Genomic DNA, 72,089 nt, shown 5'->3' with positions numbered 1-72,089 from the left:
TGGATAGGACTTTGTTAAAGGGTGCTAATTTGGAAAATGTGTATTAAAAAGAGGCAATACGTACTATTGTATATCTTCTTAATTTGGTGAAGATCAATGTAAATCATACTAAAACGCCTTATGAATTGTGGAATGGAAGACCGATTACTATGAAATACTTCAAAAATTTTGGAAGCAAATGTTATATTAGAAGAGCTGAGGATAATCTTGAGAAGTTTGACACTAGAGAATATGAAGGAATCTTTTTGGGATATGCTACAAATAGCAAGGCTTACTGGTGTTTCAACAAAATGCTAAACAAAATAGTAGAAAGTATGAATGTGAAAGTATGCAAAGAATGGAATAAGATTGAATCTAATATTGAAACTGAGGTGGAGATTCATTCCAACAATTACAAAGAATAAAAGTGATCTGGAAGAGAACAAGAAGAAGGAAACAAATGAAGAAGAAGAAAAGGAAGACACAACAAAAATTCTTGCTAAGTATGTCCAGAAGCATCACTAAAAAAATTAGACAATTGGAGATAAGGAAAAAGGTGTTTAGACAAGAAGGAAAATTGTATAACTAGAAGAAAAAGCCAACTACTATTTTCTATTAATTATTAAGCCGAATATTTATGAGGAAGAAAGTACAGATGAAAGCGGGGTAAAAGAAATGGAAGAAGAAATAAACTAGATACAAAAGAAAATTATTTGGGAGCTAGTACCCAGACAGTTGGATAAGAATGTGATAGGAACCAAATGGGTATTCAAGAAAAAACTGAATGAGCAAGGACAAATCACAAGAAATAAAGCAAAACTGGTATGTAAAGGTTATTCACAAGTGGAAGGCATATATTTTAAAGAAAATCGTGCTCTGGTAGCAAGGATGGAAGCTATATGTATGTTTCTTGCATTTTCTTCTTACAAGAACTTTAAAGTTTATCAGATGGATGTAAAGTCAACATTTTTGAATGGAGACCTAGAAGAAATATACATTGAGCAACTAGATGGGTTCAAATTGTCAGAAGATCTAAATATGGTGTGTAGACTGAAGAAAGCTTTGTATGGGTTCAAATAGGCACCTATGGCTTGATATGCAAGATTAGACAGATATTTGCTGCAACAAAATTTTAGGAAAGGTACGACATATAGAAATCTTTATTTCAAGATTGATGGAGATAAGTTACTGATTGTTATAGTTTATATTGATGACATTATATTCAAAGGAAATGAAAAATTATGTAAAGAATTTGCTAAAGAGATGTAGAAAGAGTTTGAAATGTCAATGATTGGTGAGTTACCTTTCTTTCTTGGATTACAAGTTATTCAATCTGAAAAATAAAATTTTTATCTCACAAAGCAAATATGTGAAAGAAATGTTGAAGAAATTTGAGTTGGATGGTTGTAAACCTGTTACAACTCTTTTGACTATCGGATGCAAGCTGAGCAATGATGATGAGTCTCTAGAGGTTGATCAGAAGAAGTATAGATTAATGGTTGGTGGGTTACTATATTTGACAACTTCTAGACCAGATATTATGTAGGCTGATTGTTTGGTGGCTAGATTTCAGGCTAATCCGAAAGTGATACATGAGCAGGTTGTGAATAATTTTTAGATATTTGAAAGAGGTTGTAGATTTTGGACTCTGGTACAAAAAGGGTGGAGATTTCACGTTGAAGGTTTATATTGATGCAAATTGGGTTGGAAGTGTTGATGATCGGAAGAGTACTAATGGTGGTGCTTTCTTTTTAGAAGACAAATTGGTCTCCTGGTTCAGTAAGAAACAAGATTCAGTTTCTCTACCTATTGCTAAAGCAGAATACATTGCAACAAAATCTTGTTGTACTCAGGTATTGTGGATGAGACAGACACTTAGAGAAATCAAGGGAACATATGATGAAGAAATTCTTATTATGTGTGACAATACAAGTGCAATAAGCATCTCAAAAAATCTAGTTATGCATTCAAGAACAAAACACATTTTAATTATATATCATTTCTTAATGGAGAAGGTTTTTGAGAAGGAATTTTGGTTGGAATATATTTCTACAAAAGAATAGGTTGTAGATATTTTCACTAAGGAATTGGCAAAGGATATATTTGAGTTTCTTCAGGAGAAGCTTGGGGCTATTGCACCTCCTTATAACTAGGTGCATTATGGAGGTGCATCTTTCCAAGGGGAGCCTTCATGACTATTTCTTTTCCTGGATTTATGTTGTGGCTGATCTCAGGGGGAGAAATGGAGCGTGTGATCGAACTATGGCTTTTGTCTTTAATGGAAAAGGGGGAGATAAATTGAAAGTTACTTTGAGGAAGAAGAGAAAGTTGTTCCTATTTTGAAATAGAGCAGTATGTTTTACAGATTGCTTGAGTGTTTAGACTATTCAAGTGTTTCCATCAATAACAACGGGGGTGACTATTGGAAGTATGTGTTGTTGGCATTCTACAATCTAATGAGAATATGGTTGATGCTATCATTGATGGTAACCAACCAGTATTGGGATTCTACATGCACTGGCATCCGAGACACGATCACTGGCAGACACTGACACCAACAGTCATATTCACCGACATCTAGATTACACCGGCAATGAAGTATACCGACACCTAGGCCGACATGTGACAAGTTTTGTTTATGCGAATTGTATTGTAAATATAATTATCTTTTGTAAAGCCGACTTGGTATATTGTAAAGCCTCGTATATGTATGAGATCTTATAGGTCAATTTGTATATGGTTGAATGTAATAGGAAATTATTGTATAAGGTGATATAGTGGACATCAAAGGTTTTGGTTATGGTATATGACTGAGCTTAAACCGGTACTAAACTAGGCATTAGAGATGTTATTTTGAGCAGTACATTGTATTGGATTTAATTATCCATATTGTAGTCAGTGAGACTCTTCATTGAGCAGTGCGTTGTAGGTTGTTGGCCTCCCTGCATGTCCAGGCCCCTATTGTAAGTAATATTTATTCAGATTGACCAATGAGTAAATATTGTGGGTCACAAATCCCATCAAGGTTTTTCCCACACCGGGTTTCCTCATTAAATATCTTGTGTTATGGTGTGCATTTATTTTGCCTCGGCTATTTCTGTTTACTGCATTATTTCTTGTTTATTGGTACATTGAATTGGGTTGCAAAGTTATAAATAAGTTTAAATATTCCATTAACCAATTAGACACTGATTCAGCCCCCCCTCTCAGTGTCTTTGGGACTATCATTGCATCTAACAATTGGTATCATAGCCTAGTCCTCTATTTGCAAAAGCCTAACAACTTGAGGAAGATTCTGAAACCGGTACAGATGGAAAATTTGAGAAAATAGTTGGAAGGAGCTCTTGAAGATTTTGATGTAGAAAAATTGAAGAATATCAAACTTGAAGATGATCTAAGAACTGCTAAGGAATTCATTAAAGGACTTTAGGAGAACCTGGTTATAGCACAAACCAAGAGGAAGGAACTTCGTGAAAAAATGCAGAATGATGATGATGAAAAAGAAACTCTTAGTGATATTGCAGACAAGTTGAGACAAGAGAATACTAACATGAGGAATGGAATGCAAGATATAACTATGAGGCTATGTAAGGATATTGAAGATAGGAAGAAGAATGAAGAAGACTTGACTAGGAGACTTAATGATGCAGGAAATGAAAATCAGAGACTTTGTCATGAGAATGATATGCTAAAGAATGATCTGATTCACATGCAACATGATAAAGATGAGCTTAGGAGACAAGTTGGCATTCTGGAAAATGAGTTGATCAGTGCAAATGAACATAAAAACAAATTCTAGAAAAGTTCAGAAAGACTTGATGACATGCTGAAAAGACAAAAACCCAATGGAGATACAATTGGACTTGGATTTGAAGTTGAAGAAAGTTTCGAGACTGCAAATAATCAAGATCACAGTAAATCGGTAAGACAACCTAATGCTTATAAATTTAATGGGAAATGTTTCAATTGCAACAAATATGGTCATAAAGCAAATCAATGTAGATTCAGAAATAATCAGAAAATTGCAGAATGAATGTGAAATGCTATGTTTGTGGTAGATTTGGACATTTATCTAATCAATGCAGAACACAAACCGGTCAAGGATATGGAAAAGCTATTCAGAGGAATAATGTAACTTGTTATGCATGTAACAAGATTGGGCATATCGCAAAATTTTGTAGAAACAAGACTTCATCGGCGAACAATAAAGGATCTAATGAAAAGGGAAAAGAAAAGGTAAATGAAATAAAGCAAGAATTTTCAAAACAATAGATTAAGAAGAGATATCAAAGATTTGATGAATCTATCTCTGCATCGGTAGAACAGAGTAACCCTCCACTGACAGGAGATTCTTCATCTAACTAAGGAATAATCCTTAGGGGGTATTGCAACAAGTTGAAAATCATGCATTCTACCCTTGGCTGATGGTAAGAAGATACATTTCTTCTTTACCGGCAGATGTGTTAAGTTTTCACTTAACTGACAAGCATTTAATACGGTTGTTGGAGAGATTTTTGGTTATAAAGAATCGGAAAACCCTCATTTCGACTCACAAAGCATTCAAACATTCAGAGAGTGCGAAATTGAGAAAGGGCATTCTAAGGTTAAGCAACAAAGTGATTTTTAGGCATTCAAATTTTGAGCAAGAGGTATTTATCTTTTGAAATGGCATCTTCATCTTCTGTTCCTGAGTTTATTTCGAACCCTACTGTGGTAGAGAACATCAAGCACCCTAGACCTATATTCAAGATTATCCCTGAAATTGCTAAACATGATGATTCTATTAGAGCTTTTTCAAAAATTCCGAAGGGTGTCGCTTTTGCTGAAGACCTGAGAATATATATCCACTGCAACATAGAAGACCTAGGGACTGAGGACTTGAAGAAAATGTTTAATGATGTTATTACTCATGAGAAAGGTCTAATTAAACCTGAACATAAGATTATTGAAGACTTAGGTTTTGTTGAAATTCTAAGCATTCCTGAATTTCCGAAGGAAGTAGTCCATCTTGTGTTGAGCAGAGTCCATGGAGAATTCATATGGTTAGAGTCAGTTTGCAAGATAACTAAGGAAGCAATTAAGGAAGTTACTGGTTTACCCTCAACCGGTAGTAGGCTTGACAAAACCGAGAAAATACCTAACAAAGGAGTTATGGAGTTAACCGGAGCAACATCCGACAACAAATCTCTTAGAGTCAATGACATTACTGATGCAAATGTTAGATATGTGAGTATGGTACTTGGCTGTAGAGAAACACATGCAAACATATTGAATTCGGTTTCTAGCCTTTGTATTCATAGTGCATATGAGATGGTAAAGAACAACACTAAAATTGATGTTTGTGAATGGCTTAAGGATGAATTGATTGATAACTTGAAGAAGATTAAAGGTGACAAGAAGGGGACTTTTCGCTTTGGAAACTTACTTGTCTGTCTAATGTTTTACTTCACCAAAGAGATACCTGGTATTGGTCATAAGGGTTTTGGATATGATATCCCGGTAGGAAAATGGATTATAGAAGCTTTCACCGGTATGGGCACTAACTGTGACAAGATCATAACAGATTACTTCAAAACATTTCAAACTAAAATGAAGGCAAGAGAGAGGTTACCACATAACATAATTAACAAGTATGACAAACAAATCTGCTTTGTAATCAAACGTGATGAGACATGGATGGAAACAGTTAGCTCTAGAACTATTTGGGTTATTGAAATAGGTTATGAAGTTAATCTAAACATTCTGGAAATATATGCTAAATCACTACTTGATGCACCTATGGAACCATCTGAGAAATTCTTTGGTAGTGCTGAAACCATTGAAAGTGTTGTCTCAATGCAAAAGAGGAGAAAAAGAAGAGAAAATTTTATTAGAGATGCATCCAAGATGGCAAGTGAAATCAAGGAAAATATAATGAATATGAGTGGTAAATCAGCCAGTGAACTTGAAGGACTGAAATCGAAACCACATGTTTCATCGGTTGTCACTTCTTCTGCTATCGACAGTGGAAAAGCAACGGAATTCAAGAGAGTAGAGAGGAGGAAGAGAAAACCCTCACCGATACCTTCTCCTTCTCCTAAGAAGGCAAGAACACTAAGGAAAAAGAAACATGCAGTTAGGGAACCTAAGAAGAAGCTTAAACCGAAAAATAAACAGACACTGGTTACCCCTACTCTGGAAGAAATATTGAATGAGATAACACAGGAAGGACATCTGTTGAATGTGAACAAATTAAATAATTCTTTTAAGGATTCTGACAGGGAAACAATAGAAGAGAGCATAATTTTACATCTAGACATCTATAAGAAAGTTTTGATTGAGGTTGTGGATATTCTACCTAATGATCTTTATCTGAGACTTGAGGCTAAACGACTATCAGTGATGGAACTTGATAAGAAGTTGAAAGTTGAAGCATTGTTGGCAGTACATCCTGTAAATTCAAAAGAGGAAATTGATGGATTAATCTTTGAAGCAAACCGGTTAGTATTTATCAATGGACATTGGCAAGTGAGCCTAATGGCTGGGAGAGTTAAGGACATTGCTGATGAGGCTGTAGATAAATGGGATATATTCTTTGTTGAAAAGGAAAAGCAAGAAGAAAGGAGCAGACTGAAAATGGACAAGACCTTTAAGGTATATCGAAAGGATAAGGGAAAAGGAAAAGTTGGTGGCGTTCCTTCAATGAAGATTACAGATTATCTTCCACCTCTAGCTCAGGACATCCCACCGGTACATTCAGTCAGTCCACTTGATACGAGAACTGAAAATGTCACTCTTGATAACACTAACCCGGATTTTGAGATTATTTTTTCTGTGAACATTGATAAACAAGATATTAACATTGTTGTAGACAAGGAAATTGCAGAGGTTAAGGCAAATGATGCTAAGATCAGTGAGATCTTTGAGTCATCGGCACAATCTATTGACTCTCAAAACACTGAGAAATCGAAACAAGCTAAGCAACCAAAGACTGGGATACCGACAGAAGATAAAGGAACTAATACTAAGAAACAATATGAGGCAGAGGTTCATGTTGAGTCTGAGAAACCGACAGTTGCAGAGGTGCTTAATCAAACTGAAAACCCAAAGGAAGCAGAGGAAATAACACAGACATAGAAACCGACAGACAATATGAATAAATAGTAAGCAATTGATGGAAAGGAGGAAATAGTAAAGGTAATCGAAGAAGAATCTGTTGAGAGGAAAATTATTTCTGAACCGAGCACATCCACAAGTCAATTTAGACCCACTAATGTAACAAAGGTTCTATTGGATTCTATTAAGAGGATAACAGATTGCAATGCCTTAGCATTTAAGGCTATTGATGACACATTACCTATCTTGAAGATGATTGCACCAACCTATAAGATAGAGCACATTAAGGATTCTCTAGGTAAATTGGACACATTGTCCAAATTTATTGCTGAAAATGTTCTAACTATAGATAAGGTGAATGAGGCTACTATTAAGGAGAGAGTTGATAAAGAGAAGGGTGAATTCTTTGTGAGCACTATTAAAAATTGTACAAACCACTTAGATTCACTGTTACCGACACTTAATTCTACAATTTTGGAGTATAAGAAGTTGTATAGAGAAGCCTGTAAACCTCATTGTTTGACAGAGGACATTGATGAGGAGATTAAAAAGACAGAAAAAGAGATTGATGATATAGTGGATAATATGATAGGTTCTTCGGGACTTATCTCAGTTTTTGAACAGGAAATGGCAGTTTTTGAAGAAAAGTTAGAGAAGCTTGAGAAAGAGAAGGCAAGAATAAGGTTAAAGGCCCGTGAACTGAAAATTAAACTTGGTCCAAGATTGGACAGTCTTATTACTTAGCGGGTTGAGCTATCAAAGGCATCAATTCAAGAAGAACGATCACCGGAGCAACAGATGCACTATCTAACCGACATGATCCAATAGACATAGACTATCCTTTCTGACAATAACAAATTCATGTAGAGCTTGAATTTACTTTTGGCTGACATTTTTCAACTTATAAGCAACTGGTTACAAGCTACGAGGTAGTATTTTTGTATTCTTCTCTTTTTTGACATCCTTTGCCATTGATGTCAAAGGGGGAGTAGTAGTATGGAGAAAAATAATTGCACAGAGGAGGTCACTTGCTCAGGGGGGGCACACATTTTTGGGATCAGATTTTGGACTTCACTTTTGGATAACAGTTTTTGGATTTTTCTCATGAGTGTTGCCATCAATGGCAAAGGGGGAGATTTTTGGCATTCTGCACTCTAATGAGAATATGGTTGATGTTGTCATTGATGGCAACCAATCGGTATCAGGATTCTACATGCACCGACATCGCAGACACAATCATAGGCAGGCACCAGCACCGACAGGCATAACATGTGACAAGTTTTGTTTATGCAAATTGTATTGTAAATATAATTATCTTTTGTAAAGCCGACTTGGTATATTGTAAAGACTCATATATGTATGAGATATTATAGGTCATTTTGTATATGGTTGAATGTAATAGGAAATTATTGTATAAGGTGATATAGTGGACAACAAAGGTTTTGGTTATGGTATATGGCTGAGCTTAAAATGGTAGTGAACCAGGCATTAGAGATTCTATTTTGAGCAGTACATTGTATTGGATTTAATTATCCATATTGTAGTCAGTGAGACTCTTCATTGAGCAGTGCGCTCTAGGCTGTTGGCCTCCCTGCATGTGCAGGCCCCTATTGTAAGTAATATTTATTCATATTGGCTAGTGAGTAAATATTGTGGGTCACAAATCCCACCAAGGTTTTTCCCACACCGGGTTTCCTCGTTAAATATCTTGTGTTATGGTGTGCATTTATGTTGTCTCTGCTATTTCTATTTACTACATTATTTCTTGTTTACCGGTACATTGATTTGGGTTGCAAAGTTATAAATAAGTTTAAATATTCCATTAGCTGGTTAGACACTGATTCGCCCCCCCTCTCAGTGTCTTTGGAACTGTCATTGCATCTAACATGTGTTGCTATGGTTGTCATTGATGTCAAACTTGTTGTTTCGGGTAGCTGTTGGTCCAAAAATTTTGTGGTGCATAGATATCTTATTGTATTGGTGTTGTAGTTGTTCAATTTATTGTTCTGTAAGTGTGCGGGTCCACAAATTGTTATTGATGTTGTTCTCTTCATTGGAAATGATTTGGTATTATGGATATGTGAGTTTTGTGGTCTAGAAATATCATTTTGTTCTCCGGATGTTGTAGTATGTTTCATTGTTGGATGTGATTTTTTTGTGTTAATCCTACATTTTGGTCTGGATATGATTTGGGGAGGTATTTTGATGTGTTATTGGTCTCACTGTAGCGTGTGGAGATCCGAATATGAGTAATTTGCATTGGAGAACATGTTTTGGCATGTTGATTGTCTATATGGACACGTTAAACTATGGGTAACCTTTCGGCTCTTGCTGAAGGATTGGACTTAGGAAGATGTGTTTTGGTCCCCTCTTTCTCTTGGAGTGGATTAGCTTGTGTGTTTTTTGGTCCAAAAGATTTTTCTTTTTTCTTTTAGCCAACTTGGTTCAATTTTTGATGATCTATCTTATATATAAAGAATGTATGTGATTGAATTGTGTGTAAGCATATGGCAAAGAGTGTGATGTGGAGATAGTCAACAAAATTCAGTGAAGAGCAAGTTATAGTTGAATGATATGCAAGTTGTTTGAGACTATAGCAAAAATTTTAGAGAGTGTGTTGACATATGAGGTCTGAGTTGTGTGTGTTGATGTTGGTCACTTGATGTAGAGTTCAAGGACAACTTCAGAATCAGGTGATCCTTCTTTTCAAATCAATTTGTTGTATCTTGCATTGTTGTAGTTAGCATCAGGTTTGCAAGTCATTTTTGTATCTTTCCCCAAGAGCAGTTAGCCTTGGTCAGCAAGTCCAAAGCAGTGAGCTCTTTCATTGTAATATGATATACATAGTGGATATATTTTGTGAGCTGGTCCTTACTGTGGGTTTTCCCTATTTTGGGTTTGCCACATACAAAATTTTGGTGTTGATGTGTTGATTATGTGTTATTTTTTAAGTGTTGTGAGTTATTGCATTAGTTTTGATTTAGAGAGATTCACCCCCACTCTTAGTTCTACCTTGGGTTCAATAATAGGATCTATGGTGTAGGAAGAAAATTTATTTAACAATGATAAGTGTCATAACCCTCTTGATAGGACTAGCTATTATTATTATTATTATTGTTATTACTTCTATTATCATTGTTATGATTAATCTTATGCGTAATGTTAGTTAGAGAGTGGATCAGGAACCAAATATTCCCGATGAGTCTAAAGTCTCTGGCCAGCGCATATCCTATTCTTATGAATAGATGCCTACCCCATTTGGGTAGATGCCTATCTTGAATTGGATAGATGAAATCTCTTGTCCTGTATGGACAGATGCCTAACCCGTATGATTAGATGCCTAACCCGCATGGTTAGATGCTTAGTCCCATATGGATATATGCCTAACCCGTATGGTTAAATGCCCATTCCGGTTGGATGGATGCCTATCTTGTTTGGATAGATGTACCTGAGTATGTGATTGAATCAAACACAATTAAGAATAAGTAAGAATAAGAAATTAATATTTTTATATCGAAAAAAAGAAAAAATCAATTGAAATTTTGGGTTAAGTGGAGTGGGTTATTACATGTGGTATCAGAGGAAAGGTTCAAGTCTAGGCCTTGAGCTCATTTCAATTTGTGCAATCTTGAAGATTATCTTGGAAGTATTTGGAGGTTTTAGAGGTGAATAACTATATCTTAAATCAATAATTGGATAATAAATTCGAAACTTGAAGAAGACCTAAATGGAAGGAAATGTGGAAGAAGAAAGCATAAGACCACTTCAAGGAGTCAAAGTGAAGCTACCACTGATGGAAATCAACAAGACCAAGGAAATAATGAAATAGAAGTCAAAACTATAATCAACATATTAACTAAGCAAAGGGATGAGATCAACTCCATAGGACAGTCAATGCAGGGTTCTAGAGCAAGGCAAAATATTCAAAAATAAAAGCGAGATCTAAAATGCGAATCCTAATAAAAATCAAGGAAATGAGATGGACAATAGGAGGGAAAAGATATGTTGGAGTTATCTAAGGATTTTAAGGAAATTACCCAACCTAAGTTCGAAGGAAATAAAATTGGCGAAGGAGCTAAAGATTGGTTGAATGGATCTAGAGGACTTTAGTGAAACAACTAAGGCATTATTGGTCCCTATCAACTTATCAAGGAAGCAACTAGTTGGTGGATTAACGAAGGAATAAAATGGGTATAGCAAGGATATAATCACGTAAGATCATTTTTATAAAAGGGGGATACCACAATTACTAATAAATGGCTAGGTGACATAATCTTCAACAAGGGGCTTTGACAGTTCAACAATATTGAAATAAGTTCACTGAATTGTTAAATTGTGCACCTGTGTACCAAAAGATGAGGAGGGTCAAATCAAAAAGTTCATTTTTGGGCTGAATACCAACATAAGATCATAAATTGATGTGCATGGACTCGTTAGCATGAATGAAGTACTTGAGAAGTCTCTAAAGCAAGAAAGAAAGATTCAAACCCCAGGAATAACAAGATAGAATTTTGACAAAAATCATTCATTCGAAAGGAGGTAGAAATGCAAGAGAACACAACTTCAACATGAATCAAAGGAATAATTCATCTGAAAGGAGACCACCTCCTAATTAAAATCAAGGGATGAATACAATAATAAAAGGGGAAATTGTGATGGAGATGATCAACAAATAGAATAACTTATCTACCAAGGTTCGATGAAGCAAGGAATGATCCTCCTATGAATCAGAGAAATAATGATCTAGAGTTATTCAAAGTTTGGGAAAGGCGCTAGTACCAATTACAGAACAAAGAGGTTGATCAATGCAAAGTATAATGGAATCAATATGATGCTACATGGGAAGACATGAATGAGATGCAATAGATGTTTTCAGTAAACTCTTTTTAAGGTTATATTAAATAGGTGCATCAGGACGATGCACATTTTAAGGGGGGAAGGATGTCATAACCCTCTTGATAGGACTAGCTATTATTACTACTACTACTACTACTACTACTACTACTACTACTACTACTACTACTACTACTACTACTACTATCATTGTTATGATTAAGCTTATGCGTAATGTTGGTTAGAGAGTGGCTCAGGACCCGGATGGTCCTGATGAGTCTAAAGTCTCTGACCAGAGCATATCCTATTCTTATGAATAAATGCCTACCTCGTTAGTATTAGTACTACTACTACTACTACTACTACTATCATTGTTATGATTAATCTTATGCGTAATGTTGGTTAGAGTTTGGCTCAGGACCCGGATGGTCCCATTGAGTCTAAAGTCTCTGGCCAGAGCATATCCTATTCTTATGAATAGATGCCTACCCCGTTTGGGTAGATGCCTATCCCGAATTGGATAGATGAAACCTCTTGTCCCGTATGGACATATTCCCAACCCATATGATTAGATGCCTAACCCATATGGTTAGATGCCTGGTCCCGTATGTATAGATGCCTAACCAGTATGGTTAAATGCTCATTCCGGTTGGATGGATGTCTATTCCATTTGGATAGATGTACTTGAGTATGTGATTGAATCAAACATAATTAAGAATAAGTAAGAATAAGAAATCAATATTTTTTATATTGAAAAAAAGAAAAAATCAATTGAAATTTTGGGTTAAGTGGAGTGGGTTATTACAATAAGACTAAGTCACAGTTTTGAGAGAGTTTAGTTTTTTTAGCTTGACAAGTTCACATAACTTGTCATATAATCAATTGTGAATCACCTATGATACACAAGTGTTGAATTCTAAAGGATAACGTCACTTTAATCTAGTGATAAGGGCTTCATATTCAACAATGTTATTAGTGCATAATAAATTAAGACAATAGGATAGAGGAATTAGCTTTCTTAGAGGAGGTACTAATATTACAATAGCACTGAAGCTAGTTCGGCATCTAGATCCATCAAAGAACAAATCACAAGTATTGTCCACATCTAAAGGAAGGACAAGCTCATCAGAAAATGAATCTTGATTAGGATAAGTGAAAGGGGAAGGTGTAATGCCCCACCAAGAAACCCTAAAGGATACAACATAAACACTTGAAAAGAGTGCAATTTTTTTTTAAAAATAATTAGAACACATAACGTAAAAGATAAACCTTACAATTGAAGTTGCACATGCGAAAGACATAACTCAAACTCCTAAAGGGTTTCCCAACGAGAACTACTTAATTAAACTAATCTTTCCTTAAGGTCAATTAATCCATTTATGATATACATTTAACCATTAAGAACTTAATTACACAAATCAATGATTGTTTATACTTTGAATGAGATAACAATAACATTACTATACTTCATACATGTTAACACATTCAATTACATTACAACAATGATCTAATTAAAGATAAAATTCCTACCATCTAACTCACATCATAGTACATTTCTTTTTCATTGCAAGGATAACTTAGTATTACAATTACTCTTAATACATCAAGTCTCATAAACATACATAATGATTACATCAAATTACAACTACCATGAAGGCATACATATAACATATGATACAACCGACCACTTAAGGGTCCAAGAGATACAAATATGATCCAGGGAAACAAAGAGGATCCAACTGGTACAATGGAATGAAATGAATCCAAGAGAAAATTTGGAGCACCTGCAAAGATAACCTCTCACAAGAAGGCACAAACAAAATACCCAATGGAAAGTGGCACTACCACCTGACCATGTGGCCCAAAACGGAACCACCCCTCCGTGCTTGGAGATAGTACTAAGGCCCTCAAGAAAGCCACAATAAATCATCACATGGTCTCACATGTACATCGGGTACTTACACAAGACAAAACATACAAATATGACTCTCACAACAGTGCTCCAAGTAAAGCCAACACATGACTACACACTAGTGAACATAAGGGAAGAGTGTCATCGCATAGCTGGTATGGGTTATCCTGGCAGGCCTCCATAGGCCCCGACCCCCATCCTGGGTTATCCTGGTAGCCTCTCCTGAACCCTCAACCCCCATTCTTGACTCATGCAGACCCAACAAACATTTTGTGAAGACAAGGTAGTTGGTTTGTCATTCCAGGTCTTCCCACTGCATCCTGAGTCTGTACTACCACTCAACCATGAGTGGGGCACAATTAATCTTGATTAATGTTTGAAACCCAAACCAAGTTTATTAATTAAGTTATCACTTATTACACAATTTACAAGGGGTTATCTTGGCAGCCACTTTGGGCCCCAACCCCCACTTAAAAGCCAGTCTTCCTTATGACACTACACAACCTCCAAATAACCCCAAGGAAAATCACAAGAGCCAATTAACTCAAGGAGTTCAAAAAAAAAACTGAAGAATAAATTGATTATTCAAACCTTTTACTAAGGTTAAACCATTGGAGGTGTGAAACGAACAATTGGTCTATCCACAAGACAAGACCAAACCAAAAATAAAGCAAATACAACTACACTTAACTCTTAACCACTTAATTGCACGATCAACTTGCATTCAACAACATACCAACATACACACAAGAATAACTCTTTCCAAATCAACACCAGAATCCATCAATCAGAGTAAACACTCAAAAGGGCACACTTGCACTCTAAACACATCCATGTTAAGGAATCATAACGAAATATAAATTAAAAGTTAACATTATCTAATTGCAGCTCTTTCAATAACTCTCTTTCACTTAAGAAAAACCACAATAGGGAATAACGTATAAGGATGGTCTAAGTAAACACACACCCAAATAAACTTATTCAATACTTGATTTTAAACCATACATCATTTATAAGAATAAAAGCAACTGGTAAGCTAAATAAGCCATCATTTAAACAGACATAACTCTTTTCCAATTAAAGCCAATTTGGCTATAAACAAAATCTCATTTGCATTCAAATTTTCTCATAATGAAAATAACAATTAAACACATTGGAGAACTAAAATAATTATTTAAATAAAAAAAATCTTTCCCAATTAAAAATCATATCGACTAAATATATATATTCACCATTCATTGATAATCATTTCGCTAGTTCAGTTAACAATATTCAAACAATAATGCTCTATCCATTTAAAAATTTACCCAACACATCTAATCACAATTGCCATAACACCAATATATATATATATATATATATATATATATATATATATATATATATATATATATATATATATATATATATATATATATAAATTAAAAAAATTCACAATTTAAACCTGATATTTTCCTTTTTAAAAATAAAATACCCTTCTTATTTCTTTTTCTTTTTCCAAAACTATAGTTTCACCATATAAAAAAAACTAAATATGTTATATATATAATATTATATGTTAATTAATAAGTATATATATATATATATATATATATATATATATATATATATATATATATATATATATATATATATATAAACCAATTCTTTTTTTTTTAAAACAAACTAAAATATTTGTTGCCACGCATCGCTTACAAGGGAGGCGGTGGCTTTGGGGGCCATGACGTGGCCCCCCCCATAGCTAAGGTTGTGGCTGGCCACGCCGTGGCGCCCCCTCCCCATGGGATGGGGAAGCCATGACTCCCCACCCATGGGGTATGTGGTGGCCATACGGCCCACCACAATATTAAAATTATATTTAAAAAAAAAAAATTCTTAAAACAATACCCCTATAAAAATAACAACCCAGAAAATTCATTTTTCCTAAAATAGTTAAATCCCAACAAACTTAGTTTTAGCAGCAATTTTTTTTTTAAATAAACCCCAACAAATTAATATAATTTAAAAAAAAAAATAAAGGTTTTGAAACACCAAAACAAGGTACCTGGACTTTTTCTCCAATTTTCTTTTCAACATACAAGAATTTCAACTTCCCCAAATTTTTCCAAGTTTGCCCCAAAATGAATTTTTTTGGCAGTATAACCCCCCTCCATATTCAATAATGGAATAAAATTAAATTCATACAATCCAATAGGGAAATTGGAAACACTAAAACAAATTCCTTCATGCATCACCCACAAATTTAACAGAGAGATAAACTTTTCACCAGGAATTTTACAAAAATAAAAAAGATTCAAACTCTAACCCGGTGAGCTTTCCTAGAAGACAAGTTGAAGCAAAGCAAACTTCCAACTACCAGATAGACTCTCCAACCACAATTTCCAATCAAAATCCCAATCACCAGCAGAGAGGAAATTTTTTTTCCAGAATGAAAAACCATCCCCCTTTTAACAAATTTTCCAAATTATAAAGCAATATCCCCCAGAAATCTATTTAGGCACAATTTTTTTATTTTATTTTTATAAAAAAATTGAAATTTTTTTTTTTTTCAATACATTTATATTTTTATTAAAAATACAATTCCCTCTCACACTAAAGTCAACATGCTATTTAATCCCCCTTTTTTTTAAATAATTTTTTTTTTATAAATACACAAGGCATCAAAATATACCCACTATATGATAAATTTAAACTATAATTTAAACCAATCAACCTAGCATACTTGCTTTATCAATTTAACCCCATTTAATTTATAAATGCAATTCACATAAAACAACACTAGGAGAATAAATAAAGTCACAAAATGCATAACACACAATTCAACTTAAACAAAACAAAGACATGACTCACATACCAACGTCGGAACAATGGCCTACTTGGCGATCCGATAGGGTAAACAAAAGACTGACAACGCTCACAATCGAGCAAGGCTAGGGATGACATTAGGTCATTAGATCCATCTCCTCCACTTCCATCGAGTTACTTAGGTACGCTTAGACCTGTGGAGCCAGGTGGAGTCGGTACCTAGTACCTGCAATTTCTTGCATCACCGAACCACGCATACATATATATTCACAAACATGGTAAACACACCGGTGAAGGACAACCGTGACTTTCTGTGTCTCACCAAAATGAGTGATGGGAAATCATCTCCTCGCACCCCATACACTTCCACACAACATGACGACATATACATAAAGCAACTCACACATGAAGCAAATGTATTATTTCATCGTTAATAACACATAAATAAACTTAACATTTCATCATTTATAAAGTATGATGTATAAGCAAAGTTTACAACTACTCATGAACAAGCAATAATGCATAATCATATTCACCAAATCGCACTATGAAGCATCATAATGAAATAAAACATCACAATCACAATAAATCAACCATCCACCTAAGCCACTGAAAAGTCAACCTTGGGTCAATGAGGTCAAAAAGGGTTTGAATATGGTAGGGGTACTACAAAAGGAGTGTTAGCGAGATGGTTAGTTAAAGCCTGAGCTTTAATAGCTTTTTGAGAAATAAACTTCAAGTCAAATTCAATTAACAACATAGCCCATTTCGTTAAGCATCCTGAAAGATTGATTTTAGAGAAGAGATGCTTTAATAGATCAAACTTAATGACAACATGCATTTCAACATTGAGGAGATAATGTCTTAACTTTTGAATTGCAAAAACAAGAGCAAGACATTGTTTTTCTATTGCAATGTATCAAACTTCATAATCGAGTAAAGTACATCTTATGTAGTATAAAATACATTATTTTCCATCACTCTCATGTTGTGCCAACAAGTTTGCAAGAACATTGGAAGAACCAAAAATGTAGAGAATAAAAGGATGATTAGGTATAGTGGGTTGTAAGATAGGAAGATTATCTAGGTAACATTTCAAGTCATGAAAGGCTTTTTGACAACCCACATTCCACCTAAAAGCATTATACTTCTTAAGAAATTGGGTAAAAGGGAAAGTATGATCCATGAGTAGCGAAACAAACCTACTAATAGCCAAAACGTTTCCTTGTAAACGACCAAGTTGAGAAATATTTCTAGGAGGTGGCATGTTAACAATAGCGTCTATTTTATTTGTATCCACTTCTATGCCACAATGCGAAACAATGAATCTTAATAATTTTCCACTATTGACACCAAAAACTCATTTTCGAGGATTCAAGTGCATGTTATATTTATGAATACATTTAAAGATTTCACAAATAATTTTGGTGTGATCTTGGTGCGAAACAAATTTGGTTAAAATATCATTGACATAATCCTCCAAGATTTATTGCATGTAATCATGAAAGACAATTGTAATAGCATGTTGATAAGTTGTACTAGCATTCTTTGATCCAAAAGGCATAACGACCCAACAAAACACACCCCAAGGTGTTGTGAAAATTGTTTAATATCCATCTTGAGGATTAATAAACATTTGGTTGTATCGAAAAAAGCCATCCATAATGGATAATAAGGCATGACCAGCAGTAGAATCCACTATCATATCTATATGCGGAAGGGGAAGATCATCTTTCAAATAATATTTGTTGATATCTCAAAATTTAGTGCAGATTCTAATCTTATTATTAGGTTTAATAATGACAACAATGTTTGAAATCCAAGGAGAACAATCAATAGGATAGATAAAGCCAACTTCTAAGAGTCTTTCAATCTCAATTTTAACAAGTAATGCTATCTTAGGATTCATTTTCCTTATTGTTTTCTTAATAGGCCTAGCATCAAGAAGCAAAAAAATTATATGGGTCACAATATTATGATCAATGCCAAACATGTTTGAATATTTCCAAGCAAAGAGTTTGGGAAATTCATGTAGAAGAGAATAATGATCATGTTGTTCATCAACTTCTAGACATTGTCCAATTTTAATAACTTTCTCATCGTTATAAGGGTCCATTTTGACATCAATGGTATCCCCTGCCAGTAGGTTATTTTGTTGAGGAACATCCATTGGCTAAGGGACTTCTTGATTTATCTCTACAACACCCTATAGTAATTTAGCATCTTTTCCAAAGTAAGCTTCAACATTTAAACAATAGGAAATCCACGATTATGATGATATCGAGGAAAATTATCATAAACTTGTAAGAAGTTGGCTAAGGAATCATATGTAGATAAAATGACAAGTGAAGGTGTATGAGAAGTGAAATCAACATCAATTAATTGAGGATTGACAAGAGGAAGTGAGTGGGATGAAAAAATAACATTCACATTGAGAGATAGTTTACAAGATACATTGGTGAGCTTTGAAGGATTATAAACAAGTCCAAATGAGGTTTCTTGTATATGATTTTTCACAAGAATTTTAATTCCTTGTTTGTTTGCACCACAACCATTGCCTCTATATCCATTCTTAGGTAAGATATGGAAACCACAACCATATATAGCCTCTATTTTTGAAAGGGATGGTGGAGCCTCTTGTGTATCAATGTCATAAGTTAAGGAATTAGGATTGGTTGAATAAGTAATAAGAATTTGTCGAAGCAACCACACAATTGGTATGTAGTGGGTTGGAGTCCTTTATGGGTTTCACCACATCATCCTCCTTGATCTTAGGTTATATTGAGAGGATTTTTATTTCTCCTACAAAGGAAAGTTTAAAATCTAGTTACCCCCAATCATCTTCTAAAAGAACCTCTTTTGGGGAAGGGGTATCTTTAGGAGGGGATAGTGTTTCTATTTAGGTTGAAGAAGAGAGTGAATAATTTAAAGGAACTCTAGATCCAATTTTACCTTGTATGAAACTTTGTAAGTTTGTGTCGACTTCCAAAATATACATCTTTTTTTCATAGATAGATTTGATTTTGCAATGAAGAGTTGAAGGGATGACTTGCATTGAATTAATATAGGGTCTACCTAGAATAAGGTTATAGGTGAGAGTATTTGGCATGACATGGATAAGTGTAGGTAAGATAACAAGAACCACCTTAATAGGTAGGGTTATAGTACCTAATGATGCTCTAGCAACTTTATCAAATCCACAAATAGAAAGGGAATCAAGTTGAATAAGAGACGTATCCACCTTGATCTTATACAATAAATCAATGATACAAAAATTAAGACTAGATCCATTTTCCACTAAAGTTTTCCTTATATCATTACCATTAATAAGCACAAAATCATGAGAGGATCATTCTAATTTTAGACTTCTAAAGGAGGCAATTCATTTTGAGAGAAGACAATATCAACTTTAGTTGCATGCATACATTCTAACAAAGCAGTCATATGTATCATTGGTATCTTATAAGGTTGGAGATTCATCTTCTTTAAATATTCTTGTAACATTCCATAATATGTGGATGAAGTTTGAATTTGCTCCTAAAGGGATATCTTGGCATGAGTAGCATAAACTTGTTCAACAAGATCATATTCCTTTCAAAATTTTTGAGGAAGACAAGGTACAAGAGGAAGCATTGGTTGAGAAGCAAGAAGAGAAGAAGGAACAATTGGAGTAGGTTGCCTATTGTTTCTTATGTTATATGTGTGGTCAATTGCATTGTAAATTTCTTGAGTGATTTTTTTTGTATAGTCAAAAGGACTCTTATGACTACTAGCACCTTTAACTATGATTATTTGTTTGTTAGAAGTTTGAGGAACATCAAAATAAAGATACAATAGAATATTAGGCTTTTCAAGTTTATTTTTATAACCATTCACATGTATCATGTTGATCAATTTTTGGAAAAAGGATGGTTTATGAGTCATAGAGGAAGACTTAATAGAAATGAAGTCATCAATTACTTCATCCAACAATTGAAGTCATCACTACTAAATGACTCATTGAAAGCATGAAAGTATTGTAAAAAGAGATCCGACATAGTTGATTCACTTTCTCCAAGAGAGGGATTGGATTTTGTTTTTGTTTTCACTTGTTAATCTATGGAAAAAAATGCTAGGTCTAACTTTTGCAATGAAATAAAGCAATCTAATGTAACAACTCATGTAAACATAAATGCAATCTAAACACACACAAAGAAGTCATAACAATGCATGGAAAATAATTTTTTTATTTTATTTTTAATGTTTTTGAAATAAAAATGAACATACAAATTAGAAAATACAATGCAAGAATGTTAGGTTCACCAAAATGTTTGGTGGGAAAAGGATTAGATAGATGAATCCCTAAAACCTTTTTTTACCAAAACATTGGAATATGGAGCCACAAAAGGGTGGGAGATTGTTTCACCAACTCTTGTCAAAGGGAGTCAAGCAACACCTTAGGGTTATTATTCCCTTATTGTTATTGGATACTAACTTGAGTTGACGTGCAAATGCAAAGTGACGATGACCTAAGCAATTAGGACTAAATGATTGAACTTCTGAAATGATCAAATACAGTAACAAAATCTACACGGTATGTACACAAATGAAGAAGGAATTCTGAGGTGTGCTTGGGCCTGCAATTTGACTTGAAGTTGACTAGATAGATTCGCCTAGAACGCCCTTGCCTTTTGATGACTTATTGCACCAAATATTGGATCTAGAACCTTGAGGCATGTAACTGAGACTACTAAATTTGAGGCTGATTTGGGAGGACAATGGTTCCCAGAGCTCCCTTGTCCTAGATAGAAGAACTCCACATGCCCTTGTCTAGGGTTTCCCAGCTCAATTTTGCAGTTTTGATCTATCTTTGAGTCCCAACTGTCTTCCAAATGTTTTGTCTCTGTCTGAAATTTGTAGCTACACTTGCAAGACAAAAAATGGTATGGTTGTGGCTATATAGGTTTTTCATTACTCAAACCCCTCTTTTGGTGATTTTCACCTCCACATATATCCCATATTGTAATTGGAATAATGTGTGTGCTCTTGTATCTTAAGTGTGTCTAAGATTGCTATGAGATAAAGTGGATAAATATAAACTAGGATCCTACTCAAATGTGTCATAGAAAAACCCTAAATGATATGATTAAATATAAATTGTAACTAAATCAAGAAAGATTGAATCACATAACTTGAAATGATAAATCTCAAATCTGAAGCTTAAGTGTAGAAATATGAGAACAAAATGAAATCATACCCAACACCTTAGGGATAGGTACAAGCCAATCATCAGTTGATAATTTCTTATCATCATACAACATCTCCTAAACCTGCCATCATGATTGAATGAATTTGATGTATACTTGATGCTTGTTGATTAGATCTTGAATTTTCTAGTCTAAATCTTCACATAATGTTGAGCCTTCACTTTATTAGGATATCATAATATTACACCTGCAATTGATAGTTCAATGCTCTAGATTGATATTACAAACGAGGATAGGTCTCACTTGTATATGAGATACTGACTTTAATTTGACAAAATGACCAACTTAGAAATGTTATTTTTTAGCATTGAGATGGTTTCATAAATGGTAAGACCAACTATATAACCTCCCAAAAGTTTAGCCAAAAAGCGTTGGACAACGAAGCTTGAGCCAAATCTATCCTAACCCAAATTTTTAGGGTCTTAGGTTATAGGATCTAATTCCCAAAAATGTAAGTTTGGTGAAGAATGATGATATTTAAGTGGCTAAAGTGTTATTATTTTTAAATTTTTAAAATAAGGTAGGACTTAATAATTAATTAAAATGATGAAAGATAAAGGGCACACCTAGAATTAAGGGCCTAAATAAGAGTGTGATGAGATTTAAATTAAGATAGGACTCATATTATTGAATTAATCATTAATTAAATGCATATAAAGGTCCTATGATGCATAATAAAATGAGACACATTAAAGTGATTGCTAGAAAAGCATGGAATTGGACTCCCTAATTAAAAGTGTACAATTTACAATGCTACATATTAGTAATATGGTTTCAAGGAATATATTCTTAAGGATCTATAGTTTTTATCAATGCTAAATAAGTCCATTTGAGCCATTATGTTTGGGTAATGAGCATCAATGAGTTTGAGGTGAAGACTAGTAAATGATGTGGTGTAATAATTTAACAATAAAAAATTATGTCATTCTTATCTTATTGAGGGTGTCCTAAGATAAATTTTATGGTTTATAAGTTGTAGTGTTGTAAATTGTATCCCTTTACGATTTCCCACTTAGTTTGGACCCACTTTAGTGGTCGTGCCTAATGTACTTGATTCATGTCTAATTATGCTATGTTTTGGGATTGTTGTGGATAACTTGGTGGATTCTCCTAATCACAACCTTTTTTTTTTTCTCAAATTACTAGGATGAGGGTGCCTAGTACCACTATTCTAGATTAGGTCACCCAATACCCCTATCCAAATAGTTTGGCCCCAAATTTTGAATTATGAATGCTAGCTTTGCAAATAGCAGGAAATTGCCCTCCAATGTCAGCCTTCCCCAAAAATTAAATTTGAAAAGGTATAATCTGCATATAAATACAACTCACAGTCCCATTCAAAGTCTACCTCAGACCTAAGATCAATTATCAATCCTATGAGCATAATAAATTCAATTGATCATAAATCTATAATCAAGAAGTCAAGCATTCAAGCACACATCATTATTTTAGCACTCACGAACAATCATAATTAGTTCCTCCATGATGAAGGAATGCATTAACATATTTCAAGCAACATCAAGCCCAGGGTTTCATATCTAAGGTGTCATTTCAATTCAAGAATTTTAATTATTAATTTAGCCTCTATCCTTTCTGAGGATAAGTTCTCTTTTTCATCAAACATGTGTGCAAGTTTAGATATGACCATAGAGAGTTCTACAAGTGTGAAACACAGATAGTGATAGACAATCTTACACTTTGACTAGGTAGAATCACCTGGACTAGGGAACCCTACAACCATGTCTAACACTTTTTGGCCAAATTTTAGGGAGAAAGATCTATATGACCCTTTGATATGGAATCTAGAACTTTTTGTTGACTACAAGTATCTCAAACTAGGATTCCCAATACACCAATTTAAAAATTTTAGCTCCAGATTGTAGCTCCAAGTTCCTTTCTGCATCCTTTCTCCAGATTCAAGTGTTATTATCTTGATTTCCAATTCTACATTTTATTATTATTGCCAAAATTTATCAATTTTCTATCATTTAACCTAGATTTGACGTACTCAATTTTATTCACAATCAAAGTGTTCAACTCTCCTTTTAGGACTAAAGTTGAACCTTGTTCATTGTTCAAAGTAATGACCTTGTGTGGAAAGTTGAGATATTTGTTTGCATACATAGGCTGGGATCTGTTTCGACACCATTTCAATAGTTATGTATTATATGGGTTCCTTAATAGCTTGTTCATAAAATCATAAACCCTGTCCATGATATCCACAAAATACTACATAATGGAAAACTTCTCTATAAAGTTCAACACATTCAATAGAAGAAAAGGTTGATTGGAAGTAGAAACTTAGAAAATATTAGTTGTATTACTAGGTATTGTATTACAATTTGGTGGGGATGTTTCATTGGATATGTTGGGTGTTGTTAATAAGGGAGCCATCTAGATTCTTGTGAATTTTCCTATTTTGGTTGAGGTGAATAAGTTTTAAAAGATTTCTCTAATTTAATATTATTTGGTGTCTTACATGAATAATTGTTGTTTGGTTGTGATGCAAAGTATTGGGGAGGTTAAATTCATATTTGTGGGGATTCATGTAGAGTGGTGCCAGGATTAAATGTATATTTACCTATGCATGATGTTATAAAATTTAATGATCCTCAATCGTCACAATCTAGAGGATTTGAAGTAAGTGTAGAATGGTTTAATTCTTTGTCTTACATAGCTGATTTTTTAGGTGAATGAGGTGAAGTATTATTGGAAACTATTCTATTATTATTACTATGACTTGTGGAAGGTGTGTTTGATTTGTATATGTAGTAGAGAGTTAGAGGTGTACCACATTGGTTAGATAGGAAAATTATCTTTTTATTCATGTCTTGATAATGTTATAATGATGTTCCATTAGTGGGCATATTATAATACTGATTATATCATGCACACATATTAAATGATTAAGTGTAGAGAACACTCTACTCACAATGCATGTGTTATCCCCATTTTAAGCTATGGTGCAAAAATGGGATAGCTCCTACAAATTTTGTCCAAATGTGTAATCCATGTGCTCTAAGCATGGAAATCGAGACAAATTTTCACTATCCTCTATCTACTTTTCATCTTCATGAAAATTGCTTGATTTGAGTCAATTTAGGAAATTGACTAAGTTTCCTTTATAGTACTTGGTTTTTATTTCTAAGTGGATTTTCCGGGTTTAAACCCAATTTTGCATTTTCTTTCCTCTAAGATGCATTTTTAGATTATAAACCCAAAAAACACGTCTTAGGTGCATTTCGAGTTTGTAATTCCGAAACGGATATCAATGAGGCACAATTTACATTTATTGATGAGTGTTAGATTTTTATTTAGATTCTTCTTCTTCTATTTCATTTTTTTTTTCCTTCTCATTTGTGCCTCTTTGTCGAAGGTCATTAAGCTCCCCACGATTTGTAGTAAGATCAAATCTTCTGATCGAATCAATTTTGCATTTTTCCTTCCAGGTAAGTTTTCATTTCTTCCTGTCTTTTATTTATTTTTGTTTGCATTTTGTAATGGTATTTGTTAAACCCTAGTTTTGACTTTTTTATTTATGAGTTTCCATTTGATCTTTCGAAATGTATCTTCCAAATCGATGTCATTTGGGCTTCAAATTTTGAATGAGATCGACATTGTTGTTGCCGTGGATTAACCGTGGTGTCATTCAAACTTTGCAACTCAGACGACATCATTTTTTTTTGCTACATATCTTTGTTACATCCTTTACTTAACACATTTGGTGTCATTCGGAGTTGAAAATCCGAACAACACCATTGAGACCATTATGAATGGTGTCATTTGGAATTTCAATCACGAATGACATCGTATCTTACCACACCTTTCATTTTGGTGTCATGGCTCCAAATGATAGCGAAACCAACAATACTGGTGTCATTCTAAGTAATGATCCTGAACGACATTTTTTAAACTACATGAACATTTCTATAACACATTGCAATGATGTAGTTCAAAGTTGAAACTTCGAACTACATCGTATCACTCTTTTTCCTAAGTGTAGTTTGGAGTTTCAACTCCGAGCTACACCATTTAGTCATACCAAATAGTGTAGTTTGGGATTGTAACCTCGAACCACACAACCAGACCAAAGAGCAAGTTGGAGTTTGGGTTTACAACCACCAACTACATCATATTTCTTTCCCACCTATTATAGAATTTGGGTTTATAAACCCAACTTACATCATGTCAGCTTTATTCTTAAGTGTAAATTGGGATAACAAACTTGAATTACACTTTGCATTATAATTCCAAAAAGAAAGAATCAAGTGTAAATCAAGTTTATAAACTTGATTTAAACATATTTTTCCCAAATGTAAAATTAGGGTTTTTAAACCCAAGTTTGGCATTTATGGTACCCATCAAGCCAATTATTTCAAAGGGATGAATGTTTATCATTAAGATGTAATGGTGATTTTCTTCTAATTTTGGAAGGATTTTTCTATCTAGTGTTATAGTTGCAACTAAATAACAAATGACAAAGCCTTCTCCTAGCAAGAGACCCATGGAGTTAAAAAAGCAAGACATTCATCCTATCTTTCCGCCTTCTTCAATATCTTCTAACATTATAATATCAGAGATACCAAGATAGGTCACGTGGATCTTGAATAATTTCTCAAAAGGATCAAAGAGCCCCCATAATACTATAAGATGGAATCAAATATCAATAGAAGTATCCATTTAGTCTCTACATTTCCTATGCTTGCTCAAAATCTATAATTTGTGCTTGCAGTAGCCAACCACTTTGATCTTTAGAGTAGAAGTGTTAAAGATGCAGAGGATAAAAAGGTCATTCAACTAGATGAAGATTTCTTTGACACCATTTTCAAATGTCTGAACATTGATAGATATGTTAACATAGATATAGAGACATCTCAAGCCTACTATGAGAAACATTCAGACAAGTGTAAAAGGAATATGAATGATAATTGGTTGAAGACTCCAAGGCCTACCATTGCTAGATGGCCAAAGACCTTTCATCGCAGTGACTTCATTGAGAAAGTTAATGATTTGATTACTCTTCTCAGTAGAATAAAGGGCCTTCCTGTCTCTGACACTTACCATGGATGGATGTATCAATAAATTCAAGTCATGAAGAAAAAAAAAGAAAAGATATATTGGGGAAAACAAATAAGTGATGCACTATGCAATCAGTTCATCAAGGTACCTACTACTTTGATGTTTTATATGAATTCATACTTGGTGTATGTTGTAGATTCAATGAGGCACTTTCCAACTTTGTCAACAAAGGGAGAAAAAAGACATGTTCTAGTTCATGAATACCACTCTTAGCTTGTTCTAAAGAATAGCTTGCATCATTTCAAGAGAGTCAATGATGAATTCTTCTATCATTACATATGTATTCTTGACAAAGATCTTCAAAAGAATAGAGTATCAAATGAATCCTGGGTTGTAGTCAAGCAATGTGGATGCATGTTCCTACAGTTTCCTATCTTCACCTACCTTAGAGTGGGATGTTTTGATGATCAACCCTTCATGCTTCCAAGATAGTTTTTTGATAAAATCATTCTCGTGGAATTATCTTGATAGATGGTCACAGTTCATGAGTGACAATCGGGTTCCCACAAGCTTGGTTTCAAATTCACCTTGACCATTAGAAGATAATAAATTTCTTCTATAGACAAAGCCAAGGCAATGGATAAGAAATGAGATGAGTCACAGTGAAGTTCTTTAGAGCCAGATATTATTTTGATTATAGGGGGATGAAGAATAGGTTGAAAAAGAGGTACACTCATGTGCATCGCATAGAGGATATCTAGATAGATTACAAAACTAAAGAAGATATCAAAAGACTTGACTTCTGTCATCTTACTCTAGAGAAAATTAAAAATCTTAATCTTGCAGATATCCCAGAAGGAATAAAGGATGATGGAAATATTTTGGATAAAAAGATTGCAGAGATACCATTGCCACTAAACACTAATGTTTGGTTGTTACAAAAAGTGATTCAATTTAATTCATTCGATATTGGATCAGAGGATGATACAACTAGGTCTGTTGGAAAAAGATCGAAGCTTAGAACCAAGAATAGGTGCAATGTCCCTCCTAGACTTACATTTTGATTTATGCATCAATGGACTTATTTAGACATATGCTTGGTGTTTTGATGATTACTTATGACTTTCTTTCTATCTCAGATGATATTGATGATGTTAGATACTTTATGTGGACATATGCTAATTCATGACTTATGTGGATGATTGATAAATCTTAGACTATATTGATGATGGATTTATATTTGATGATTTATATGTGCCCATTATTCATGATGGATCATGTTGCTTATGGGGTTTCAATGATATTTTGATTATTCTAACCCTAGTTCATGATCATATTGGTTGATTTGATGCTATGGTGAATGTGATTGTCTTCTAGTGTATTCATTATTAGAGACGATGTCATACCACTCATTGCAAGTACGATATGACATTGTGATTCTCTATCACTTTCTTGATCATTTATGATGTATATGTTGTTGGAATCAATAAACACTAAGAGGGGGGGCGAATCAGTGTTCCCATATTTGCAAATTTGTTAATCTGATTCTTTATCCACTAGATGCTAATAACAGAAACTATAATGTAGAAACATATAGCAGATAAGCACATAACCATAACAACAATATTTTTACGTGGAAACTAGAAAAGGGAAAAACCTATGGTGAGATTGAGTACCCACAATATTATTATACCATGGCCAATAGTAGAACAATATTACATGAGGGGAATGCACATGCATTTAGGCACACGGCCTAGAGCTTAGTGCTTAATTACAAAAGGGCTACAACCTAGAGGAAAGCTCACTGCCTTATAGACTAATACAAAAAGATTACAGTGAGTAATGAACTGAAGAAAAACATCTAACTATACCAAATAATAATTCTGGTTAGGCACAAAGTGATCCGTTGTTTTTGTTTTGATAAACTGCTTTGTTCTTCTCTACCACTAATTACTGGATAAACAAAACTTAAGGTGCACATGTGAAACTGCGCTCAATCGCTCCCAAAATCATCTCATATATCATATCATAACCCAAAAGAATTATACAAGTCGATATTATATATCCACACTAGAAAATTTTGATCTCCCACAAGTTGGCTTCTCAAAATATTAAAATATGAAACGTGTAGCTTCAAATCAGCTCAAATCTTCACAAGACCATATTCTGGATCCAAAACATATGATCACTTTTCATAAGTTGGTCCAATTACCTTGAACTTACCAACAACCACCAGAATCACCTCAATGAATTTGGTCCACACATTACACCACCAATTAAGAAGATAACCCAATTTTACTGCTCTATTGGATACCAGACCTTCTAATAAACATAAGAATCAAAACCGAAGGATAGGATTTCATGATAATCTACTTCTCATACTCAAACAACATAACTCAGATCACAAAAACCAAAAACACATAACTGGAAATAAGAAATGCTCACCAAAACTGTACACAGAGTATCACCGACAAACTTATACCAGAACTTACTCAAGACATCCAGATATCCCAAACTCCATATCAAATAAGATCAATAGGCTGAGTTGTCATCAATGAAAAATCCTAAGAAATATTATGCACCACACATCATCAATCTTCACTGCAACATCACCGGAATAGTGTTTTATACCAACAATCTCCCCCTTTAGCATTGATGGCACCATTGTGAACAATGAGAAGTGTTCCAAAACTCTAAAAACTGCAAGAAATCTGACAATCTAAAATCTATACACTCAACTGAATCCCCCTAAGAATGAGCATCATTTTTCACTACTCTCTCCCAACTATCTCCCCCTTTGACATCAATGGAAAAGGGTAGGAATCCGCCAAAACATATATACAAATGAATGCAATAATTTACATGAATTTAAAAATGTCTGCATAAGTGACCTTTAAGGATTTCAAGTACTCATTCCATCCTCTAAAGAAACAATCTAAAACATTGATCAGAGTACTAAACAAGTATGCATGAACTTCAACACCTTTGAGATCTAATGGCACTGGTCTACCTAAAGCACTAATTACATCCTATTGAGCTCCAAGTAAGGTGCCCATATGGGGAGTGATTAGACTTTCAAATCTCCCACTCTTCTTAATGCCTTCTCTTTTTCCTTATTCAAGCCCTTTATTTCAGTAGTGAGATCCATTATTTGAGCTTCAAGGGAACTTGGAAAAACTGAATGAGGGGAAAATAAGTGACCAACACTGGCTAGTTTCCATTCAAGATCTCTTATTTGCTTATCAATATCTGCAGTAAACTTGGGCAAAAAGAGACACGATTTGAATATTTTGTCGCCTTCACTTAATGCATCTTCTACACTTTTTACTATGGACTTCAAAACTTCCCTATCAGCCTCAATTATTTTCAAATAGGTTTGAAGTCTCATCTCATTAAACTTATTCAAAACCTTTAGATCTGCAGATTTCTCTAATATACAAAATCAAATTCTACTTTATATAACATATCCTTAAGCTTACTGGAGGGTGTCATTGGAAATCTGCTTTAAGGTTAGGCAAAAATTTCTCCAAAACTATAGTTGCCAAAGATATCACCTCTTTTTCTTCTGAAGCAAACTTGAGTAAGTCCTCACTGGCCTTGGTTTGTGCAAGGGTGGCCAATTTTAGTGCTTGGAGAGGGGATAGAGTGCTTAAATCTACCAGATCATGAGAAAGATCATCCTCAACTACAATCTGCTTTCCTTTATTAGGAATAGTGGCTTTTGTCATGGTTGTTGGAGCTTCATTTGTTTTCTCTTCACCCTTCTCCTTCCCAACTACTTCATTCTTATCCTTTTAACCCTCTTTGACATCATCTTTAGTCATTCCCGCTTCACCTAACTCCTTAGCTATCATCTCTGCAATGATCTCAATCTTCCTGAGTAGAATCACCAGAGTTATCGATTGCTTGATTATCAAAGGCATCAAGTGGAGCTTCTTGTCTAACCAGATCTATAGATGAATGATCTTGTTGTCCACCGGGAACATCTGCAGGCACATCTAGAATCGATGGAGTATCCTTAGGCTTAGAGACTGCTGCTTGTTCTTATAGAATAGATTTTTCGTAAGAAGAGTCTTCTAGATTCACATCAACTCTTTGATCAATCAAAAGTTGTTTCAAAATTGTTTCAGTTTCCTTTATCACCTCATCTTTCTTCCCTATCATAAGTTTATTTACCCTTCTCTTGCTTTAGAATCTATCCTTGGCAAGTTTCAGTAATCGAGTGACTTCATCTCTAGAAATAAAAAAAGATAAATTTATTAGCAAATATTCTTTTATTCTCTCATCCTCCAGGGAAGTTGTATGTCTCCTTGCATCCAAAATGTCATACAAGCTCTTAGGCATCATAGATGATAATTCTATCAAGACATTACTAAATTTTACCATATATTCTACAATTTCTTCTTCAACAACTCGTTGATCTTTATCCTCAAAATTCTCATAATATGTAGAAATATTATTCAAATTTCCATCTTTCAAAATCTCATCAATTAACTGCTACAAAGTCATAGGAGGCACAATTTCATATGGGCCTTCAAGCTTCCCAAACTTAAGAGCTTGATCTATCTTAGATTTCTTCTTGCATGCCCTTGTCCTTCTGGATGGATCTCCTTGTGACTTAGCTTTCTTAGCAGGAGGAGTATCACCGGATGTAGGCTTTCAGACTACCCTTGCATAGGTGGCAGTCTTCTTTACTTCCCTCACCTCTTCATCCAACTTTGTTTCCTCTTCTGTTGCAACATATTGCCTTGTAGGTTTCTCCTTTTTCCTCTTCTCAGCTCCACTAGAAGATGTTGTCGGTTTAAGCTTGGGTGGAGGTACCGACTTTTGCACACTGGAGGTAGGTGCAAATTTGTTGGGTTTGGCCTTGGACTATTTGGGAGGAGCTGATTTAGCTTGTGGCCTCACCACATCTTCCTCCTTCATAATGATTTTCTCTATTTCTCTCTGCATTGCTTCTCTTGCAATGCCCATTTTCTCAACAAATTATTCAACCTCCTTTCACACCTTCCTTTTCCTTCCAACCTCAGTGAATTTCTTGTGTAGGTCTAGGTCCTTCTCCTGGAAAGTTCCAAATTTGTGCTCTTTCTGGTCTCCAGTTGGCTCAACATGTGTTGATCATATGCATCAAGCATGTTAGCATCAACCTCATACCCCATGGGCATGATCCACATAGTTCTCAGCTCAACTACCTCCATGTGACATTGATCCTTGTCAACCATGCAACAGAGTCTTCTCATACTTCTCCACTATCTATTTGGGAATTCTCTCTCTATTTTTCATAGAGGGTTGGAAGTGTTAGGAACCGCAAGGGCAACTGAGAGGGGGGGGGGTTTGAATCAGTTATCAATGAATTTCAACCCAATTATAACTTAATCAAACTTAATGCATAATACAGGTAAACCAAACTTAATGCCGGTTAACAAATTAGTAGTTAATATCAATACCTGTGAAACCTGATGCATGAAATAGAAAGAGAAACAACATCCACAACACATAACATAGAGATTTTGACGTGGAAACCTTGTAAGGGGAAAAACTACAGTGGGAAACCTTACCCACAATCAGATGATACTACTGCAGATAGTATGTATATACAAATGGGGTTTGCACATGCTGCACATGCAGAAAGGCCAACCACCTAGAGCACACTACTCAAATGGGAGTCACAATGACTACAATAGGATGGTTAAATCCTAGAATAATGTACTGCTCAAAATAGCATCTCCAATGCTAGATTCAGTACTAGTTAAGCTCTGATAAACACCTTCAAAACCTTCCTTGAACCTTCTCTATGGTCTGCTCATACGATCTTCAATATTCACACATACCATGTTACAATAACATACCATAACCTTACATACCATATCTCATCTCACAAATGAGATCTTACATATATACAAAACCTAAGACCAAATGTATAGGTCGGCTCACTAAGAATATTACAATTAAATCAATTACAAATAAGTCTAGATGTGATGCATCATGCTGGCTCAATACATTTACAACAATATCCAATCAATAAATCATCTCCATAATGTGTCATGATGATCTGGAATATATAACGCATACTGGTCCATAACCTAGACCAATCTATCGGTAACAACAAATATGTCAACCCGATTAGATAATTAATCAAAATACTAAAACCAAGTATCCAAACCATGTCTTCAACATAATCAAGTGATCTCCAGATGATAACAAGTCATCATCAGTGTCGGTGAACCATATAACCTATCGGTGAGCATATATATATCGGTGATTGTGCATAAGTCACTGACCTTGCCGATGAACACAATGTGCCTGTTTAACATAACCATAGATCTCTAGAAGGATAAGTGTTGACATCAATGACAAAACTAATGCAACACATCCATAATACTAACAGGAAGTTCTTGAAATAGCCCCATAAGGCATATATTCTCATCACATTGTCACCTATACCTAAGAATCCTTCCTGAATTTGCATAGCCACTGGTTTGTCATAAGCCCATTGGACTTTACCAATTTCGGGGATCTCATTCAAGAAATAGAGAGCTAAGAACACAATTAAGGATCCAAACTTGAAGGTATGTTTCTTTTCTTGTTTTATTTTTTTCAAGTTGCTCAATAATTCACCTAGGAGTATTGAACAAAAATCACACCTTTTATCCTCCTTGAGCATCTGATATGATGTGAATATGGCAGTACTAGAGATTGAGTTCTTCCTCCTGGATTGATATACCTTGTATCCCATGACCATTGAGGAAAATATTACATCATTCTCAACTATATTGTTGATTGTCATCAACCATTTGTCATATTGGGAACCGCTAACAGCAGCTATAGTGGTGTTTTGCACTTTCCTCAAACTCAAAATCTCACTGGATGCACTCAAGCAAGTGACTACCTGAATGGCATTGCTTTGTAATCTTATGTGGTCTATCCAGACATATTAACTCATCATGAAACCTACTTAGAATGTACTAGACCCATTCCGCTTCATCAAATATAAAAAAATGGATAAATTGAGCGAAACCCTTGTTGTGAAGGATCTTGTATTCTGACTTTATATTTCCCAGACTATTAGCCATATGCTTGTTATAGAGAGTAAGCATGTCCACATTGCCAGGTTATTTAATGTCATAGTGAATGTATGTCTTTATTGTGATGAATAATGATGAATAGTAAGTACTCAATAGATACTGAGAGGGGGGGGGGGTGAATCAGTATAGACAAAAACTTCCTTAAACCTCTTTGACTACAAAGACTGCACTAACTAGTAAACAAGATCACCAATCTAAAATAGGGCACTACCTGTAAAACATAGTGAGACTATGAAACACATAAACCGGTAACACTTAGATCTTCACACAATCTAATATCTCATTTCCACTTCACCCATATGCTTAGACAAGTAATACATCATCAGAAATATAATGACCACTGGATCAACATGCTTTAACACTTGACAGAAAACACTAAGACATCACATGAAAAAGTATCACACATAACACACTGATTTTTCATGTGGAAACCCAATTGGGAAAAACCATGGTGGGGATGAATACCCACAAGTTGTTCTTTGAACTCTTCTGAAGTTTGCTCTATTAGGAGCCTAATCCAGTTGAGGACTTTACAATAGGTTCTGCTAGGGATCACCTAGTTAAGGGATGGCTAAATACCCGGTTAAAGGTTAGAACCCTGTTAAAGGTTACCTCGCAAGAGGGTTTGAAGAACTCAATGAATTTGAGTCACCCTCTTAAAGGATTTATAGAAATCCTGTTAAAGCTACCCGGTTATGGGATTTTCCAACTGCTGAAATGGTTAGAGGTTAATAGGTAATACACTGATCTGATAACAACACTCAATGCCAAGACATATCCATTTTAGTTCCTTTACTTCTGCAATCACACTCTGCAAGTATCAACACACTTCTCTGGTCTGGCAAGAATCAAGTATCTCTTCACTTGGATACACACATAACATTTGCCAACAACTTCATAATGCAAATCATCATTGACCTTATAGACAACAGATAGGTCGGTGGCATAAACCCTAAACCCTAAACATCTAGGTTATCAATACAGTCAGTTCAATCCCTACTGTTCAAACACATTGCATTGAATAAAATAGTCTTGAACAGATCTCAAGACATTCTCCATCGTTTGTTCTTTGCCGCTTTTGGAAGCTGATAACCCATCACGCGCTCTCCATCGTTTACTGAGACTTTGCACATTCCTGAGGTAGATAGGATCAATCTTCTTCATGCAAGATCTTCAATAAAATCCTTCACGCACACAAGGCTGACGTGGAAACATGATTTGATCTTCATTTCAATGCTAACCCATCACAAGATGTCGTCAGTCGAATCACACAGACGTGGAATGCATCAACTAGAAACCCCGATACAAAGTTTCCATATACCGGTTCACTTTCTGCATATACCAGTTCATTCCATCATACCGGTTCACACTTCATCATACCACTTCACTTGTACCATCATACCAGTTTACTTGTATCATAATACCGGTTCACTTGCCAGGTTGCTTACTTCAATATACTGGTTCATACTTCAACATATTGACATCAATGACAACATACAATATCATCATGTCATCACACTTCTGCACATATGCCAACATATTATTGGCATTTTGATGATGTTTTGATTGTCATTGATGGACACACACTTTCTTGATGTATGAGTTATGCTCAACCGGTAATTATTTCAACCGGTATTGTGTATTATTGAATGTATAGTCTTTAGACTATCGGTGTTTTGCAAAAAATGGTTTACCGGTCATAGATTGTATGAAGATCACAAGCGGTATGAAGACCCCAAGTGGTACAAGGATCCCAAGTAGTTCGAGGAGCTCAAGCAGTATGAAGGAACCAAGCAGTAGTTAACTTTTGATCAAAACACTACGATCTACCAGTCTTCATTTTTGACAACCGGTAATCGGTATATTGTATTAACTGGTATTACTCTATGATGAGTTACCAACCAGTATTACTCTATGATGAGTTACCAACTGGTATTACTCTATGATGAGTTACCAACCAGTATTACTATAATGTGTGATGAGTTATCATCCACCGACACTTTGGTGGTGATTTTGTGTCGTGTTACCAAATGTGTCTAGATGCACTGAACCTAGGAACTTGTAGTCTAATCCTATTGGACCGACATGAAATCAGTTTCCTTTATAAGGACATCATGTCTAGGGTTTGCATGTATGAGATATAGAATAGAAAAGGTTATGTGCAATCATCGTAGAGAAGATTAGGTCTGTGTGAAGAGATAGAGTGTGGAGATATTAAAGACTAAAGTAATGCTGAAATGCATTAACAATGAGTTGTCAAGGATCTAACTAAGCATATTGTGCTATTGCCTAGATCATTCACTTGTTGATTACTAATATCTTCGACAAGTCTGAAACCCTTAACCGGGTAGGCCCAACAAAGCCTTTGTAAATCCTCTAACAAGGTGGTTCACAATTGTGGATCTGAAATCCTTTAACAAGGTAGTCTTTAACAGGACTTATCTCCTAACAGAGATCTAGATTCCTAACAGGATTTTTTCTAGTGAAGAACATTGTATGACCTTAATCAGTCTGACCTTAACCGGTCTGGTTTCTATTTTGCAGATAGTTACTTGTGAGTTTCTGCTCACCGTGGTTTTTCCCATTTGGGTTTCCACATCAAATATCTTATGTTATGGTGATTGTGCTCTTGTGGATGAATGCTTTGTTTGTTATTTGGTTTGCATTTATCTTAACCAGTTTATTAGTGAATCTGTTGTACTGGTTATCTGCTAAACTATTTAAAAGTTTGTTTACAACATTTTTTGGCATACTAATTCACCCCCCCTCTTAGTATTCATCAATTGGTATCAGAGCCAACCTTTCTATAAGTCTAACCACTTGGAAGGAGATATGGGGGAATACAGTGTGAGGGAACTTACTCATCATCTCACTCAGACTGAGAGAGCCTATGATGAACTCAAAGTCAAGTATAAAGCCTCTCTGGATAAAAGAAGAGAGCATGCTGAGAAACTGATGGAACTTACTGAAAATAGCTCTTTTGGTGAAGCTGACATGGATGACCTAGTTGAAGAAGTTGAAAAACCGAATGAATCTAAAGCCAATCTAAGAAAGGAGTTGGAAGGACTGACTATCAGAATGTGTCAAGAGCTTGAGAACAAAAGGAAAGTTGAAGATCTGGTAAAAGACAAAGATCAAGATGAAGCAAGAAATCAGTACCCTTACCGCTCATCTCCAGGAGAGTAAAGTGGAAAAAGAAGAAATGCAAGGTGAACTAAACATGGCTATTTCTGAGAATGCAACCTTGATGGAATCCAATGCTGCTATTTCTAAGGAACTTACTAAGTCAAAGGAAATACTTGCCAAATTCAATAAGAGTACTGTTAAGCTAGAGCAAAAGCTGGAATCGACAAAGCCAGTAAAGAATACCACTAGACTTGGTTTCTTTGGGTATGAGGAAGGTGAGACCTCTGGAACAAAAGCTGAAGCATCAAAGAAGCAACCGAAATCCAAGGATAAAGGTAAGTAAAAATTTAAACCTATTTGCTTTAATTGTCTCAAAGGACATACTGCCAATGTGTGTAGAAACAAGACCTACAACAATTTTCCTTATTTTCAAAACAATATGCCTAGATCCAATATATTCAATGGAAATTACTATGCATGCAACAAGTTTGGGCATAGAGCATTTGAATGCAGGTTAGTTTTGCACAACACTGAGAGATATCCTCCAAGGACTCAAGGAGTTATTCTAGAACCTTTTGTGAACCAGAATCCCAATTGGTACAATACCTATGACCATCGGTTAGTTGGTTATCAAGTAACAACTAGTTGGAGAGCAACTTGTTTGATCTGTTGTGGTAGCGGTCACACTGCTGCAACATGCAGAAGGAAGAATGGAAGTATGAATAACAAACCATGGAGAACACTTGGAATGGTATGCTATCATTGCAACAAACCGGGACACAATGCCAGAACCTGCAGACTGAGAAAGAACCTATCGGATGATATACTAATCACTCCAGAAGGGAAGATTGATGTTGAAACTGTTCATGTGGAAATGAATAAAACTTGGAAAAAGAAATCAGAAGAAGAGTCACAGGATGAACCTATTTCTGCACCTAGTGTGGAAGTCTCTGAACCGGAAAACTAAGCTTCAGAAAAGCTTAGGGGGAACACATTGGTGAAATATTTCGAACCCCCAGTTTATATCGGTAAAGACCTTAACCGGTATATGTTACCTGTTAGTCGGCAGAAGACTTGAAGCGGTAAAAAGTAAAATTAGGGTTTGTGCCCTAACAGTGATGCATTTATTATGGTAGGTGAGAATTTATTTGAAAGGGTTTTCGTCATCATTTTCACTTATCTATTTTTGAAAGAAATTTTTTTCAAGAGCAGAGTAACCAGAGCGATTTGTCTAGCAGTTGATGAAATCTTGTGCAAAATCTTGCAACCATCTTCAAGCAATCAGTGAAGAACTCTAAGTGGTGAACTTGCAACCGAAGTGGTGTTTTGTGCACGACATTGGAAAACCTAAATTCCAGTTTGTGAAGGTATTTTCCAAAATTATTACTTATCATTTGATCATGGCTTCTGCATCACACTCTAGTTCCAGTGCACCTGTAGATTCAACTAAATTTCTTCAAAAGAAAATGAAATACAATGCCCTATCTCAAATACCCACCGGTGTTATTGTTGAGGGAGATATTTCAGGGTATATAGACTATAAATTGGAAGACCTAGGATCCCTAGTGATTCATTCCCAGGTAAATCTATTATGTGGGGATGACAAGAAGATCAAACCTGAGTATAGTATCCTTGAGAAGATGAAACTATACAATGTGGTATATTTTCTGAAAGAGTTCACAGAAGAACATATTCACATCATCCTTAGCAGAGTGCATTGTGACAAGATGTACCTCGAGCGGACCCATGACTTCACATTGGAAGCAATTTATGTCGTCACCAGTTTCTGCAATATTGGAGAGGTACCAGCTCTACGGAAGGTCACCAAAACTGAAATAACAAAGCTTACCGGTTCTGTGACTAACCAACGGGTGATGACCGTCAACACCATCTTTGATGATCTGGTAAAATATGCTTGCATGGTGATTGGTTACCGGATATTTTATGCTAGCAGAATGAATTTTGTCTCTGCTGTTGTAGTGAATGCTGCTTACAGGATGATCAAGGAAGACACTACATTTGACCTATGTACCTATCGATAGAAGCAATTGCTGTTGAATCTGAAGTCCATCAAACAGGACAATTCTCTGAGATTCAAGTTTTGACAACTTTTGGTCGGTTTATTCTTCTACTTTCAAGGTTATTTCCCTGGAGTAGGTGATGTTCAATGGTCTGCTGACCTACCGGTCTCCAAAAAAATTAAGGAAAGTCTACAAGCAGTAGGAACTGGATATCCTGAGGTTCTTAACAAGTATTTTGATGAATTCAAGTAGAAGATGAGCCAGAGAATGAGGATATCTGATGATATTGTGAAAAAGTATGAAGATGACATCTGCTTCTCAATAAGGATAGATGACTGCATAATGGAAGTGGTGGAACTGAGAAAGGAAGTAGTTATCCCTATGGGGTATGAAGTGATGTATGAGATGTCGATTAGGTATGCCTCTACCCTACTTGCCTCACCACTGGATGCAAAGAAAAAGAGAACCCGTACCTATGTGGAAAGGGTCACACCGATTGAAGAACCAAAATAGAAAAAGGGCAAAGCAATGCCATTGGTATCTACACCGGTTACCTCTACCAGTTTGAAAGTGACCAAGTGGTCACTAGCTAAGAAGAAACCTGAGATCATTCCAGCAAAAGTCTTCGAGAGGAAGCGGAAATCCAAGAATCACTCACCGGAGTCAGAGGACATTGAACCAGAGATTCAAACAAAGAAGACAAGGTAATCAAGCAAGAAGGCAAAGTCTACCGGTAATGTACCTGCAACTTCTGCACTGGTAAATATAGACATCTCTTCTTATAAGCCTATGACACATTGTCAGAGGACAATTAAGAATATTAGGAGGAAAGTGCTTGATGATTTAAAAGAATATTTTGATGATTTTAATGATAATGAGAAAGAAGAGGTAGAATAGGAAATCATTAAATACTTATGTATTAATGATCGGTCACCATATGAGATTAGATCGATTACACTAGATTCTTTGTATAATTCTTTAGATAATAAATGGGTCATTGCTATTGAAAGAGAACATGAGATCAGGGAGAAAATTTTTGCACAATACTTTCCTGATACTTCAAATTTTGAATTATTTGAAATAATGGATAATAACAAAGGCATCTTCTTCATGAGAAGGAGAAGACTCAGGCTACTAGAAGGTAAAGCTTCTGAAGTGGAAAAGGATACTCACATATATGTGAAAGTTGTTGTCAATATGCACCGAGTATCTGAAGCTACTAAGCAGGCTGACCAAGCACCGAACCTATCCTCAGACAAACCAGATGAGATATTTGATAGTCAAGGAGAAAGAGTGACATAACAAATTGATCCTATTGATGTTGATGCATTAGATAATGAGGATGTCACTCCTGACAAAGAGAAATAGGACAAAGAAAAAGCTGCGAAAGAGAAATAGGACAAAGAGAAAGCTAAAAAAGAGAAACAGGACAAAGAGAAAGCTGAGAAAGAGCAAGAGGAAATAACAAGGCAAGAAGAAATCAAGAGGAAAGAGTCAAAGAAAAAGAAAGAGGAAGACAAGATAAAAGAGGAAGAGAAAAAGAAAGAGGAAGATAAGAGAAAAGAGGTAGAGAAGAGAAGAAGAAAGGGGAAGAAAAGAAGAAAGAGGAAGAGAAGAAGAGAGAAGAAGATATGAGAAAAGAAGAAGAGAAGAGGAAGGAAGAAGAAAGGAAGAAGGAGGAAGAGAAGAAAAAACAGGAAGAGGACAAGAAGAAGGAAGAAATGGAGAAGAAACAAGAAAAGGAGAAAAAGAAGAAAGAAGAGGATAAGAAAAGAGCAGAAGAGGAGAAGAAAGCAAAGAAGAACAAACAAGTGGAGATCAAAACAAAAGAAGGAGGGCAGACTCCTAAGGCAACCGGTGATCAAACCAAATAGGTTGATACCACCAGTCCTACTAATCTAACTCTTGCATGTCTGACGCAATCTTAAGATGAGTCTGAGCTACTTCAAGCTAGGCATCAAACTTGCACAGGAGAGACTGGAAGAATTGTGAAGGAAGAAAGAACAAGATGTCATACAAACTGCGGTTGACACCCTTACCAGTCTAATTCCTGGTAACAACCTCCCCAGTACTGATTCCTCTCTATCCAAGCTCAAACTTCTTTGTACCATAGTAGAGGACCAAGTACAATGCTTGGAAGATGTTGAAGCAACTGCAAAGAAGAACCATGAAAAGGCACTCAATGTTGCCTTAGTCAAGAAAATGAATGAACTGAGGACACAACTACTGAAGCAACATAATGATATTAGTGTTACTATGGGTCAAGGTAAATTACTATTGAGTAAAATTTGCCAACCCCATCTATTTTGTGATGACGTGCTTAAATAGAAAGCTAAACTCCAATCGGAGTTACAAGCATATATCAACAATTTCAAGATGCCATATGATTCATTCACTTCCTATGGACAATCCATTCATCATTATCAACATCAGACTGCCAAGATGGGCTTAGAGATCAACAACCAGACTCAAGATTCTTCAGAAATGTTTTCTCAACCTGGAAGCTATCATGGTAACTCAAGAGATGAGTACCATTGATGCAATGGAAGAACTGGCATTCCAGATGAAGACTGAAAGTGAGGTTGCTACCTCCTTACTTGAGTCATGGACATTGGCCATGAAAACTTTTATGCAGGAATTTAAATCTATTTTTGAGAAATTTCATTCCTTATTGTCATGAACATTTACTCTATTTTTATTGTATAAGGAAACAAGAGTTACTTTTCTTTACTTTGTCATCGTTCGCAAAGGGGGAGTAATGTACATTAGAATTTTGGTGAATGTTACCATTTCATGTACTTTCATGTTACCATTTTGGGAAGTAGTGTACATTGTAATTTCTTCAAAGGAGTAGTGTATATGCTTAGGAGGAGTAATTTTGATTATGGCATTTTTGTTGTAAAAACACTTAGATGTCAAAATTTTCCTAAGTGTTTCCATCAATGCCAAATGGGGAGATTATTGGTATTTTGATGATGTTTTGATTGTCATTGATGGACACACACTTTCTTGATGTATGAGTTATGCTCAACCGATAATTGTTCCAACCAGTATTGTGTATGATTGAATGTGAAGTCTTTAGACTATCAATGTTTTGCAGAAAATGGTTTACCGGTCATAGATTGTATGAAGATCACAAGCGGTATGAAGAACCCAAGCGGTATGAGGATCCCAAGTGGTTCAAGGAGCTCAAGCGGTACGAAGGAACCAAGCGGTAGTTAACTTTCGATCGGAACACTACGATCTACCAGTCTTCATTTTTGACAACCGGTAATTGGTATATTGTATTAACTGGTATTACTCTATGATGAGTTACCAACCGGTAATACTATAATGTGTGATGAGTTATCATCCACCGACACTTTGGCAGTGATTTTGTGTCATGTTACCAAATGTGTGTAGATGCACTGAACCTAGGAACTTATAGTCTAATCCTATTGGACCGACATGAAATCAGTTTCCTTTATAAGGACATCATGTCTAGGGTTTGCATTTATGAGATATATAATATAAAAGGTTATGTGTGATCATCATAGAGAAGATTAGGTTTGTGTGAAGAGACAGAGTGTGGAGATATTGAAGACTGAACTAGTAATGCTGAAATGCATTAACAATGAGCTGTCAAGGATCTAACTAAGCATACTGTGCTATTTCCTAGATCATTCACTTGTCGATTACTAATATCTTCGACAAGTTTGAAACCCTTAACCAGGTAGGCCCAACAAAGCCTTTGTAAATCCTCTAACAAGGTGGTTCACAACTATGGATCTGAAATCCTTTAACAAGGTAGTCTTTAATAGGACTTATCTCCTAACAGAGATCTAGATTCCTAACAGGATCTGTTCTGGTGAAGAACATCGTATGACCTTAACCGGTCTAGTTTCTATTCTACAGATAGTTACTTGTGAGTTTCTTCTCACTGTGGTTTTTCCTATTTGGGTTTCCATGTCAAATATCTTGTGTTATGGTGATTCTGCTCTTGTGGGTGAATGCTTTGTTTGCTATTTAGTTTGCATTTATCTTAACCCATTTATTAGTGAATCTGTTGTACTGGTTATCTGCTAAACTATTTAAAAGTTTGTTTACAATATTTTTTGGCATACTAATTCACCCCCCCTCTTAGTATTCATCATTTATATCTTCATTGTGAAGAACATCGTACGAAACTGAAGAAAATGCTCCTTCCGGATCATCTTCAATAGATTTGAAAGGATGGTTTTTGAAAACAGGCCTTGCTCTATCAGGAATTTCAACAACTAGAGGGGTCGCAATACTGGATGGAGATGCTATGATGAATTTAGGGTTTAGAAAGATAGTTCCTGAATGGATAAATACCTCTTGATTCACGACCAGGTGCAAGGAATCACTGAATGATTGATTCAAGCTCAATTTTTGTTGTCGAATCTCTTTCACTCTACTACTGTACTCTTTTCTCTCAATTGCATTGTGAAGAATAAACTTTTAAATGCCCTTTTTATCTTTGAAAACCTAATTTTATGTTGTAATAAATGCTCATCCTTAAATATTCTGGTTATCTTAATGTTCATAAGATCGCCTATCGGAATCTCAATTCTCCATGGAATCTTTCGGATATTATCTACATGCTTGATCTAGATCTTTCACAACCTTCTGGAACTAGATAGAGATGTCCAAACAGGGGGTTCAGTTAATCTGCATGAAAAAATCCCCCTAAGGCCAAAAATCCCTCGTTACCAGATGAGGTTCCATCACCAGATTCAGGTGTGGAGCCATTCTGCATATTTTGATCTTCTTTCTTTACCCACATCTTCTTATGTTGATCTCTGATTTCATCTACCTTTGCTTTTCCTTTCTCATCAGATTTATTCTTGTTCACTGGTGCATTTGTGCTTCCGTAGTGTCTTGCAATATGACCTAGTTTGTTACATGCATGGCAGACAACATTTCTCTACATTGGTCTAAAATTCATTTGATTTTGTCTCATCCTTCATTGGTTAGATATATGTCCAAACATCTCGCAAGCATAGCATCTCTTGTTCTAGAAATTGTTCATCATTCTACACATATTTGACTTGTGACCAAAGTTGTTAAATATGAAACATTAACAAGTAAATGTAAGACCATTGTTCATATTGTTCATCCTACTTCTGCATTGATTTGCCATATGACCATATCTATTGCAAGTAAAGCATTTACCATTGAATTTATAGGCATTAGGTTGTCTTACTGGAGGTTTCTTGTTCTACTGACGATTAGATTTTGCATTGCTCTATCTAGACCCAGAGGATTCTCCTTTCTCAAATCCAAGTCCTCAAATGTCTTTTCCATGTCTCCAATTATCTAGCATCTCATCCAATCGGGCTGAACTAGCTTTGAAATTTTCTTTTAATTCATTAGCAGTAGTCATCTCATCTCTCAGAATTGTGATTTGTCTTTCAAGTTCTTGTCCATCATTCTTTATTTGCATCAACTCAATCTTCAATTGGTCATTCTCATAAGTTAGTTTGCTACATTCATCTGATCTTTCCTTCAAGGATTGAGTCAAGCTTTCTTCATTCTTCTTTCAGTCTTCAATCTCCTTAGTCAGCTTCATGAATATAGATTGCATCTTATTCTTCAAAACTACATTCTACCTAGCCAGTTTCTCACATTCATTTGTCTTATCTTGTAAAATTTGATTGTCAACACTTTGTTCTTCTTTTTCCTTCAGCTTTCTCATCATCTCCTTTCTCTTTTCCCAAGAAGTGTTCAATTGTTCTTTCAAGGTTTTAATGAAGTCTTCAACTACATTCAGATTTCTTTTCAGGCTACTCTTTTCCTTCATTGCCACATCAAGATCTTCAAGTGCCACACAAAGTTGTCTCTGCAAACTGGAGTCCATTGATTCAATCTTTTGAATCTTCCACAAGTTGTTAAGCTTCTTTCGAGGCAAAAATATCTTACACCAATTGTTGGAATCAATGAACACTAAGAGGGGGGAGGGGGAGGGGGAGGGGGCAGGGGGGGGGGGGGGTGAATCAGTGTTTCAATATTTGTGAATTTGTTAATATGATTCTTTATCCACCAGATGCTAATTAGAGGAACTATAATGCAGAAACACAAAGTAGATAAGCCTAAAAAACATAAGACCAATATTTTTACGTGGAAACCCAGAAAGGGAAAAACCACGGTGGGATTGAGTACCCATAATATTATTATACTATGGCTAGTACTAAAACAATATTACATGAGGGGAATGCACATGCATTTAGGCACACTACCTAGAGCTCACTGCTAAATCATAAAAGGGCTACAACCTAGAGGAAGGCTCACTACCTTACAAACTAATACAAGAAGAATAAAATGAGTAATGAATTGAAGAAAAGAATCTAACTATGCCAAATAACAATTCTGGTTAGGCACAAAGTGATATGTTGTTGTTGTTCTGATAATCTTCTTTGTTTTGCTTTGCCATTGATTACTAGATCAACAAAACTTAAGGTGCGTACGTGAAACTACACTCAATCGCTCCTACAATCATCTCACATATCATATCATCACCTAAAATCATTATCAAAGTCAATCTGATATATCCGCACTAGCGAAATTGATCTCCCACAAGTCGGTTTCTCAAAATATCAAAATTTGAAACATGTAGCTTCAAGTCGGCTCAAATCTTCACAAGACCATATTCCGGATCTAAAACATATGATCACACACTTTCCATAAGTCAGTCCAATTACCTCGAACTTACCAACAACCACCAAAATCCACTCAAAGAATTTGGTCCACACATTACACCACCAATTAAGAAGATAACCCAGTTTTACTGCTCTATTGGATACCAGACCTTTTACTAAGCATAAGAATAAACACCAAAGGATAGGATTGCATGATAATATGCTTCTCATACTCAATCAACTTAACTCAGATCACTGAAACCAAAAACACATCACCGAAAATGAGAAATGCTCACCAAAACTGTACACTGAGTATCACCAATAGACTTATACCAGAACTTACTCAAGACATCCGGATATCCCAAACCCCATACTGGATAAGATCAATAGGCTAAGTTACCATCAATGACAACTCCTAAGAAATATCATGCACCAAACATCATCAATCTTTATCGGAGCATCACCGGAGTAGTGTTTTATGCCAACATATGTATTGTATATATGTTGTATTGTGTTTAGTGGTGGATGCAAGATTGCACATACCAGACATCGACTCCACCTGGCCTCACATGTTTGAGCATGTCTTTGTCCCAATGGAAATTTTTTGGAGATGGCATGTGTTTCCCTCTTACACTCTAGGCTTAAGATGTTCACCTTGTCGGTTTTGTATTGTGGTGCAAGTTGGTGGTTAGCATTGTCTTATGGCTGCTAGGACCCTTGTTGTGTGGTCTTGTGAGCATGGTTGTTTGATTTTATTGTATAGTTTATTAAGTGGTTAGATTAAGGTATTAATATTATTTGATGATTTATTATTTATTTATTGGGTTCTAATGTTTATTTAATTTAATTTAATTTTTTAATTTAATTAATTGGTGTGATGACTTATTGTTATTAATTGATTCTTTATTCTTTATTATTGTATAATTATGATTTATTATCTATTTAATTTTATTTAATTATTGTTATTTAATTAATTAATTATTATGGAGTTTATTTATATGGTTTTATTTGATTTATTATTAATTTACTAACATTTATAATATTATTGTTATTAAATATATATTAACCTTTGCTATTATATGGTTATTGGATATATTACATAACCTACCTACCCTTTTACCCTATTGGTTGAGTTGTGGGAGGTAAGTAAATAATACTATTAAATATTAGTTGCCTTGATATTGTGCATTGGTAGGTATATTATATAGTTTTATAGAATATTTTGATTGGTTGATGTTTTCCTATAGTTTTGAATTAATTGTTTATTTATTGAGCTTTTTGTGAATGCAACTGGGTTAGCTTCCGGGATATTTTTGCTTGCATTTGGAGATTTGATTTCGTTGGAGCTTGGATTTGAAGATTGTTTTTGCTTGGATTTTCTCCACCTCGAGTATTCTTGCCATCATGTTGTTTTTCTAAGTTGGAGCTTTAACTTTATTTTGCCTATTGGTTTAAGAAAAACATTGTATTCACTGTGTCTTCTTAGAAGATTATTTTCAGAGATTGTTGGGGATTTGATATTGATATTATGTTGTTTTTATTTGAATGGGGAAGAGATTTGTGTTTTTTTCCTTGTTCATGTGTTATGGGAGAGCTATATGTGAATGTAAGGTTGTATGTTGCTCTATGCTTGCTTGCACTGTGTTTGTTGGTATGGATTTTTCCTTCATTTTGTATTTGAAGGGAACCATGTTTATCCTTATTTTGGTTTATTAAGTCTTAATTTAATCATATTTCATGTATTGGAGTTGTATTCCAATTTTTGGGCAACTCTGAGTAGGTTTGTGTAAAGGAGGTGTTGGGAAATGGTGTTGTTTTTTATTATGAGATAAATTATAGTTTTTTTTTAGCATTCCTTTTCCTTTATTTTTTCCTCCTACAACTTCCAATAGTTTTATCTATTCATTTTGTGAGCCCATGAGCAATTCTGGGTAGTTTCTTCAATTCGTTTGTTCGTTTGAGTCATTTTTACATTTTGGGTTCTATGCTCCATAGAACTGCATGAATGCACTAAAAGACTACATGGATGCACTAAAATAATGCTTGGATGAACTAATTTGGGCCATGGATGTGCTAATCTACATCATGTATGCGCTAAACTGCTCTGTACTAGCTAGTTTGATAGTTTTGTCCAATTTGGCCACTTTCTGGGTTTTTGGGTGTCTTCCAGAGGCTCTGTGTGATTGTTTTGGATTCTCATAGAGGTCATTTGATGTTGTGATATTTTTCCAAGATCAAGGGCACAATGAAAATTATAAAATAGAGACAAAATAATGACAAGAACAAACTGTATTCTCATCAATATGCAAATGATCAACTGGATTAACCAATACAATGAATATAGGTCTTCTTATATACGCAAGGCCATATGGATGTACGAGCACACAATCATGACAATGAGAAACAAGGGTAGGTAAGAAATACTAGGGGTAGGTAGGAGAAATAATATAATATTTCACAAGAGGTGGATGACCCATAGAATGTGGAGTGTAATAGCAAAATGAGACCACAAAAGGTGAAATTTCTCCTACAAGCTATATCCCTATGTGCACACTTCCCTAAGTGTCTCAAATTCAAACTACAAAGAGATGCATTATCCTAAGTTAACTTGAGTAAAGTGTAATAATATCCATGATGAATATTTATTTACACCAACACCCCCCCTAAGTGCAACTTAGGGGAATGAAGACTCAAGTCAACAATGCAAGATGGGTCCCGGCTACTAGGCCATGATAGGTACCCATGTACAATATGCAAATGCAAGCAAAACTATGCAATGCAATCTCCCACAAATAGAGAAAGGGAGAAAAACCACTAGGAAAAAACTCGCCCCCAAAAGAGAGATGAATGTACAAAAGACTCTCAAAAAGAAGGACAAAATCGCAAAGAGGAAAAAGTCACCCCCATAAGAGAGGAAGAAGTCAGCTAACCCCCCTAATGAGACATCCCGCACCCCCAAGAGAACTCACAACTGTTGGAACTTACTCTCAGTGAAAGGTTTGGTAAAGATGTCAGCAACCTGTTCCGTTGTAGGACAATACTGCAAATCAATGACGTGCTCTTGAATCAACTCTCAGATATAGTGCATATGGATCTCGATGTGTTTTGTCTGCTGGTGTTGGACCGGGTTCTTTGAGATTGCAATAGAACTCTGATTGTTGCAATGTAGAACTGTCGATCGTGGAGTGGTAAACCCAAACTTTGTGAGAATCTGCTGAAGCCAAATGGTCTCAATCTCTGCTTTAACAACTCCTTGATACTCAGCCTCAATCGAAGCTGCTTCTTGCTCTGCCAACAAATGAGGCCTGAACCAAGGTGAAAACTGTAACCTGAAGTAGACTTACGATCATCAAGATAGCCAACCCAATCGGAATCTGTGTAACCAACCAAGAAAAGTCCTGTGCCTGCTGCATAGTGAATCCCATAGTGATGTGTACCCTGGATGTAATGAAGGATGCATTTCGTGACTTTCCAATGAAGTGCATGTGGTTCCTGCATGAAGTGGGAAACCATGCCAACTGCAAATGAAATGTCAGCGCGTGTATGGGTCAAGTAGATGAGACTACCCACAAGCTGTCGATACAATGTGGCATCAACTGGTGGAGAAGAACACTGAGCCTCAAGCTTGACTCCTGAAATAAAGGCAGTCAGTGCAGGCTTACAATCAGCCATATGAAAGTGTGCAAGTAGATCAAGAGCATACTTGGGCTGCAATAGTGTAATCTTGGAAGGTGACTGTGAAATATCTATCCCAAGAAAGTAGTGCAAAAGACCCAAGTCAGTCATAGAAAATCTGTCATACAAAGCATATTTGACCCTGCTAATGATGGATGCGGTGCTTCCTATAATGATCAAGTCATCAACATAGAGCACAAGTATCAAGTGAGAGTCATCCTATTGTAAAATGTAGACATTCAGATCGGAATGACACCTGGTGAACCCTACTGAGAGAAGAAAGGAATCCATCTTGGCATACCAAGCCCTGGGGGCCTGCTTAAGGCCATAGAGAGATTTCCTTAGTCTGCAAACCAAGGAAGTATCTGAGATGAAACCCTTCTGCTGCTCCATATAAATCTCCTCATCAAGATCCTCATGAAGAAAAGCACTCTTCACATCCTCTTGACAAAAACCCAACCATGAGCTGCAACAATAGCAAGTGTCAAGAAAATGGAGTTCATCTTGGCTATGAGCACAAAGGTCTCAGTATAGTCAACACCTGGAACCCGAGAGAAACCTTTCACAACAAGCCAAGCCTTATACTTATCCACACCACCATCTGCTGCAAAATTGGTCTAATAAATCCACTTAAATCAAACCATCTTTCTCCCCTTAGGGAGATGGACTAGATCCCATGCGTTGTTCCTCATCAAGGAACTATACTCTTCCTCCATAGCGTGGTCCCATTCAGGAACCCTTGATTCTTCCCGAAATGTTTGTGGATTGGAAGCGGTAGCAATGAATGCATGTGGAAGATCCTGATGTTGTAATCGAGTCCTCTGTGTATCTGAAGGATCCCCAACAAGAGAACCTGCGGAATCAAGTGTCTGTCAAGCCCAACGAGGTCTAGGTGGAGGTGGAGAATGAGGTTCCTCAACTGCCAGTGGACCCTGTGGAGGTGTAACCCTGCATGTCGAAGTTGAAGGAGTCTCATCATCTAAATCACTAGCATCACTATCCACATGGAGGAAGGTGGAGGAGGTAGAGAGGCGAAGCTAGGAGAGCTTTCCTCAAAGTGAACACTCCTCTCAATAAACACCTCATGTGTCTCAGGATCCATTAATCTATATGCCTTAACACCCTCATGATATCCAACAAATATGCAAGGCGGACTCTGAGGTTCCAATGCCTTGTGTTTCTGCGGAGGTATGCAAGCCCATGCTGGACACCCAAAGACTTTGAAATGTCTCACAATTGGTTTCCTACCAGCCCAAGCTTCAAAAGGAGTAATACCTTGCAAAGCTTTGTGAGGAACCCGATTCTAGATGTGTGTGGCACAACTGATAGCCTCTGCCCAAAAGGTGGGATCAAGAGGATGTGCATGTATCATATAGCTAGCCATTTATTTGAGAGTCTGATTCTTGCACTCTACAACTCCATTCTGCTATGGAGTGTATGCAACAGAACGCTGAAGACCAATCCCCTCAAATGTACAAAAAACCTCAAGTCACTTGTTCACATATTCCCTTCCATTATCTGTACGAAGAATTTTTACCACTTTCCCGAATTGCTTCTCCACACGAGTCTTGAAGTCCTAAAATCTGTTAAATACTTCACTCTTATGAATGAGAAAGTAGACCCAAGTGAAGCGAGAGTAGTCATCAATGAAGGTGAGGACATAGCGGACCTTACTAAATGAAGGTATTGGAAATGGACCTGCTACATCACTGTGAACAAGTTGAAGAAATTCCAAAGCTCTCCAAGCTTTCCCCTTATCAAACTTCTCCTCGGGATGCTTGCCCATGGAACAACCTGAACATACACCCTCTAAAAAATTGATTCGAGGTAGACCTATGACCATGTCTCTAGTGCTGAGCTATTGAAGATAGCGGTAGTTGAGGTGACCAAACCGCTAATGCCATAGCTTACTTTCTGAATTTGAATAAGTAAGCAAGGCCCTAGAAGGAGAACTTGGCACAAAGTGGGAGAATGAATAAAGCCTTGAGTTGTCATTGACTTGTCCCACTGCTACCAAGGCATCATCATCAAGTTCCTTTACCACAACTGAATCAAGTGTAAACTCAACCTTTTTCCCATTCTCATAGTGAGTGATCTGGTAGATAGAGAGAAGGTGGGTAGACAAGTTAGGAACATAAAGAATATTCTTAAATGTTCCATCATCCATGTCAACTGAACCTTTCCCTTCAACCTCAACTTGTGTATCATCACCTATGTAAATGTGAGGTACCTTAGATGGCTCCAATGAAGAAAACTGCTCCTTTGTAGAACCCATGTGATATGTGGCACCCGAATCAAGTATCCACTACTGTGAAGAACCTATTGTAGCGACAAATGCTTGCCCTTTTCCCTTAGACTGTGAGGAAGAGGAAGGAGATGAATCCTTCTTTGTGTAGGCGGATGTCAAGTTGATATTGTTTTTCTTAAGAAGATTTGTCAACTCATCAACTTGCTTGGTGTGGCATCGATGCTCATCATGACCATACTTCTTGCAATATGCACAAGTTGGTTTATCCTTCTTAGGTGGTGTCCCCTTCTTGGAAGAGGATGAAAAATCGCCTTGTGATGGAGAGGATGATTGCCCTTTTTCCTGTTGTGGCTTTGACTTAGATTGCTTCTTCTTCTTGTTGGAATCTTTGCCTTGACATCCTTGATTCCCTTGATTAGCCACCAAAGCCTTGGAATTTGAAGACTTGAGAAGCCCCATGTTCAACAACTTAGATTGTTCCAATATCAACATTTCTGTGAAAGCATCAAGTGAAGGCATAACGTAGGAACTCCCCACTATCAAATGATGAGTTTGGAAGCTAGATACAAATGCTGCATATTTTGGTGCAAGCTTGTCCAACAAGTTGAATATCAACTGAGCATCCTTTTTGTCAATTCTACAATCCTTAAGCTTTGCTCTTAGCTCATTTGCTTTGGTGACATAATCTTGGATTGTATCAAAACTCTTGGGATCCAAGTTGGTAAACTCATTGTGAATTTTGTAACCTCTGATTTCATCAACTTGACTATACAATTTCTAAAATATATCCCAAGCATCTTTGATTGTAGTACACTTCTCAATATGAAAGATGAGGTCATCTGATACATACTTATGCAAAGTTCCAAGAGCCATGCAATTCTTAGTGAGCCATTCTAACAAAGCATTAGGATCAGCCTTAGGATCAAGTGGTGCTGCTATTGTTCCATCTATGTAATGTGTGAGACCTTTTTCCATTAATTTGCTCCATACTTTAATTTTCCATGATGCATAATTATGTGGAGTTAAAGGTGGAAATTTATGAGGACTCATTGCAACAAAAATGAAAGAGCACAAGGAAAGAGAGGCACAATCACACAAGACACCCCCCCAAATTCACTCATTCAAAGAAACCCCCCAAAAGTGATGATTTGACACTTTATACTTAGTGCGTGTACAATGGGCCACTTGCAAAAAATGACAAAGTGGACATCTGATTTCAATTTTACAACTGCCTCAATAAGGCCAAAAGAGACTCAAACTAATAATGAAAGAGATCTAAACTAAGATCCAAGCAATTCACAAGTACCAAATAGGCCAAATAAGACCAATATCTGAAAGTACAATTTCCACTCAAAATCTCTGAAATATGATCATAGATTATGAAATTAGACAAAAAAACATGCACTTTCATAAAAAAATGGCACTTGAAAAGGAGGTCGTATGAGCTCAAACGAAGCCTTTAAAGTTGCAGAATTGAGGATTGGACAAGTACAACTGAGAGAATCCAAAAATTCTAAAAAAACTGTGCACCAAAATCAGAAAATAACCACACCACTGCGAAGAGAACGAAAAATTAGCCCTAATAAAAAAAATTGCACCAAAAAAGGAGCAAAATTGAGCAAGTTATAGGCCTCGAAAGTTGACCCAAAAAACCAAACTGCTCAATGGAGAGGGGTCTAAAAATTTCCAAAAAATGCTAACATCAGCAAAATACTGTGCTAAGTTTGATGGTCGTATGACCGTCGAAATGGTCGTCACCCCCTAGACTAGGCTAACTGGGCGCTTACATGGCAGTTGACTGTGCACGGATGATGTGGTAGAAGATTTGTGTGGCAACTGACATGGCAGAAGTCATGGCCAGCGGGTCGGCCTAGTTGCCGACGGAGCTGGGTCACCGGTGGCAAAAGGCGGCCGACAGGAGGCGAGCCCGTCGGGGTTGGCGGGAGGCAAAGGGGTCGTCGGGGTTGGAGGTGGGGCCACCGGAGGCTTTCTGGGCAGTTGCTGATGGCGGTGGTCACAGGGCTGTCAAAGACTGGGCGGCACGAGTTGCTGCAGACGGGGCCGGCTCGACGGCGATCTGCACGACACTTGCACATTGCAGAAAGGACGGCGGGACCAGGGGAAGGGGGGGGGGGTCTACAAACCCCCAAAAATGAATTTTTTTTTTTTGAAAAATAAAACCCCCTTTCGCCTTTTCTGAATTTTATATTTCTTTTTTCAGAAAAAAAAAGCCTTTTCAAATTGGAAAATATTTTTTTTTAAATCCGAAAATTCTATACCGTACCGCCTGAATTGGGCAAAAAATTCCTCCACACCCAAAAATCGATTTTCGCCAAAATAGGTCGAGTTTATACTCGATTTTTATGGAAATAGCCTCCCAGACGCAATGGTGAGGTCAAAAATGCTCTACGATGCCTCCAAAAATTGCAATTCCTCAGATCCGAAAATAGAAGCCTTCCACAATGTCTCCAAAAACCAATCAATGAAGCTCCAATGGCTTTGATACCATGTGATATTTTGCCAAGATCAAGGGCACAATGAAAAGTATAAAATAGAGACAAAAGAATGACAAGAACAAACTGTATTCTCATCAATATGCAAATAATCAACTGGATTAACCAATACAATGAATATAGGTCTGCTTATATAGGCAAGGCCATATGGATGTACGAGCACACAATCATGACATGTGGCTCAATGAGAAACAAGGGTAGGTAAGAAATACTAGGGGTAGGTAGGAGAAATAATATAATATTCCACAAGAGGTGGATGACCCACCGAATGTGGAGTGTAACAGCAAAATAAGACCACAAAAGGTGGAATTTCTCCTACAAGCTATATCCCTATGTGCACACTTCCCTAAGTGTCTCAAATCCAAACTACGAAGAGATACATTATCCTAAGTTAAGTAAAGTGTAATAATATCCATGATGAATATTTATTTACACCAACAGATGTTGTATTTCTTATTTCAATATTTATTTGTGCTCCAGTAAGATGGTTAGTACCTTACTATTGAGGCTATTTCTTATATGTTGATTAGCTCTAGTAAGAGGAATAATGCCTTGTTGTTGTGGAATGGTTATGAGAGCTCGAGTGGGATGATTATGCCTCACTTTTAAGGATTGGTATTTATTTTAGATTATCTTTTGATCTCATATATTTTCCTTGTTCCATTGTTGTATTGATTTGGTGGAGGCTCTTGCTTTGCATATGGGTGTATGATTCATATTATGTTTCACTTTGTATCATTGATGTTATGATTTTGGATTCATTTCATGTCGGGCCTTCATGATGTTTTTGTGATGTTATTTTGGTTTTTTTTCACCCTAAGTTATTGGTCCATGGCTAGGGGGAGTGGTCTTCCATATGAGTGATTGGGGTCATGAGGATTAGACAACCAGGCTACCTATAGTCTAGGCCACTAGGATATCTCATTGGGAGTTTATTTTGTAATCAAGTGATAACATAATTAATTAATTATAAGTGGGTTAGGTAGAGGTAAACCACCTTAATAAGATAAGAAATGAATTTGTAACCTCAAATAATGTCCCTAGGGTGTTTGTGTTGATCCAGGAATGGTTGAGAAGACCATGGTGATCCAGGTAAGCCGAACTCCCTTGTTATCCTCGTAGGTTGAGATGGATCCGCATGAGTAACACGGATGCCAGGATAATTTCCCATGGTGACTACATGTGATGACACTCTCTCCCTACATGTGTCCATGATCCTTATTCACTTGTTGATTATGCCTCTGGGAGTTCATTGAATTATGATTAGCCTTGTGATGTGATTTGATTAATTGTTTATGGTTGTTGTCTTGTGTATGTCTTGTTAAGTCCGTTGATTGTTAGGGGTCAGCTTAGGTATAAAGTGTGAGTTGGAACCTTATCTCATCTCCTAGCATAGGGGGTGGTTCCTATTTTGTTCCACATGGTCGGGTGGTTTGATGCCTTCTTCCGTCGGGATGTTCTTCATTGGATGGTAGCATATGTGGATATGGATTCTATGATTCTTCATTATGCGGATAGTTGTGGAGTTGTTTTCAATGTATTTGTGATAGTATATTGTATCATGATGACATTGTAAATGTAAAAGAGATTATGCTCTCTTATTCTTTGTATTCATATGCATTAGGATATGATGTAGATTGGATGAGACTATGACTTCGTAATAAGATGAGATGGTGTAAGAATTGTATGGCCTATGTTGTAATGGATTGTTCATTATGTTAAGATTGAGATCCTATGTTGGATTAGGAAATTGAAGGATTAAATTATGTGCATTCTTCTTGTATCATACGGTTCTTAAACTGTTCTAGTAGCATGAGATTTTAATTGGAAGGAAGACTAGTACTTATTGTTATAATCTTGCATATGTTTGTGGATAGTAATCTTCATGAATTGTGTGATGGTTATTATTAAGGAAGTAATCTAGTTAGATTCATGATGTGATAGATGAATAATGGAAGATATGGGAATTAGGAACATTTGATTAGGTGCTTTAAAATGAACTTATAAAGTTAATGGGGTTATGATGATATGCATTTGATAACTCATAATCTCATGATAGGAAGAAAGTAATTGAGTAGAACTTAAATGAAATGGATGTTAACAATTCCATGATATGGATGTATTTATGTGTTATTGATAGTAAGTAATGACATTGGTATACCCTGGGGAATGAATGTTAGTGAGATGTATTGTTATTCCACTTCTATGTTATGTTGTTGAGATTATGGTTATGTTTAAGTTCTTTTTGCATTCATGATATGGTATGATGTTTACATATGAGTAATAATGAATTAACATGATGCATTAGTAGATGATTTAAAAAAAATTTATCTCCACTTGTTTGCTAGATTAGTTATTTTGTCTAGGGTATTTTGGCAGACATGACAATAGGCAAGATCCTATGGCTTCACAAAAGGCTCCAAAAATACAAATTATTGTAATCAAGGGGAACACTAAGAGGGGGGGGGGGGGGGGGAGGTTAATCAATGTTCAGAAAATTCAACTTTAATAACCTAATCTAACAACCACTTTATGCAATTGAAGAAAAGTAAGTGCAGAGACACAAAGCCAAGATCAACAACACCATAAGACCAAGATTTTTAGTTGGAAACCTGGTTAAGAGAAAATGAACGGTGGGATTGAGACCCATAATATTATAATACCATGATTAGGAGTATAATAATATTATAGAGGGGAATGCACATGCATTCAAGCACACTGCCTAGAGCTCACTTCTCAATACAAATAAGGGCTACAACCTGAAAGGCTCACTGCCTTACAAAATGATTATAAGAGATACAAGAGAGTTTGAAATAATTAATAGCATCAACAAATGGCCAAGTATAGTACCAGTTAAGCACAAAACACATGATCACACTCTTCTTTGCTACTCTACTCTATTCTGATATTCTGCATTATACCTGAGCACAAATCTCTCAACCGCGCAAGTGAAACTGTGCACAATCACTGATACATACTTCTTATATCACCATTAACACCCCAAATGATCATATCAATTGGACTAATATATCCACACCATCAAATTAAATCAATTCCATGTAGGCCCCAAAACTTAATAACACGCAACATGAAATGTGTTACCCAAGTCAACTCAATCTGATCCAGAAATAACTAAGTGGACCAAAACATGGTGTCCACTTGCTTCCCATATGTCAGCTCATCAAGCACACAAACCACCATCAAAATTACCTTGCATGGTCCGCACAACAAATCTTCACACGTTATTGTACTAAAACATTGTTCTACCAGAAAAACCATCTACGAGATCTTTCAACCAACACCAAACTTAACACGAGAGGCCACAATCCTGGAATAAGGTAAATTGCATATCCACAATACATATCCTAGATCTACAAATCAAAATACTCAACCAAAACAATCCACTGACCATAAAACTATACACTCTTCCAAATAAAATGTTCTTCTTACCGAACCTCACTGGACCTCAATCGATCTTCCGAAATGAATGAATTAAGAACTGCAAATCACATATCTGACTCAAGTTGCCATCAATGACAACATTTGATCATCAATGCAGTGTCTCTTACCAACACAAATTCACTGTGGGAAAAAGTAAAGGCAAAGATCAAGGTGTGCCTTCTACTCAAGTTGTTCAAGAAGAAAGAGGATCAAAAGAGGATGAATTAGAAGATGAACCTGTTGACGAAGAATAATTTGAGGTAAAACTACTAGATGAGGAGCAAGAAGAAGAATTCAATAATGAAAGATTGCTAGGAACTCCCTAAGCTCCTCAATGTGAGGATACACAAGGAGCTACTCCTTAGGTAATGAATCTTGTTTTAGCTATTGTACCCCCATTGGTTTCTACTTCTAAGTCTGCACCTTTTGGGTCTACCATTTCATATACTCCATTAGTGACTAGTGTGGTTGTTCATTCTATTCCATCTTCCACCACCAGTAAGTCGGATCTCGATAGTCCATAGGACAATATTTAAAATTTGTTTTCTTCCTTTCCAAACTTGTCCAAAGTATCTACTACCATGCTTGATGCCTTTGATAAGTTCATGTCAAAGGTGACTCATAATCCTAATTCTTCTGTGACACATGTTTTTGTAACTTCTAATCCACCTATTGTAATCACTACCATACAAGGACATGAAAATCAATCTTAGACATTGGTTGCAGGGGCTAAAGATGATTCTTTCCTACCACCTTGGTTGCTCTCAAAAACTCCAAAAGGAAGAAACAAGCCATCTCCCCATATGACTTTGATTTCAACCAGTTGATCCTAGTAAAGCCTAAAACTACAAAGAAAGCTAAGATTCTTTCTCAGTTCAAGGTGGAAAAGTCCAAGAACAAGTATGTTGAGATTGTTGTGTCTCCTCCAGACACATACAATGATAAGGTTTAAAAGGTTTAACTCAGAGATTATGTCATCAACAAAATTGAGCTTGGAAAACAAACTCATGAAGGAACTAAAGAAGATGCTCAGTCAAATTTTGATACACTTATGGAAAAATATAATGAAGATAAAATAAAAAAGGACAAACTTAAGGCACAAGTGGAACAACTTACCATAATGCCAACAAAGATAAAAAAATTCAGAAATAATTGAGCTAGTAACTTCATCAGTGGATGAGCAAGTGATAAAGCAATTAGAACATGTCACTTCATAAAGCTAGGTAGTTGGTGAATGGATATATAGAATACTTAGTTAGGGAACACATCTCCTGAGTTCTATAGTCACACTAATTAATAATTTGTAAAGTGTAAAGTACAAAGTGGAAAAAACACTAGATCTTCTTTCAAACGAACTAGAAACATAGGAGAAGAACTTTTATACTTGGATAAAGCTAGAAGACTTTGATTTACAAACCCTGGTTGATAATGGAGTTCTTATCACCCACAACATGTGCATTGAGAAGTGAGAGGCATTAGAACATTAGATGAATACCCCAGAGCTACTCATTAAAGAAATACGCAAGGTATAGAAGGAGTGTGTTGATAAGAAGAAGGAAAATATGGGGAAAACATCAGAGTTTCCATATACACTCCTAGATGAAAATCAAGGGGTTCTTCACGTAGATTCAATCGTCAAGGAATTTAGTTTACTATTTAGTATAGAAGAACTGATAAGGAAGACTTATCCATATAATCAATTGATAAACTAGTAGATCTACAAGTCATCTTAGATAACTTAAGATCTCTCCTGAAGAACCACAAGAAATGCTATGTTGGTTTGGGAAATTCTATCACTCAGGTTAAAGTCATTACCAACAATACTCAAGGTCTCAATGAGTCCCATATGAAGATTGCTTTGTAGAAATTTAAAGATAAGATCAAAATGAACAAGAAGTGTAGTAGGAAACGTAATGAATTTTCATGATTTTTAGTTTAAGCGCATTTTAAAAGTTGACAATTGACACTTCAGGTGTCATTTTGTATATACATTTTTGCACATAGGATTGCGCAAGTCTTAAGTCAAATAGGAATTTACTTTTGAAAAAGTCATAGTTAGTTGAAATTTTCCTATTTTTTCTCATATCCCCTCACCTATATATAAGAGGGATATAATTGTAAATAAGAATCTTTTAGTATTGCAACAAAACTCTGCCAAATTGTGTAGCATTTTGAAACTATGCTTATTTTGTGAAACATCTTTTCAAGTGAATAAAGGAGCAGTTTTGCCTTCAAACTTTGTTGTGAAGCATTATTTCATGAGCACAGTGTTCTTATGTCAATGAAATTATATGACCTTTAATTTACTTGAATTTAATAGTTGTTGTTGTGAGTTTTAAAAGATATTTGAATTTGATATCCGCAAGTCTTTGAGCTAAAATATCAAGTTTAGCATTTAGAAGGCAAAATCAAGAGAGAGAAAATTCTAATGTCTTTGAGCCACAAGTTTTCTTTCTTGTATCTTTTAGGTGAGATTATATTTGAAAGTCTTTGTGATTCAATACAATATTATCTTTGCTATTTAAGATTAGATAGAAAATTGTGGAAGTCTTTGTGTTACACAAGCTCTTAAATTGTATAAATTGATCTGGTACATTGTTAAGTTGTCCTTTAGTTCAACTTAACTCTTTATCGATTATTATTGCCGATGCTAGTGCCTTGAAAGTTCTAAGTTTTTTAGAAAAGTAGAACCCTTCATTCTGAAGAAAGAGAATGAGGAAACATTCATTTTGAAAAAAGAGAATTGAATGATTGTAACACCCTTGGATAGAATAGATAATTTATTTTGGAATAGATACTAGTTCCCTAAGTAGAAAAATAGTAAGAAGGCAACCTCCCCTTTGTGAGGAGAGTTTTAATCTCACACACTATGACTGAAACTACAATTTTGTAGACCTTTCCAGTTTACAATATTTTCACCCAACAACATGTAACCATGGTTTTCCTACGAGTAAGTTGTAGACTATTTTTCTAGAAATGACACTAAATAAAGTATCAATAGTGATGGGTAAATTGAGGATTTGTAAGGATTCTCTACTAGCACTAAAACCATGAATTGTTAAGTTAAGTTTATCCAAATTTGAACAGTCAATTTTTATTGCACATAAAAAGTTGGTGATATAAATGCAAACTCCAAAACCATTTTTAATGAGGACACATTTTATTCCTATATTTTTTTTATATCTTATAATGATAATTAAAGGTAGGTATTTGTAAATTATTGATGGAGAAATTATTTCTTTAAAAAATAAAATATATTGCGTAAATTCAAGCATTTGAGAGAAATTTAGTGGGTTGATCTCAATGTTGCACTAAATTCTTTTAAAGCTAGTTGAAGCATATCTTGATAAACAGGTGAATTTTATAACAAATCCCATAAGGACTTCTTTTCTTTTTTTCGCTTGAAGTTATTTGAGACTTTCATTTTTTTATATTTTTTAGTAGGGTTTTGTGGTGGATGAGGAAGATTGGTGGTTGTATAGTGTGTCCTACTATTTGATAATCAATTTAGGGGACAACTCCTCAAATAAAAATAGGAGTGATATTTTGAGGAGCTCATTGACTAATAAGGTGGGCAATAAAATAATTTATAATTATTACAAGTGAGAGTATTGTTGTGGGATATAAATGTTGGAAATAGTTGATACATGTCTTTATATGTTTCACCTAGTTATTTCAAAATATGTTTAATACCATGTGACTTTGAAGATATGTATATGATTTGTTGAAACTATTATTGTTTATGGAGAAAAAGTTGAGGAAGTTAATTACTAACTGTTAGTGTAGGTTTTTTTATTTTCCTTATGAGGGGTATTTATTTTTCCTACACATTATTTAAGCTTGCTTAGGTTATTAGGAGTGGTTATACGAGGACATGTGGTGAAATACTTCAGCTACATGTGTAACTCTGTAATGCCCACCAAAATACCCTAGAGAAAATAAACTAAACTAACATCTAATGTAACACTTTTTTTTTTATGTAACAACTAATGTTCACTTAAACATCTTTTATGCAATGTGTGTAACAAACAACAAATCATTAATAACATGATAATAAATTTAAACCATAATCCTTTATTAATAATAAAGTGGAACTACTAACAACATACACATTGCTCTACTTCCCTAGAGTATCTCAACGTCATTACTTAGTTTCCTTAAACCCAAGCAATAACATCATTGCATCATTAACTAATATAAAACCATTACTATTTCAGCATTCTCATATGCAATTCATTTACTTATTCCCTTAGAATGATATGAAACTACATGATAATTGATGCACTCTATTCTAGGTTTAACCTCCTACTCAATGATATGCATTACTTGATACACACATTAATCATCTACATATATGCAATGAACTTAACATTTCCTTTCAAATTACATTATCCTAAATTATTTCCTTTATTATGATATGCAAATCTTTTAACCTCTTAGACTACATGAAATCAATGCATAATCAAACCCATTTCTAAGGTACATTTTAAACTCCAATTCCAAATGTTCCTACTATCCCTTAACCATTCAAATCCTTATGAACACTATACAACCATCATGTTTATCTTTCACTAAATGCATAATATGGAATATATTCCTTTTAACACATACGATCACTTATGAGATACTTAAACCCTAATATGCTAGTTTATTTAAATGCTTCCTATATACTTAATCCAAAGTCATAATGCCATTAACAATTAACCATTGTTATGCCTAACATTTCAATGCATTCACATGAATTAAAACCACAGTTAAAACCATAAATTACCGCAGAACTTAAATGAATCATCAAATAGTCTCAGCAAGGCCAATTTACTTTCTTGCGCAAAATCACAAGAATTTGAACCTCTCTCTCGGCGCATCAATAAGAGAGGAAGCACAAACAACTCAAATGGCATATAAAACATACAAAACACAAAAAAATCATATGAAGACATCACCAATAATAAATCAACATTAGACAACATCATAAATTCCCTAAAAAAGCCTTTTGTACAACCCAAAATCCAATTGACCAAAACCCTAAAATAGATAGTCTGGAAAAAACTTTTATTGTTTTAGCGTATTTTTTTGGTCCTATAGCACATTTTTAAGATCTTGTAGTGCATTTATAGGGCCTTGTAGCATGTTTGCAATAGACTGTACTTTTTGACAGAAAATGCAGAAAAACGGGATCAAATTTGCACAAGACATAGTGGGCTTAATATGACATATATATACTTGTTGGAATCAACACAAAATGAAATCTAAGAAGGTATAAAAATCATAAAATAATAAAATTCACCCAAGGAACTCCGATGGAAAACATTCTATAAACTTCAGGAGGAAAACAAAATATCTTCGACAAGTTTAGAAAACCATCTAACACCAAATCTTGAGTCCAAATCATGGAGTAGACTCAACACACATCTAAATACAAACAATAAACTTATTCTAGAAATGAAAAACATAAAAAAAACAAGGGAAATATAAAATGTTAGATTTATTTTGATTTTGTTGGTATTTTGCATAGAGATTGCATTAATGATATGTTGTCATTGATGTCAATTGAACCGGTAATGGTATTCATGTTATTGTTGATATTGTTGTTTTTGATATTGGCTAGTAACCGGTAAGGAGAGCTTTGTGGAAGATGTTGTAAACCGTTATGCTAAGTTTGTGAGTTGAATCAGTGAACCGGTGTAAAGGGTTAAACCTTTCTATGTAATGCAACCGGTAAACCCTATCAGTTGTTAAACCCTAATCGATCAAGTTTGATGGTTTATTATCTGATAAGCGGTAATGCTGGAGACACATGTGATCATTGAATGAGGATATGTTCAAAATTTTTTGGCTTGTTTGTTTTTGTCTAGGGAAGGAGCAAAGTGGATTGCATCTAATGCACAACGTGTGATGAGTTACAAAGTCTGAAGAAGTGGTGATCATGGAGCGGTTGGAATTTTCTTGAAGAATATGAAGAGATTGTCATGATTTCTAACAGTCAAGATTGTACCGACTTGTTTGTAATCTCTATGATGAGAATTAGGTTTTTGATGTGTTACAGACCTAATTGATTTCTATTTAAGGTCGATGAAGTTGTTTGTAAAGAGTGTTGGCATGATTGATGAAAACACTGTTGAGTGTGTAGTTGCCTAACTAGTGAATGGATCTCCACTTTGAGTGAAGGCAGATTGAAGCTTAGAAGGATTTGATCAAGCAAATGTAGTGCTACTCAGACAGATCAATAAAACCTGTTGTTTTCTACAAATTGCAGCAGAACATAAATCCCTTAACTGGGTAAGCTCTAACAAGCATGGTTACTCATTAAATCCTCTGACAAGGTAGTCCATTAGCTTGGATTCTTAAATCCTCCAGTGAGGTTACTCCTAACAGGGTATTGTGCTTTTAATCAAGGCATATTTGTAAATCCCTTAACTAGGTGATTCCCAACTGGAATTAGTTCTTTCCAGGACTTATTTTAAAGCTTTAATAGGCTTGTCTCCTAATAGGGTGAACTTCAGAAGAGTTCAGATAGCTATCCTTGTGAGTCTCATCTCACCGTGGTTTTTATCTATTTGAGTTTTCCACGTATAAACATTTGTGTCAAGTGGTGAATGCTTTTGTGGTTGTGATCTTATTTGTTGATGTGGTTAATTTCTGATAAGGCATGTTATGTAGAAGAATTGAGAGATGAATATGTTAAGTTATGATTAAGCATTGTTGATGTTTACAAGATTGAAGTTGTTTACTATTAAAGTTGTCATAACAGTTAAACCGGTTGATGTCAAGTATTATTATGAATGTTGATCTTGACTGAGATATGTTTACTTTGTTTGACTGAGTTTGAGTTTGGGAATTTTGTATCAGTTTTTTAATATACTAATTCACCCCCCCTCTCAGTATTCTACTAGATACTTATTCTTTCATCATACCATCAATTGGTATCAGAGAATCTCAGGTCCTCTTAATCTAAAAGCTTAACAACTTGAGGAAAAGATCTTGTAGATCATGATGAATAAAGAAGGTTCAAAGTTCAACAAAGATAACTATAAAATATGGAGTGACATAATGAAGATTTAAATTAAGAGTCTTGGTAGTCAGTATTGGGATCATATAGAAAATAAGTATACTACACCTACTGGACCTCTGACTGATGATCAGAAGAAAGAACAACAAGAAAATCACCAGGCATTAGAAACTATTATCAGTTCCTTGTCTGATGCTGAATATGTAGATGTTCATGGTCTTGAAACTGCATATGAAGTATGGAAGAAATTAGAAGAGATTTATAGTAGTGATGAACAAGTTAAGATTTCCAAAGAAGAGAGTTTAAGAGGAAAGTTTGACGACATGAGAATGTCTTAAGGTGAGAATATCCAACAGTGTGGTCAAAGGATTAAAGAGATAGTTGGTGAGATAAAGAGTGCAGGAGGAAAAGTGGAAGATGCTATAGTAATCAGTAAGGTACTGATAACCCTGCTACCAGTCTATGCTATCTGAGTTGTAGCTATTCAAGAGTTGAAATCCATTGACAAGACAAAGGTAACTCTTGACTCTATTATTGGCAAACTTACTGCTTTTGAACTAAATGGCTATGATGGTAGTGTATAGAAATCAGAATCTGCATTTAGAGCTTCTATCTCTAACCCATCTGTGATAAGAAGTATAGATATCGACCATAACTATGAATCTAGATCCAACAGAGATGCTGAAGATGAAGACAACTTAGTGGAACTTGAAGCATTATTGGCAAAACGACTACCTAGAGGCACTGGTAAATATAGAGGTAAGCTACCTTTAAAATGTTTTGCATGCCACAAGATTTCTCATATAGCAGCAAATTGCCCTAATGGTGAAAATGAATACAAGAGAGACAAATTTAAGAAATAAAAGGGTAAAGGCAAGAGAGATTGTCTTGTAGCTATTGATAGTGGTATTACTGATGAAGAATCTAATGATGATGTTAGTGAAGATATTGTGTTTGTAGTTATTAAGGAAGAAATATCATATCAGAAGGCACTAGTATCCAGAATGGATAACTCTGATGATTGGATCATTGATAGTGGTTGTTCACATCACATGACCGGTGATCAGAGGAAATTTATTTCCCTAAAGGAATTTGATGGCGGTGTTGTCAGATTTGGCAATGACTCACCCTGTATGGTTAAAGGTAAGGGAGTAAATTCTCTTAATGGGAAGAGCAGTGTTGACGATTTCTATTGGGTTCAAGGCCTAAAGAATAATCTTTTAAGTGTGGCACAACTTAATGATAGAGGATACCCACTAGAGTTTAGAAATGGAATGTGCAAAATCTTTGACAACAAAGGTGAATTGATTGCAATCAGGAAACAAACTAGAGGTAATCTATTTCATCTCAATCCTAAAGTTAGCAACTGTTTGTTTGCAAAAATAGATGATAGCTGGCTTTGGCATAGGAGATTTTGTCATATAAATTTTGATAATATTGTTAAAGTAAATAAGTCTAAGACAGTAAGAGGTCTTCCTCAGCTAGACAAAATGGTTAATGTTCTTTGTAAAGAATGTCAACTATGAAAGATGACTTCTTCAACTTTTAAGAGCCAGTCCTTCTCAACAGAGCACTTGTTAGATTTGGTTCATATAGACCTATGTGGACCAATAAGAACAAGAAGCATTCAAGGTGACAAATACTTCATGTTCTTTACTAATTATTGTTCAAGGATGATATGGGTCACATTCTTGAAGGATAAGAATGAAGCTTTTGGTAAATTCAAGGCATTCAAAGCCTTAGTTGAGAAAGAGAGTGGAAAAAAGATAAAATATCTAAGAACAAATCAAGGCAGTGAATTCACTTCGGCAAAGTTCACTAAATATTATGATGATAATGGTATCAAGTGGCAAATTTTTGCACCAAGGACACCACAACAAAATGGTATAGCAGAGAGAAACAATCGGTCAGTGGTTGAAGCTTTTAGGACTATTTTGATACAAGGAGGTGTATAAAAAACATTCTAGAAAGAAGTTGTGAGTACAACTGTGTACACAATGAATTGAGTTCTGGTGAAGAGAGGTAAGGTCAAGACCCCATATGAGTACTGGTATGGGAGATCACTTGATGTTAGCTATTTTAAGATATTTGGAAGCAAATGTTTTATTAAAAGAGGTGATTACATAAGCAAGTTTGAAGCTAAGAGTGATGAAGGCATATTTCTTGGCTATTCCACCAAGAGTAAGGCCTATAAATGCTTCAACAACCAGACACATAAAATTGTTGAAAGTGTTGATGTTCATGTAGATGAATGTCCTAAAATTTTAGAAGGAACCAGTTCTGAGAAGAAGGATGTAGATCCTTGCATTTTTCTTTCGGAACTTGAAACTGTTAAATCAGAAACCAGTAAAGAAAATCTTGATGTACTTGTTCAACTAGAACAAATAAATTCAGAAGAAGATGATAATGAAGAAGTTGAACCTGAAGAGAATGATCATGTTATTCCTAGGTATGTGAGACTGAATCACAGTCTTGAACATATAATTGGGGATAAGGATGCCGATGTACTAACTAGAAGGAGAATAAGAGAGAACTCTTGCATGATCTCCATCTTTGAACCTAGAAGTGCTAAGGAGGCATTTGGTGATGATTATTGGGTGAAATCTATGGAGAAGGAGTTGGATCAAATTGAGAAGAACAACACTTGGACCCTGGTACCTCAATCGGTAAACAAGAATGTTATAGGTACTAAATGGGTGTTCAGAAATAAATTAAATGAAGATTGTGTTGTAGTTCGCAATAAGGCAAGATTAGTATGCAAAGGATATGTGTAAGAAGAAGGAGAATATTATGGAGAAACTTTTGCACCAGTAGCAAGACTGGAAGGTGTCAGAACATTGCTTGCATTTGTAGCTCATAAGAAGTTAAAGGTATACTAGATGGATGTTAAGTCTACATTCTTGAATGGAATACTGGAAGAAGAGGTTTATATAGAGCAGCCAGATGGTTATGCATTGACAGATAAGGAAGACATGGTATGAACGACTTCATACTCATTTGATGAAGATAGGTGTTGCTAGAACTAGTGATGACAACAACATTTATCTCAAGTCTGAAGGAAATGAAATACTGGCCAGTGAAGTATTTGTAGATGACATTATATTTGGAGGTAATGATGACATGAGTAATTGTTTTGCAGATGAAATGAAGAATGAATTTGAGATGTCATTAGTAGGGAAAATAAAAAAATTCATAGGCTTCAAATACAACAGATGAAGAATGGTATTTTCATTACTCAATCCAAGTATGTGAAAGAGGTTTTGAAGACTTTCGGTATGAATGACTATAAACCGATTGGAACCCCAATGGTTACAGGTTGTAAATTGTCAAAGGAAAATGCATCTAAGTCTGTAGATGAAAAGGAATACAGGTCAATGATTGGTAGATTACACTATGTTGTTCACAGTCGACTGGATATTGCCCATGCAGTTGGTATTGTTGCTAGATTTCAGAAGAATCCAAAGAAGGCACATCTGATGGCAACCAAGAGAATTTTTAGATATCTGAAAGGTACTATTGACTATGGGTTATGGTATCCATATGGTGGAAATTTTGATTTGAAAGCATACACAGATGTCGATTGGGTAGGAAATATTGATGACCAAAAGAATACTACCGATGGAGAATTCTTTCTAGGAGGAAGACTAGTGTCATGGAGTAGAAAAAGCAGAGTTGCACTTCACAATCTAGTGCTGAAGCTGAATATGTAGCAGCTTATATGAATTGCACACAAGATATGTGGACGAGGCACATTTTGGAAGGTTTGAAGATGGAAATCTCAGAAACAATACAAATTTTGTGTGATAATACAAGTGCAATAAAAATTTCAAAAAATCTTGTTTTGCACGCAAGGACTAAGCACATTGAATTCAAATATCACTTCTTGAGGGAAAAAGTTCAAAGTAAAGATGTTATCTTGGAGCATGTTTCTCCAAGGAGCAGCTTGCAGATATCTTTACCAAACCTCTACCTAAGACCACTTTCGAGTATCTTAGAAGTCAATTAGGGGTTGTCCCTCTTCATGAAGTTAAATGAGCATGATGTTGATTGCATCAATCCCTAAACAACTTGCAAAAATTTACATGGATTGATGAAGAAGTGGATGTATTCCATAGGGGGAGCATCAAGTTGTAGAATAATGTTGATGCACAATGAGAGAAGAATTACATGTTTTACTTTCACTTTGGCATTGTTGTCAAAGAGGGAGAATAATTATGTGATCGAGGAGAAGAATTATGTGATTGAGGAGAAGAATTATGTGTCTGATCAGATGAACCAGTGATAGGCTGAAGACAGAATAGAGCAAGGTGAATACTTGGTAATGTAAACCAGGATTCCTATTCACCAATCTCAGTAGCAATCAGAGGCGTTGATATTTTTATTTCCATCAATGCCAAAGGGGGAGATTGTTGGCATTTTGAGTTTGTTGGTATTTTGCATAGAGATTGCATTAATGATATGTTATCATTGATGTCAATTGAACCAGTAATGGTATTCATGTTATTGTTGATACTATTGTTTTTGATATTGGCTAGTAACCGATAAGGAGAGATTTGTGGAAGATGTTGTAAATCGGTGAACCGATGTAAAGGTTTAAACCTTTCTATGTAATGCAATCGTTAAACCTTATCAGCTGTTAAACCCTAACCGATCAAGTTTGATGGTTTATTATATGATAAGCGATAATGATGGAGACACGTGTGATCATTAAATGAGGATATGTTCAAATTATTTTGGTGTGTTTGTTTTTGTCTAGGGAAGGAGAAAAGTGGATTGCATCTAATGCACAGTGTGTGATGGGTTACAAAGTCCGAAGAAGCAGTGATCATGGAGCGGTTGGAATTTTCTTGAAGAATGTGAAGAGATTTTCATGATTTCTAACGGTAAAGATTGTACCGACTTGTTTGTAATCTCGATGATGAGAATTAGGTTTTTGTTGTGTTACTGACCTAATTGATTTCTATTTAAGATCGATGAAGTTGTTTGTAAAGAGTGTTGGCAAGATTGATGAAAACACTGTTGAGTGTGTAGTTGCCTAACCATTGAATGGATCTACACTTTGAGTGAAGGAAGATTGAATCTTAGAAGGATTTGATCAAGCAAATGTAGTGCTACTTAGACAGATCAATAAAACCTGTTGTTTTCTAAAAATTGCAATAGAACATAAATCCCTTAACCGGGTAAGCTCTAACAAGCATGGTTACTCATTAAATCCTTTGACAAGGTAGTCCATTAGCTTGGATTCTTAAATCCTCCAGTGAGGTTACTCCTAACAGGGTATTGTGCTTTTAATCAAGGCATATTTGTAAATCCCTTAACTAGGTGATTCCCAACTGGAATTAGTTCTTTCCAGGACTTATTTTAAAGCTTTAATAGGCTTGGCTCCTAATAGGGTGAACTTTAGAAGAGTTCAGATAGCTATCCTTGTGAGTCTCATCTCACCATGGTTTTTACCTATTTGGGTTTTTCAAGTATAAACATTTGTGTCAAGTGGTGAATTCTTTTGTGGTTGTGATCTTATTTGTTGATGTGGTTAATTTCTAATAAGGCATGTTATGTAGAAGCATTGAGAGATGAATATATTGAGTTATGATTAAGCATTGTTGATGTTTACAAGATTGAAGTTGTTTACTGTTAAAGTTGTCATAACAGTTAAACCGATTGATGTCAAGTATTCTTATGAATATTGATCTTGACTGAGATATGTTTACTTTGTTTGACTAAGTTTTAGTTTGGGAACTTTGTATCAGTTTTTCAATATACTGATTCATCCCCCCTCTCAGTATTCTACCGGATACTTATTCTTTCATCATACCATCAAAAACATAAAAAGACTAAGGGAAATATAAAACGTCTGAGAAGGATATGAGTCCTGTGAGTCTTCCTCACGACAAGGCCAGACTTGAAGCTCACAAGACTCTCTCCTCTCAACTCCACAAACTCCCTTAAATCTTTAACAACATGTAAAAAATCTCCAAAGCAAAAATAATCAAATACAATCACACATAGATAGGAAATAATTTCGAATACATAGAAACTTCATGTCGTGCATTTCACGACAATGATAGGAAAGATAATTTCCAAATTTCATCAAACAAAGATCTCATAACCCATGGATTCCCAATCAAATTCTTTAAGAACAAAGAAGATGGAAGCAAACTATTTATTTTCCCCCACACAAAGCATTCACGGAGTAAATATTTACAGACAATAAAAAAAAAGATAAACAACAAAGGGAATGGCCCACAAGCTTTGCAATCCAAATCCATGCCCAAATATCTTCCAAACCAAGTCCAAGTAATCCACCAAGAATCCAAAGACAAAGAATGGAACCCATGAGCAGTCACAGGGAATCCATTAAAAAGAAACAATAACCAGTAAAACCTAAAAAAAAACCAACCAATGGGATAATTCCATTTTGAAATATTTTTCCCATATCCTATTGTTTCCTAAAATAAAATCCTCCAATAGGAGAATAGGGTACATAGGAGATATTAACATATATTATAAATAGGTGGGATAAATATATTTTAATATCCCAAGGTATAATTACCATACAACCAAATAAATATTAGTATTTAAACTATAGCCCTATAGGAAATAATATTTAATACTTTATAGACTATAGGTATTTTCATTAAATAATCACAAAGGGAAAACATAATCAAATAAATCAAACATTAAATAATCAATTAATTCCAATTTAAATATTAATTAATACTTAGACTAGAGTCAACCATCAATAATTAATTAAATAATCCTTACACAATTATTAATTAAATAAATACCATAAATCTAAAAATCATAAATCAAATAATCAAAAGCTCAAATAGCTTAAATCAAATAATTAAAAATATATAATACTAAATATCAAATCTCTCAATAAATAAACAAATAATCCAACGCCACATAAATAACCACGTGACAATTAAATCAACCACAACATGAATAATCCACATACCAAAAGAATCAATCAATACTAACATACTCACAAAATTGAAAGAGCCAAGCTGACAACTGACATGACCCATTGCGCCTAGTGACAACTTAAACCTAGAGTATGTGAAGAGAACCCGTGTCAACTCCGAAACCACATATTACCATTGGGATAAGGACACGCTCGCACCTATGAAGCCAGGGGAGCTCACACCTAGGGATTCCAGGAGGAATAGATGTCTGGTACCTGCAAGTCCTGCAACCACCAACAACGATACATGTATATATACATATATAACAGATAAGTGGTAGAATTATGCAACGATACATATCACTTGCAATGAGTGATGTGGCGTTGATTCTCCACAAAGATAGTCAAGCAATGGTCAACTCATCATACAACATCTCATCAATTAAATCTATGAATTAGGGTTAGAATATCAATAATGACATCAGATACTAAATCAACATAAATCATCCATAATATCACCCAATGCGTGATCCATGT

This window comes from Cryptomeria japonica, chromosome 8, assembly GCF_030272615.1.
Source record: "Cryptomeria japonica chromosome 8, Sugi_1.0, whole genome shotgun sequence".
NCBI classification, from domain to species: domain Eukaryota; kingdom Viridiplantae; phylum Streptophyta; class Pinopsida; order Cupressales; family Cupressaceae; genus Cryptomeria; species Cryptomeria japonica.
Note: the sequence above shows the minus strand (reverse complement) of the source record.